This window comes from Pinus tabuliformis, chromosome 8, assembly GCF_031772625.1.
Source record: "Pinus tabuliformis cultivar Carrire ecotype Pingquan chromosome 8, CPIR1, whole genome shotgun sequence".
Taxonomy (NCBI): domain Eukaryota; kingdom Viridiplantae; phylum Streptophyta; class Pinopsida; order Pinales; family Pinaceae; genus Pinus; species Pinus tabuliformis.
Window position 1 is genome coordinate 9,172,993 of NC_142294.1, and position 72,089 is coordinate 9,245,081.

A 72,089-nucleotide genomic window follows, 5' to 3' on the forward strand; every position below is an offset into this window, starting at 1 on the left:
CATTCCAATGATCCACCCAAAATATTAGAGTATGTCTCCTAAAAGACCCTACCTTAATGGGTACTTTTTCCCTACCGCCTCCGAGTAATCTGGCGGAAGTGGACACAGTGGAATATGAAACCTTCTATATCTAATGGATTCAGAAGATTCCTAAACATTTTGTCAGCATGGATCATCGCCATTTTAGAAATATTGTAGCAATCAATTTTCTTGGCTTGGGGGGCAAACCCAAATCAATGCTCATCGAGTGTTTGGATAGATAGGTCTAAGGAATATGGCACCTCTTCAGATCCTTGGTCGCATGTACATTATACAGACGAAGGAATCATTCAATCAATGATGATAGGAGAGGCACCATGGGAAGATTACCACCATCGCTCCCATCTTCCGGATTACCACAGAGATTATTCCAACAACCTTAATCATCCATCAGTTTTGATTTTCTATCAAATACTGTAAATATGGTGGATTTCGAGGATGGTTCTTATCTCGTGTCGACCTCGTTAAAAAAATGAAACAAGGAGTCATGAGGATAGTTCTTCTACTGTGTCAACCTCATTAAAAAATGAAACAAATCCCCTTTCCAAATCTCAAAGGTAAACCTTCATTCCAACCACCAAGTTGAATGCAATGAAGCTTGGGGGGTATGCACCTCGATTTGCGTTATTATGCTGGGGGCATGCAAACTTATCACAAGAAGTATTACTGCAGGGTTCAAGCTCGTTAAAAAATAAACCTGCCATGAGCAGTGTTACTGCAGGGTTCAAGCTCGTTAAAAAATAAACCCGCATCGAGCAGTTTTAGCACATAGTTCAAGCTCGTTAAAAAATAAACATAAGACATGAGAAAATGTTTCCACCCATGTTTAAGCTCATTAAAAAATGAACTATCCCCCGGTAAATAATCATCGTGAATGTAGTACTTTAGTTGTTAAAGCCTTGGTCGTGTTTGCACCGTCACCTCCACTTTTCATTGGCCGATCATTCACCTCCATTTGATTGTTTACCCATTTTGAGGAACATCTGCGAAGAGTGATCTCACTAGCCATCCTTGTGACATTGCCATGATTGGAAAATTCCAAACCTTACCTGGAATCAACTGCTACCCGTTTTATCACTCGTTCCTCAAAAGACAAGTCTCCTTTAAGCTCTTTTCAACTGACTCGTAAAATATGAAAAGATTGCCGAGCCATTGGCCTCTCCAGCTCGTTAAAGGGACAAGAAGTGCTATCCCTCCTCTAGATTTTAATCTTTTTGGACTTGAGGGATTATTACACAAAAAGATCGAGCGCTTGTTTTGTTCGGCTCGTTAAAGCTATCGAAAATTCATCGCTTCTGTATTGTTTTATACTTTTTCGGACTTAAGGGATTAGATGACGAAAAATGAATTTTGGAGTTACCTTTACGTTCCTTTTCAGACTCTCTAAAATTGAAAAGGACCGAGTTATCTTTGTCGTTAAACTCGTTAAAAAGATTAATAGCGACAAACTTGTCTTTAGACGAGAACGAGTTTCACTATCGCTAGGCTCGTTAAAACATAGTGATGGGTTTGCCCGAAGCGAAAATTATAGAACAAGCATATGTTATCCTCCTCAAGCTTGAAAAAAATAAAGAGGTACTGGTCAGCAATGACTGGGGAAAAATTGGGAAGAAAACTCAAAGAAACTTTGTTGGTAGCAAGTCGCTCTTGAACATGACACTTCCGCTCCGTGTCCGAGTCGGGTTGGGTTATTTTCATTCACCGATCACATCGCCATGGTCACGCCATACCATCCATATTTGGGGTTAATGCTACCAATCCATCACATCAGTGTCGATATGTTCAAGAGAAGTCATCCAGAGAGGTCACCTGTGTCTCACCCACTACCATACATTATATTCCATTCTTTCATGACTGCCACCCTGAACCTTATATCACCAGATCGTTTTCACATCCATCAAAATCATTTGCTCCGTTCCGTGTCATTGATGTGGGATTCATTAAGGCCCTCCTTTGATGGATCACTTCTTGTCGACATCAGCTCATTATCCAAGAAGGTGATCTAGGAACACCCCATTTAGTACTTTGAAGCTTGCATGCCTCAATGGCAAGTTTCTCACTTCCGGCAACAGGTTTACATCAATGGCCTTCGACCGAAAGATTTTGTGTGGTGTTCGACGCCAAGTCCTTTATTCACACCACGTGAATTGTACTGCAGTACCTTGAGGATCATTATCATTATCGGTGATTCCTCTCGCGCTTGTTAACATTTTACATCATGACTGGTAATCAAGCGATGTCTTTTCGTGTTCGACTTCAAAATATTTCTCACATGGATCGACTTGTACTTAGAGTGAAGATCGGACGAGATTGAAGACCCTGGATCTAGTTTCATCCATCCGGACTGCGATATATATTCAGGGAAATAAAGACATTAAATGTACAGCATTGCAACACATATAATCATCCTACCAAAAGGATGATGGCTCTATCAGAATCATCAGTCTACACTCAGATGATTGTCTATCCTATGTACATGAAAATGAATTTATAAATCTGAGCATGGGAATGCCTGCCTCAGCTAGATCATGAAAACAGTATGAAGATAATGTATTGTATTGTATCTTATTACAGGTCTCCTCCCAGCATTGAAAGAACTCCGGATCCTCATAATGAAGCATTTCACCCAACACCAAAAGGTTAACGGCCTCATACTTTAGGGGGCAACTGTTATAGACATTTTGGTGCCTTACAACTCTAAGCATGAAATGTCCATAAACCAAGGGCTCCTAAGTCCCTAAAAGTGTTGTTCTAACCCCTAAAGGAACAAGGTCAATAGATTACAGCTTCTCCCAGAAGTTCTCCACCAGAAACTACTCAGAATTGGTCAAAGCAGGATCATTTCAGCTGCTCCACTAGCTAAGTGGATTGCATTGCACCTAAATACACTGTGAGGGTGTGTTGCATTTCAAAACTCCCTTCTGTAGGGTGCGATGGGCGAGAAATGACAAATGGCAGTGTCATTCCGCGAGGTGGAGAGGCAATGGAAGCTTCCAGAATCTTCTCCTGTGACACTTGCCTCACTGAATTCGACCAAAGATGAGTAAGAGACCCTCAGTCTCCAAGTGGAAGCAAGAACTGACAGAGAGAAGACACTAATCAAATCACAAGCTGACTCATCCTCCTTACACATATCTATATATGGATCCCTCATCCCAGAGATCCGGAGGCTGGAATTTTGCATATTGTAAGGAATTGTTGTTGGTTTCTAGAGACAAACATCAGACTGTTGGGTGATTTATGCTTTGTTTGAGGTGAAGAGGGGCTTCTTTGCTGGGAGGTTGATGCTGGGTCGGAACCACTCCACTGGTTGTAACTCCTCCTGGATCTTTTCTTGTTTATCAATAAAAACTATTTGAGTTCTCCTCCATGCTTTTGTATCATTGATGTTTGTTACATTTGTATGGTTAGCTTAAATCTGATCCTAAGTTGTTTATGAATATAGATCCTTGTCTTTGTATAGTGCTCTTCTTCTGTGATCTTACAGGTACTTTGTGAAGCTGGGCAAGCAAGGGAGCAGGTAGCTGGAGACTATCAAAGAAGAGAGGATTGGATCAAAGAATTAGCGCAAGACACAGGTTGGTTCTTTCTATTCCTCTCTGTCTATAATTCATAAAGGAAATACAAAAGTACTTTTTCTCTGTTTGTTTCTAAGGCAGCTGTCACACCTTAGTGGGATAGATCAGTTCTAAATAGACACTTTTCCCTGTAACACGAAGCCCCCCTTTGTTGCACCGATTTTGTAGTGGGGAGGGGGGGTCACAGGGGGTTTGAAGCATACCCGTAACCCCACTTTATGGGGTCCGGGGCAGCGCCCATGGAAAATTTTAGGGGCTAATGTTCGCCCAGTGGGCTAATTTTCCATGATCTTTCCACAAAAAAGATTCGCCAATTTCCAATTTTATAAAAGATGATTCGCCCAAATTTTAGAGTATAAAATTATTTTACCTTAAAAATCGCCAACATTATATAGAGACTATATATAAAATAATTATAAATTTGATTAATTTTACAAATATATCAATAAACATTTATAATTTGCATATTAGGGATTAGTGAGATTCGCCAATGTTTTAAACTTCAAGAAAATTTTCCATCCTTAAAATTTTCCTTGGCAGCGCCCCAGAAATTTTTTGTTTTGGACCCTATGTTACGATGGGCGGACCCACCTATGGTTTTGTGCATGATTTTCGCACATGTTTTTGGACGCGATGGTTTTCGGCCCATGGTATTGGATGCGATGGTTTTCAGTCTATGGTATTGGACGCGATGGTTTTCGATCCATGGTATTGGATGCTTCGACATGTATAAATATGTATTATAACATTGAAAGGACAATAATGAAAAATCAAGCTGGTAGTCTCGGTTTTGGGATCCAACGGAAAATCTGTGTATATGTGTTTTATGTGTTATGCTCTCGCATTGTTTATTTTATGTGTTTTAGAATTCGTATGAAGGTAATTTTTGTATGGGGTTAAAACCTACAATCCCAAATATTTTAGAAGGATGGTTTATTTTTTCCTTGCTTATAAAGGAAATTTTCCTTCCCCATAGCTTCATCTAAATTCTTGGGTTTGTCAAATTTATTTCTATCAACGTAAAATAGTGTCAACTCACTCATGAATGTTTGTATATTTAGCTTTTCATCACTTTTAAAATCAACATACCTCAATGATTCAATGAATTTCCAACCATACTCTTCCATTGTCATGTTCCCTAACTTGAGTATGAAAAACTACCACATTTTCTTTTCAAATTAATGCTCAAATAAACATTTCCTTTGGAAGTAATTTTTAATTTTTCTCCATGATATCTTATTCTCATCCAAATGTTTTACTACTTTGAGCTTCTCTCACCACAAATTCACATTTCCTTTTAAATTATAGATTGAAATTCATACCTCTAAATTGGAAGACTAATCATATAGCTGAAGGTACTTTCTCATTTCTAATAATCATGCTTCAACCTCCTCTCCTTTCTTGTGCTCACCATTAAATTTGGGAGGTTTTATTTCATGAGATCTCCTTGTAGACTATCAAATTCATGTCCCCTTCTTGGTTTCCTTACTAGTGAGATGCTCGGACTACTTCCTAGTTTTGAGGAGTCATAGGCTCTCTTAGTTGATTTGCTTGATGCATGATGATGTTGCCTGGAAGCACTCTTAGAGTGCCTTGAATCTCCAACGTCTTCCCCCTAACTCATGATTAATGTTTCTCCACTTTCCTAGAACCATATTATAATCCATTCTCATTTGTAATTTTATTCAGGTTCTATAAAATATTATTATTAATTTGTTGGTACTCCCTTATTGGTATCTCATTATCAGTTTCGTAGTTGAGAACATGTACTTTGAGACTCCTCATGGTTTCCTCTAGGTATTTATCCCTTTGCCTATCCCGTCCATGCCCATTTGACTCTATGTTACCATTACCAATGCTAATGCTTATAGATCTGACCTCTTCTTCATAGCTATAGGACCCCTAAGCATCCCACATATTCCTAGTCATTACGTTGTTCCTTCCCTATAGGCCTGTTGTAGCCTCCTTTTAAATTTATGAGGAATTTCCTATCTTGAACCACTTTTTTTGTTTATAGACATACTATCCTTTTCAATATATTTCTATTGAATATCTATTTTCCCAAATCGAAGCCCAGAGCTGGAAGTTATGGCCTCTAAAAATTTTGTCTTGTTTAACCCCAATTCCCATTGTTTTGTTACAACAATATTTCCAATTTTTAACAACGATTATGTACTTGAATTTCAAATATGGCTCTGTGACTGTGTTATATTGTGTTACAGTTTCCTATTTACTGCTTCAATACCCGAATTGGAGCTCTAGTTGTAGATTTATGCACCTATGAAGTGACTACATACCCTATTTTTCCTTCACATTGTTTTAGTCATAAATTCTTCATATTGGTTCTCTTTCATGATGGTAATATGTTTTTGGAAAACTCTCCCCAATCTATTTTATCTTATATATATACCTCTCTTTCATAAATCATGATTTTTCTCTATCTAAAACATCATTTAGGCCTTGTTGACAAAGTTAATCCTCTCTGTAGATAGAGACGATCCCTCTAGCCCAATGAGTGGGTCTAGCAACAGAAGTGACAATCAACTAGACATCTTCCTAGATTATAATTGAAAAGTAGAACGAGAGAGAGGACCTACCTTGCTCTAATGCTATTCCAATTTCCTTTGTCGAGATCCTCAAACCGCTTGTGTCACAGACTTGTTCCTACTTCTTTCAGTTCTTATGTACCTGCACAAGTCATCAGGAGATAACAAAACACACCAAAACCAATAGCAAATCCAATAATAACCTACTTAGCTGAACAAGGAATGCCAAGCCAATACATACATGAACATATATATTTTGGGAAGTTGAACCAACATTTGTATTATTTAAAGAATAAAGGGAAGCTTAAAACCATAGCCTTGATGTTGAAAGGCTCTCCTTGAGTGGTAATCTAAGTCCAAGACAAAAAACTCTCCAAACACTCCTTTTCCAAGTCTAATGAATAGCCTCTAAGCACTAGTTCAGCATAGGGGTGCAAATGGACATAGATCAACCATTTGGGAATGGGAGAGGAAGAATTTATAGGCTGGGAGAGGGAGTTAGGACTCCTCCAAATATAGGATTAGGCCCACATCTCAAGGAGGTAGCTCATATGTATGAGAGCAAGAGGTCAAATTAAGAAGATTTTACCTCATCTATGTGAAACCACCTCCAACTCGCGCTTTGGAAGCTTCTAGATCACAAAGCTTCTCTTCCTCTTTGGGAAAACTTCCTTTTTGAGACCATCGCAGGTATGAAAGGGAATAGAGCGATGCCATCACTGGCTTAACATGGTGCAACGGGTGATAATTATAGTTTTGAGCTTCGTAAGGGTGATGACCCTAATTTTAGGCTTTCAAGAGCCATTTCTTCAGGGAAACCTCTAGAGATTTTCCAAGCAAAGTTAAAGAAGGGATGTGAACTGTATACATGGATGATTATAATCTATAATGATCATGTTTCTGTAACTTCAGGGTATGTCACAAGGAAGTGAAGGAGGCATGACAAAATACTATATAATAGATGCCCTCTAAAGCATGAAGGAAAATTGAGGAGTGATGGCTCAGATGCTTTACGAGCTTTTGGCAAGGACGAGGAAACGCACTGTCAAGAGACCTGCAAATCAAGGATGCATATACATATACATATCTGAGATCAAGACATGAATCCATGACATGGATGCATCCATCCAGATGATGAAGACTAGACAAAAGATCCATTGTATGGGCACAACCATCCAGATAGCAAGGATCATCATAAATATAATGTTTCACGGTATGGTCACAACCATCCATATAATACAAATATGTGTACAATCATGAATGACATATAACTCCATGTAGCCTGAGTCATAACAGACAAGACTCAGGGTCTTGTGCTCCATCCCAGCCCAATCGATGTACAAATTCTAACATAAAAATAAAAGTGTTGAAGTCGACCATGCTAGAAAACCACCTGATTATCAGCTAATGATGTGGACTGTTAACAGGTACAAGAGAAACCACCAACAAAGGCAATTTATCTCAAGGCACAACATTACAATCCATGAACATGATAATGAAGCTAAGGTCGAACACTCGTGGAATCACCTGATCAAAAGTCAATAATGAAAACATGTCGTCGGATGCGAAGAACTAGACATTAGGGCATGCCGACTCTAAGGTATTGAAAGGGAGTTCCTATGTCATCTTCTTGGATATTGAGATAAAGTCAACAGGAAGTGACCCATCGAAGGAGGGAAATGATGAATCCCCCATCATCGATAGGAAACAAGGAATAAAGTGGAATACCATTAATAACTGTAGCAATGAATCAAACAATGTATAGGTAAATAACTGCAGATTGGACTTCTCTTGAACATATTGGCGACACGACTTCGGAGTGTGGCAGCGTCTGACTCAAGATGCGAGTAAAGGTCATGATGACAGTGTGGAATATTCATATGAGAGGTAAAATGGATCACCCAAACTTGGTAGGACAAGCGACTGAATGAGGATATCCCAAACCTGACACGAGAGAAGAAGATTGTCATGTTCAAGAGTGACATGCTGCCTATATAAAGGATGTATCATCCTCATTTCCCCCCTCTATTTCTAGTGAGTACCCCAATTATTTTTATCACAACCTTGAAGGGGATAACATATGCTTGTTATGTAAGTTCATTCTTCGAATGAATCCATCCTAGTAATTTTTACGAGCCCTAGGAAGGAGAAGCTCGGTCTCATCATGGTGACAAGTATTTCGTCGTAAAGTTTTAATGAGTTCGACGTAAGAATAACTCAGTATCTTTTTCATAATTAGAGAGTTTGAAAAAGAAATAGAAAAGAAAACTCCAACATGTCCCTTTTTGTATTTTTTCCCTCGAATCCGAAAAGGTAGAAAACAATATCCAAGGGAACCTCTTGACCATGTCGACCAAGGTGTACCTTTTTCATAAATAGTCAACCTCAGCCCAAAAAAGGGATAAACATATACTGAGGTGACATCGATTCATTTACTTTAATGAGTTCAAAACGATCAGTACTCGACAATCTTTTCAATTTTCGAGAGTCAGAAAAGAGCTGAAAGATGACTCCAATGGGGTTCCTTTTTTGTTTGTTTAATGAGTCCGAAAAATAGATAAAATAAAACTCCCAGAATTAGTCAATAATGATCACTGTTCACATTGAAGGAAGCTGTAACTACACAATAAACACACCCATCACCAATATTGAGAGAAAATATTAAAATATTATGAAAAATATTGACAAACAAGCTTTCAAAACTTATAAATAGGTAAAAGTAATTTCATTTTTTACCATTTTACCAAAATGATCTCTAAAACTGCTTTTGTGCACTAATTCTCTTGATTTTCCAGTGGTTGTTGCGGGAGATCTAGGGTATCGTTTCATGATCCATCTGCGATATGTAAGAGCCTCATCCCTGCTCTTGCATTTCATTACTTTTTATGCATTTTAAATGGTAAAATTTATGCTAGAAAGGAGGATTTCAAAATTTTACGGCGCCGACAATCATCGTGGGTATGGTTATCGGACCCGCGATGGTCATGCTCGAGCCTAACGGATCGCATGATGCCATTTCACTTTTTATAAAAACAGGCGTGATGGTGCCAAGGGCGGTTTTTTGAGATATAAAACTCTCTTTTAGGCAAAATTTGATGGTTTTGATCCACGAAAAGGCATTAATAAGTGTTTAAATGTTGTTTTGTAGGGGAATATGGTCTTGGAGTGGAAAGAAAGAGGCCATGAGGCTGAAGATCATCAAGTAGCTTAAGACCTTGCATGCATAAATGATCTGAGGGATTGTAGACTGCTAAAATTCTTTAGGATCACAAGGTTAAGGGCTTAGGTGGAATTATTACCTTCTCTGATCAGTCTTTGGGATGTAGATCGAAAGATCTTCATCATAAAATGCAAAGAATTGGAACTTGAGGAGAAGGACATCTATTTCATCATAAGATTATCCCATCGAGGAGAAGAAGTTTAACTATTTGGGTCTCACCCAGGAGGCAAGAGCACAAGGAGCCTAGTCTAGAGATATTGTCCTAGTGCCGAAATAACTAATGGAGGTAAGGTTAAGATAGAAACAATCACCAACAACCTCATTTTGAGAACAATTTTATTCACCATGGCACGCGTATCTAGCATGCAAGCCTTGCATGAGGCTTCAAAGTCTCAGTTCTAATACGTTATTGCATGTTTGACCCACATTGTCTTCAACTAGTGTGGAGGCCTTTTGGAAAACATGAAGTGACAACTGACCAAGGGTAAACATGGACACCTGAAGCAATTCAGGTCTGGTTCTATAGTGGTGACCTTATTTTTGGAGCGAGTGCCCCTCTTTTGGTATTAGTGGGTAGAAGTACCACATGCTGCCCCCTGAGATCCAAGACTCGTGAGATGGAGCTAGCTCATGCCTCGAGGAGGCACGAGTCAACATACGCATTATCCACCACAATTCTTTGCTTGGATTGAACACCAACTACGCATGGTAGATGACTATGCTTATGCTGGCACAAATTCTAGGTGGAATCCACATCTAGCTCTGCCACCAGGAAAATAGTGGACCGGTGCAGGTAAAAACTTATTTTTTTGGATTTTTTCAAGTTTTATAATTTTTATAAAAGTGTAAACTGAGACTCAACTTATGGTAAATGTGCATATGTGTGACTAGAGAGACCACCAGGCATGTCACCAATAGCACGACAAGCTGGTCATTCGATAGTGGATGCAGACTATGAAGAAGGGGATGACCCCTTAGCTGAGATGGAGCAAAATAACTCGAGGGGTTCTAGATTATGTCACGATCGATGATGTTCGAGTGCGTTGGCAGACACACACTGTGGGAGTCTTTGTGAGACTGTGTTGGTTTTTAGGCCGACTGATCAAGGTAGTCTCATGCTATCATGAGCACCATGCAGTTTGATAGTTTATCTAGTATTTTACACAATTTGTAGGCTTTGAAAGCCAAGTGTCCCATAACACTCTATTTTTTGACATTTTGATGTAAACACTCTGGAAGACGCATATATATACCTTGTGGGAGGAGGGCCAATTCCACTAAGACCGTAGGAAAAAGCAGGACTAAGCGCGACGCCTACACTATGGTGCACGATTTGTTAGATAGGAGGAAAGATGCTATAGATAGCTGCTGTCTATTACAGAAGTATACACAGAATTCACAACAATTGTTCTGTAATTTCTGTAGGTCAGTAGACACGATGAGGGCACCTGTAGAATTTATGAGCTGATGATGGATCGAACTCCTACCTATAGGTCTCAGGCCGAAATACGGTCCCTCGATCAAAATGTAGGAATGATGCACACTGGATTTCAGGGGCACGGCCGAGGCTGAGGTGGAGGGGGACCAGGAAAAGGCCATGAACAGTTGATATGTTACAATTGCAGAGGGCTAGAGCATTATGCCCATGATTGTACAAATCTGACATGACCATCATGCTTGTATTGTATGTTGTTTGATCATGAGACGGAGGACTGTCCCATGGTGATAGCAAGGTTGCATGATAAAGGAGCACTCCAACCTCCCCTGACTCAGAACCTGCAAATGATGATGTCTGAGCCATGCGAGGAAGTCCCTAATGTAAATATCGAGCTTTGGAGTGGAATTATGGCAGGGGATGACAAAGGTAAGCACCCTGAAGAAAATACTTGGGTTTGCAAGGCTCTAAAAAAGGAACCAGAATTCGATTTGGAGCGCGCTAAGGAAACCTTCATGGAATCTAAGAGAAGTGTTGTGGAGGTAAATCCCCTCTGCAGACAGAGGCGATCCCTACTAGCCCAAATAGGGTCTAGCAACAGTCAAACAACGCTAACACGTAGGTTCCTAATTGTAAATTAAAGACCGATTATGAAGGCCTACCTGGATTCCAACGCTAGTACTTGTAGAAGAGTCGTCGCTCCCGTTCCTTTGCTCCGGCCGGTCACAATCCCCACGATCCTCATGAACGGAAACCTGCACATGAAAAGAACGACACAAACACAAGCATAAAATCCAATAGATGCAACTATATATCAGTCAGAAAGGATATAACTCAGTCACCATTATAAAGACAATAAGAGTGGAACCATAATGATAGTCGTCTATTATTGATAAACAAAGAATAATACAACCATAGTTCTGACGTCAAATCCTTCTCAAGAGGGTCCAGCCAGCAAGTTCCTCAAGCACTCACCCTTGAAGATAGATCTCCCAAAGCAAAGCTCTCTCACTCACAAGTTCACACAAGATCAAAACACTTCACAACCTTCCTTAAGCTCTCTAACAATCCCACACTTGTCACACCAGCTACCTATCAAGCTCACAACACTATCAGCAACACTCCAAACACTAAGAATTCCAAAACTAGCAGCTCATAGCAATGGTGGAGGCTTAAATAGGAGAAGGTTTCTCCATGAATGGTGGGAAGATGAGCTTATCTCCAAGGAAGGTGGCTCAAATGACGAAACATACATGCCAGAGAAGGGAGGGCGACATATACAAGGCCAACAACCAGGTCTGGAGTCATCTGGAAGGTCGACTGTTAGAACAAACTCACCCAGACTGGATCATCGCGGGTACATAACTGTACTAGAGCGCTGACATCGCTACTGCATAACAAAGAAGGTCATGTCATCGCGATCAAATATAAGCAACAGTCGCGCTGTCTCATGAAATCCGACCATCACGGGAATCACGTGTACTTCCGCGATGGCAGCGCGTATGGTCTGTTTTGGAGCGCTCATCAGCGCGTTTATTTTGACAACAGTCGCGATGATGCAGAAACTTTGGCAAAGTGGGTCATTTGGCAACATCAGAGAGCATGAGCATGAATGATTTGGACTCATGACATAGTAGGAAGACTGGGATGAAGGCAGTGACAAATTACTGTGTAACAGATGCCCCCTAAAGTATGAAGCCCGAGAGAGTGGGAGGGGTGAAATGCTTTACGAAACTGACTGAACTAGAACACCACCGGGAAGAACCTGCATGCAAGTACAACTGATATCTCTGATAATGAATTACATGTAGTCTAGGCATGGGCGCAACCATCCAAAAGACATACGAAATAGGTCTGTGGTATGGACGCAGCCACCCAGCTAATGAGACCATGATGATAACAAAGGTATGGTCGCAGCCATCCATCAATGAGTCATGTAATGATTATAATAATCCACAAAATCGCAACCTGGATCCCAACAGACAAAATCCAGGGTGTTGCGCTCCATCTTGACCCGAACAAAGTACAAGTTCACGCATGCGAATATGGGAGTTGAAGTCGAACATGCAAGAACGTCATCTGATTACCAGTCAATGATGAAAATTGTTAACAGACGCGAGAGGTACCACCAATAATGATAATGATCCTCAAGGTACTATAGGTACAATCTACGAAGTGCGAATTAGTGAGCCGGCATCAAACACCCGTAGAATCATTTGATCGGAGGCCAATGATGAAAACCTCGCGTCGAACACGAAGAACCTACCATTGAGGCATGCAGGCTCCAAGGCACCTGAAGGGAGTCTCTAGGTCAACTTCTTGGCTAATGAGCTAAAGTCGACAAGAATTGACCTTGATCGAAGGTGGGCCATAATGCCTCCCACATCATCGACACGAGACAGAGATGGATAAGATGTTTTGTGTGAGGTATCAGAGGGAGGTTGAGTATTCTGCAGAGGTCAACTTCTCTTGAACATATCGATGGCACGACAGTGGACATGGCAGTATTTGACATTAAATGATCAGGGGTCATGGTGACAAGGCAATGAGCAGATGAGAGGTCAAATAGGATAACCCAAACCCACAGAGGCAAGTGTAAAAACAAGATGAAATGTCCCCACCTAGACACGAATGCAGACAAGTACCATGTTCAAGAGTGACATACTGCCGACACGACAATGATTGTGGCTCCATTTCCCCACCATTGCTGGTGAGTACCCCGGTTCTTTTTTGATGACAAGCTTGACGGGGATAGCATATGCTTGAAAGGCGTCATTTCGACAGAATCCAATGTCATTAAGTTTTAATGAGTCTGATAGAGGAAGAACTCGACGTCTTTTCATGTTTAGAGAGTCTGAAAAGACGGCGGAAAAGTAAACTCTAGGGGGGTCCTTTTTCGTAGATTTGTGTCTCTCGAGCCCGAAAAAGTATAAAACAATACTCGAAAGAACCGCCCGACCAATATGATCGAGGAGTACTTTTCGTAAGTAGTAACTTCGACCCGAAAAAGTAAAAAAGTGGCCAGAAGCACGTCGTTTCGTAGCCAATAACGAGTCTGAAACGACAAAAACCCGACGATCTTTTTAAGTCTAAACGGTCGAAAAAATAGCTTAAAGATGATCGCCTCTCGCTTATTTTAACGAGTTGAGAGGGAAACTCGACTATCTTTTCATGTTTCACATCGAAAAAGAGCTTAAAGACGACTTCTCAAGACCAACTGCATATAAAACTATCGTAATTCCACCATCTGAGATCCTGCACAAAGAATACTGCACACGTAAACCTGTTCAAGATAATATAAACAATGCGCATAAAAACATAGTGAAAAACCATATTTTGACCAAGCATATAGTAAAAACCATGATAAAAACCAATATTTATGGAAAATAATATTTAATTTTACAAAATTACCATAAATAGGGGGGTTAAACCATATTTTTTACCATTGTTACCATTGAGCCTTTGTGGAGCGACTTGGAGCATTGAGGTTGGCGAACGAAATTCGGCCCCGTACGTGCATCATTCATCCCGAAACCAGTTCCAGGTAGACACACATTGCCCTACGCTCTGTTTTGATGTCTTTTTACTGCATTTTGACGGTGGGATGTGGTCATTTGGGCGGATTTTGAATTTGCATTCCGCTCTCGGTCATCGCGGATTTCGCTATCGGGTCCGCGATGACCGATAAAAATTTCCACAGGCCGCGCCCGGATCAGCGCGGAAAAGTGATGTACTTCCACGCTGACCCGGGAAAAATAACAAAGGCGCCCATTATCAGCGCGACTGTTTTAAAAATAGTCGCGATGACGCCGCGCGACAAGTTTTTTAATAAAATTTACGTTTGAAACTTTGCAAGCAGGGTGCTAATGAGATTTTTGGTCATGCAGGGTTATAATGGCATTCGTCTGGCAAGAACGCGCTCATGATAACGATGATATAGCGGCTTTTGCTGATGCCGGGTGTCGAAACGCATTGCGGGGGTGCGGATTGCTCAAATTTTTTCTAACTCCACGCTTACGGGCACAACCTGACCTTCTGGAGCTACTAATCAGGGCCTGGAATCCCACGGATGGGAAATTTGTTATTCAAGGCCGGGATATTGAGTTTGATTATACAGACATCTATTTTTTGACTGGGCTGTCTCGTCGAGGTGAGATGCCTGTTTTGGAGGAGCAGCGACCCGGGGGTGATACTTTAGATATGCTGATGGCTCAGGTGTGCCCACAGGCACGCAAGTCAAGGAGCAGAAAAGTGGCAATCCCTACGGTGGAGGAAATAATCCTTCATTCGATGCTTTCCATGGTGACACAGGTAGCGGGCTCCCAGGCCCAACATGAGGCCTCGAAGACTCATCTTCGACTAGCCCTCGAATGCCTAAATCCCACTATGTTTAACTGGGCAGGGGCAGTAGCGGCAAACATGAAGTGGCAACTGACCAACTATCGTCGCGGTGAGATGAAACACTTTGGCTATGGATCGATCTTATTCCCACTCATGCTGGAGCGGGTGCCGACACTGCAATTGCAGGATATGGTTTTGGACCCACCCAGGCCACGCAAGATGAGGGCCACACGATGGGCCCACGTCATGCCATGAGGAGGTGGTGGCCGACCAGTGGCATGGGGGACATACTTCCGAGAGTGGTTGGAGCAACAAATGATCTTCGTGGAGGACTGACTGTATGCTGGCTTGGACTTCCGCGGAGATCCTGACATGCAGCTGCTCGCTGGAGAGCAGTGGGATGCCGGTGGTAAGACACTTGATCTCATTTTTTGATTTTTGTTTTTTTTTATTTTTATGATGTTTTTGATTTTTTCATGTACATGTCCTAATGACGAACGCTATGGTATGCAGATGTAGGACCGGCAAGACCCCTTGGACTGGCTCCAGAGGTGCGGAGGGACGCGCAGGGCATTGGAGCTCTAGCCTTGGCTCCTCCGGGAGATGACACGATGGCGACAATGATCCGGAACCTTGAGGGCTTGTTAACAGGGATTCCAGACTACATGGGGATAGAGGAGGTCCCCATAGCCTCCCATATCCATACAGTAGGAGTAGAACCTAGGATGCACTGCCTGTTGAGGCGGGTAGCACGAGCGGCCGTGCAGTATAGGGAGCACAACCCGCCACAGTAGATATCTAGGTCTTTATTTCCTACTGGTGATTTTTTGAGAGACATGTGTCTCAGATGTACAGAGAACACAGGCTCTATTTACACATGTACACTTATTTTTGAGCGCCTCGGTGCACCCTGTGCAAACATTTCGACACACACACACACACACACACACACACACACACACACACACACACACACACACATATGCCCATTTTGGATGGATCTTTTACATGTGATGATGTTTTTACATGCTATGAAGATGTCTAACACAAATGTAATCTAATGTATCAGTTGCATAACAAACGACCCAATGCGAAATGTATTTAATCACATATTTTATTTTTATGCAAGCTTAAAAGCACACATGACGACACATATGAAAACTATGCTTGGAAATGGATTTTAATTTTATGCAAGCTTAAAATCACACACACACAACACACCTGCTAGAAGCACACGTATGTACAAAAAAGAGAGTGCATGCATGATACTTGTTCAAGTCAAGCCCATTATGAGACTTACCCTATTGCATCAGTGCGTGACCAGCCTAGATAGTGTAGGCGTCATCTCGCCCTGTTTTGTAAAATGATCAACGACACCGATGATCTACCCATGCCCCCCCGGCCAAGCAAGGGTTACTGGCTAGATAATCAATGCCCCCCTTTTCAAAAGGGCCGACGGTAGCGACAGTGTGCAATGGGGAATCAGAACGAGTGGAAATCAAACCGATCAAGGCAAGATTTGGAGGAGGGAGTGAGAAGACACCCATGAGGGCAGGGTCTTTAAAGAGCCCGGCTCCCACATTCTCTACGGGAATGGAGGTATGTTCCACAAAAAGCACGTTACCTTCGGAAGAGGAAGCGAAGAAGGAGAGCTGGTCTACCGTGACAATTTTCCCCTGATGAGGGAAACAAATGACACAAAAGATGGAGGAAGCCACGGCACGCATGGCATATGTCCAACTCCGGCCCAAAAGGAGGTTGTAAGTAAGGTTAGCATCGACAACTTCAACTTCCACTTCAACGGTCTTCCCTTCCAAAGTAATTGACAATCGTTGGAGGATACCGTAAGGGCGAGATTCTCTCCCGTCAAAGGCTTCCAGTGTCGTGGGAGATTGACTCAAAGTCGGAGACCCAATAGCCTTCCAACAAGAAACAAACATAATGCAAGTTGACACGCCCTCATCAATAACTGTACGATGAATCGTTTTCGAATTGATGATGAGCCGAATGAGGAAGGCAAGCTGGTGAGGCAATCTCGGTACATGGCTCTCAAGATCAAACATGATCAAATTCGAATCGGCTGGGTCGATGCCACCGATGGATGATAGCAAGGACTTCCTCTAGGGGGGGTAGTTCTAGAGAACTTCTAAAGCAGACATAGCTGACGGAGCCTGAGCTAAGTCCTCAACGATGCTGTAGTGCTGGGCAGAATGAGCATTGGGTTGTAAGATGATCTCCCAAGCACACCTTTAGGAGGGGGTCGAATAGGCGTCTCAGTGCTAGGTCTCTCGATATGGAGCGGACCAGAACTGGACGGAGGAGCGCTTGAGGGGACCTCAGGCTCCTTCCCAGTGGATGACAGATATTCCTTTGCTCGAGTCGTAATATGAATGGGAATCGTTCCAGCCATAAACACTTGGGAACCAAAGGGAGAAGAAGACGAGGATGGGTCAGCCACCATTTGCGTTTGCTGTGAGGGAAAAGGCTCTTTCAGAACTGTAGGAATCCCAGGAGCACCTTTCAACAATCGACTAACTTCAGACCGCCTTGGGCAGTCTTTGGTATAGTGATCCTCGTCACAGATAAGACAAGGATACTTTGGTTTACGTTTGGCTCCTTCCTCGGGTGGAGGTTTAGGGGAGTCCTGTCTGGGTTGCTCAGATTTATCCTTTGCTTTCCCCTTCTTTTTTCCTTTCGAGGCTTTATCTGCCGTGGTGGACTGGATGGCATTGACCTCGTAAGTATTTCCGGAATTAGATACATCCTGAGAAGTGTTTTCGTTTGAAGCATTCGATTTTTGCTTCCCAGGGTTCGCGGATGATTTCTTTGAAGACGAATTTACAGAGCCAATAACGCCGTTTTTATAGACATTTTTGTGCCTTACAGATATAAGCATGAAATGTCCATAATTCAAGGGATCCAAAGTCCCTAAATATGTTGTTACAGCTCCTAAAGGAACAAGGTCAACCAATGACAGCTTCTCCCAGAAGTTCTCCACCAAAAACCACTCAGAAACAGTCAATTCAGGATCAATTCAGATGCTCTACTAGCTGCTTGCATTGCAAAGCACCCAAATGCACTGGCTAGGTGCGTTGCAATGCACTTGGATACACTACCCAGGTGCGCTGAGCGGGAAATGACAAATGGAAAGCTCATTCAACGAGGTGGAAAGACCATGGAAGCTTCCAGAATCTTCTCCAGTGACACTTGCCTCAATGAATTCGACTAGTGATGATTAAGAGGCTCTCAACCTCCAAGTGGAAGCAAGAACTGACAGAGAGAAGCCACAATTCAAAACATAAGCTGATTCATCCTCTCTGCTTACATCTATATATGGATCTCTCACCCAGAGATCCAGGAGGCTGGAATTTTGTACTTTGCAGAGAATTGCGGTTGGTTTGAGATTGAGATTAGTACATTGGGTGATTTATGCTTTGTTGGAGGAGAGGAGGGGATTCCTTTGCCGGGAGGTAGATGCTGGATCGGAACTCACTTGGTTGTATCTCCTCTTGGACTTTCTTATTCTATCAATAAACTATTTGAGTTTCTCCTACATGTTGTGTACCAACGATGTTTTGTTATGCTTACATGTTTAGCTTAATCTGATCTTGAGATTTTTATGAATGTATATCTATATCTTCGTGTAGTTTCTCTCTCTTGTGATCTTGCAGGAATTCGGTGAAGCTGGGCCGGTGAAGGAGCAAGGAGCTAGGAGCCACTGAAGAGAGGAGCGATTGGATCAACAAACTAGCGGAAGACACAGGTTAGTTACATCCTTCCTCCTCATTTACATTTCATAAAGAAGAAATACTCAATTAGTTTTCCTTGTTTGTTGCTAAGGCACTATCACACCTTAGAGTGGGATAGGGGCATTCCGAATGGATACTTTTCCCAACAACAAATTGGCGACTCCGCTGGGGAACGTATCTTGTTAGTTTATTTGTGTTTCTATTGTTGTTCTTCTCATAAACTTAGGAGTGCCGAATCGAAATGCATTTGCCATTTACAAATGCAAAGTAGAGATCTGCCACTCTAGTCCACTCACTGGGCCTGTTTTTATGATCTAAACAGCTGATCCACAAGTGCTCTAACAGCCCTTTGTGATAGATCTTAGTCCTCCTTTAAATCATCCTCCTAATTGTACCTAATTGATAGCTTTTATCCGGCAAAAACTGTAGATTAAACTGCAAACCGTAACCCAGAACCGAGAGACAATTCTCGTTTCTGCTTCAGCGCAGGCTCTGTGAAGAGGCTCTGCATTTCAACACAGGTCCCGAGAGGACTACCTGCGCTGAAGTTCAGTTTCTCTGTGCTGGGGGTGCGCTGATCAACCCTTGCCTTGTGCAGCTGTGGTTCCCTGCTTCCTTTTGCTCAGTTTTGTCTCTGTTTTTGCAGCCTGATATCAGTGTGCGTACCTATCTGAAACCCCTTTTCTTTGCCTCAATTCCACCTCAGTTGTATAAAGAAACTGTATTTGTTCTTTGTGTATTTGTTACATCATTTGCAGTTTCCCATTACAAAAGTAAACTAGTCATACTGTCGCCCTTAGATCTAGACCTGTCGTAAGTGTCGTTTTGATCTTAGGAGTAAGTTTGTTTGTTGTTGACAGTTGATTGCGCTTTTACTTTTGTCTTTTGGTTTGAATTTATGCATTTCTAGTGTCGAAACAAGTGTTTACTTCAAAATCATAAAGTGTCGTAATCGTCTTTTTGTTTTCAAAAAGAAACTTGTTTATGTTTTCACTTGAAATCGAATTCAAATTTGTACAACAGCTTTCTTTTTAGGCATCAATATTAAGAAAGCGAAAACAAATACATGCATTTGTGCATTTGCATTCTGACAGTTTGTATGTTGATTTAGGAAAAGTGCATTTACAGTGTGCTCTATGCTCTTTGAGAAAAGATTGTGTCTTTCTTTTCCCCTTGTAGCTAGGATTTTCATTGTTGAAAAGATATAAAAGCTTGCTTATCATCTTTAGACTGAATTTAGGAATTGTATCATACATCTCGTGGTGATCCAAAAAGGCAAACTTCTAAGAAAGATCAACCTAAAATAAATTGAATGAACTTAACAACGCTTTGTAACTTAACGCACACCATAGAGGTCTAGGCTAGAGACGTGTTCCGGCGTCGTAAAACCTGGTGACTGTCGATCTCGTTGATGGTTGGGTGATTCCTCTTGAGAGACGATAAGCGCCAGTACGGATTGTGCTCCCATGTACCGTCGAGTATATATTGGGAGACCCCTATAGGCATAAAACCTTTATCCTAGGAAGCCGTGTCGGCCGCCCTACTGATCGCAATGCACTGAACACAGCATTTGGGAAGATTGACCGCCCGTACCTTAAAAAGTATTCTGCGGTTTTGCGAAAAGTTTGGCACACCCTCTACCTAGAACTCCAGAGCAGTTCCTTTTGGCCTTTTTCAGACTCTATAACGGAAAAAGTCCATCCGAGCATTTGTCACTTCGGGCTCGTTAAAACATCGAAGGCGACTAGAGTCATCTTTTGCTTTTTCTCGACTCTTTAAAATTGAAAAAGAAAGTTGTGTCCAAGCGTCGTTAAAATTTATTTTAAACGGAATATTCATACCCTTTTTCCTGCGTTGATCTTTAGGTTGAGAAAATGGAGCCTACCAACCAAGGAATTCCCCTTGGTGGAAATCCTAGTCCCTTCTCCTCTTGGGGAGATGTTGGTGCGCCCCATATGGCCACATTGTTGCTTCCAAGACTGACAATTGGCTTGCCGGTCTGGCTCTTCTCAACCAATGTCGTTCAGAACACCACTATTCCTGAACAGTCGAATCAACAATTAGACCAGTCCAGAGTTACCCACCAGCCTTCTACTTCCTCTAATTCGTCCTCTCCTCCTTCCTCTTCGCTTGACAGAACTGGTAAAACAAAAAGCCAAGTTCCTAAGGAGAAGAAGGAAAAGAAGAAGAAAGAGAAGAAGAAGAAGGAGCCAAAAGCAACTGGGGGCAAACAAGTGTCGTCTAACAAAAATCCACACACAGCACTGACTAGGCCTAAATCGCCATGTGTCATATGCAAGGGAGACCATTTCCACAGAGATTGTCCCTGCATCCCTCGGATACTAAGGGACTGGTCTCCCCGTTTGCACAATCTGGTGGCATCAACCTCTGATAGCCAGGCTCAATGCACACCGTCAACTAGCGAAAGTGAAGTCCTTGGACAAAAAGGGAGAGCTAGATCTCCCTCTAGATTGTGTGAAGGCAATCATGCTATCCACCGTTGTCCCTTCTTAGACGAAGCGAAAAGAGTTTTGGATGATCGTCCGGTTTCACTGTTACGACTTCCTCCTGGATATAAAAAACTCTTGCCGAGTCCTTCGTTAGTTGAAAATCCAGCTGGCCCGCTCAAGTGGTCAGCTGAAGCGCCGATCATTGAAGATGAACCAGCTGAATCCATACCCGACGAAAGTCAAAAGGTCGAGGCGGCAGTTGATCCAGTCTTGCCTTCAGAGGTTTTGTCCTCGAATGATACGGTCACTGAAGAGGATAAAGATGACACCATCCAAATTCTCTTCATTAACACAGACTCCGACGAGAACGGGGGCAATCCCCCCATTCCTTTATCGCAGGAAGGAAGTTCGTCAGAGCAATACTCGGCCATCTACTCGGTCCCACCACCAAGCAACCTAGTTGTCTCCTTCGACTGGAACCAACTAGGCAGACCCCGTTTGCCAGCAAGCATACCATTCAGAATTATCGTCCAAATATACAGAATGGTCATGGCTGGCACCATCATTGATGAGGGGGCATCTGTGAGTATCCTTTCCTCTATTTCTTGGAAAGCGCTTGGTTCGCCAGCGCTTTTGCCTGAAATGAGAAATCTGACAGGCTTTGATAAAGGAACCAGTCGACCTTTAGGGATCCTCCCAAATGTTCCCATAACATTGAAAGGGAAGACCGTTCAAATGAACGTGATGGTCGTTCAAGGACCCTTGGATTATAACCTACTCCTTGGACGAGACTATATATATTGCATGGGAGCCATCGTCTCCTCACTCTTTAAAGTAATGTGTTTTCCGCACGAAGGAAGAGTGGTCAAGCTCGTGGACCAGCTTTCATTTCCTAGATCATGCATCACAAATAGTCATACACCATCCCTAAATGGTCTCTTCACGCAAGAAATGTCTCAACCCACGGTCCGTCCTCCCGATGAGCGCGAGTGATTCGGAAGGATATGACTGGAACCCAGGGGGCATGCGTCCTAGTCTGCTTCGGCAAGAAAACTTTGGGTATAGGGTAGGTTTCCATGGGAGAATATGACTAGTCTGTACCTCGTCCGTCTTGGAAGAGGGGTTATTCTAGAATAAGATTCTTTTGTCAAAGTTATGTGTTTGGCGCTCGTTGTCACTCACCTTTGTTTATCTCGGTAGACATCGCCGAAGAATGTTTTGTTTGAAAGATTAATAGAGAAATCTTTGGGTGACCTGAAAGAGGTAGGCCTCTCTCATTAAAACAAATGTTTTAACAGACTAAAGAAGGGGTAACCTTGAAATCATATTTTATACCTGAGGGCATGCAAACCTTTTGGAGTGCAAGCAAGGGGCGGCTATTTATTTTTTTTAAATTTTTAGGTCCTCCCTTTAAACCCGTAGGTCTAACCCTTTAAACTCGTAGCATTAGTCGTTTCCGAACTTGCATAACGAAAGGATGCGGGGCATAGCTTTTTAAGGCGCAAGCTCCATAAAAAATGGAATCTTACATGAGACATTCTTATCATATGACTGGATTAATCGAGCAGTTTTAGCACATAGTTCATGCTCGTTAAAAAATAAACATAAGATCGAGCAAGTGTTTCGACTCGCGTTTAAGCTCATTAAAAATGAACTATCCTCCGGTAAATAACCACCGTGAATGTAACATTATCAGCCATTAAAGCCTTGGTCGTGTTTGCACCGTCACCTCCACTTTTCCATTGGCCGATCATTCACCTCCATTTGATTGTTTACCCATTTTGAGGAACAGCTGCGAAGAGTGATTTCACTAGCCATCCTTGTGACACTGCCGTGCTTGGAAAATTCCAACCCTTACCTGGAATCAGCTGCTACCCATTTTATCACTCGTTCCTCAAAAGACGAGTCTTCTTTAAGCTCTTTTCATCTGACTCGTAAAATATGAAAAGATTGTCGAGTTTTGGCCTTCCAGCTCGTTAAAGTGACCGGAAGAGCTATCCCTCCTCTAGATTTTAATCTTTTTGGACCTGAGGGATTATTGCACAAAAAGATCGAGCGCTTGTTTTGTTTGGCTCGTTAAAACTATCGAAAATTCATCCCTTATGTATTGTTTTATACTTTTTTGAACCTAAGGGATTAGATGACGAAAAAGGACTTTCGGAGTTAACTTTACGTACCTTTTCAGACTCTCTAAAAATGAAAAGGACCGAGTTATCTTTGTCGTTAGACTCGTTAAAAAGATTAATAGCGACAAACTTGTCTTTAGACGAGAACGAGTTTCACTATCACTAGGCTCGTTAAAACATAGCGATGGGTTTGCCCGAAGGGCAAATTATAGAACAAGCATATGTTATCCTTCTCAAGCTTGACACAAATAAAGAGGTACTGGTCAGCAATGACTGGGGAAAAATTGGGAAGAAACTCAAAGAACCTTTATTGGTAGCAAGTCGCTCTTGAACATGACACTTCCACTCCGTGCCTGAGTCGGGTTGGGTTGTTTCATTCACCGGTCACATCACCATGGTCTCGCCATACCATCCACCTTTGGGGTAAATGCTACCAATCCATCACATAAGTGTCGCCGATATGTTCAAGAGAAGTCATCCATAGAAGTCAACTGTGTCCCATCCACTACCATACATTATCCTTCATTCTTTCATGACCGCCACCCTGAACCATATATCATCATATCCTTTTCACCTCCATCAAAATCATTTGCGCCGTTCCGTGTCACTGATGTGGGATACATCAATGCCCTCCTTTGACGGATCGCTTCTTGTCGACATCAGCTCATTATCCAGGAAGGTGATCTAGGAACACCCCCTTCAGTACTTTGAAGCTTGCATGCCTCAATGGCAAGTTTCTCATTTCCGGCGACATGTATACATCAATGACCTTCGACCAAAAGATTTTGCGCGGTGTTCGACGCCAAGTCCTTTATTCACACCACGTGAATTGTACTGTAGTACCTTGAGGGTCATTATCATTATCGGTGATTCCTCTTGCGCTTGTTAATAGTTTACATCATTGACTGGTAATCAAGCGATGTCTTTCCATGTTCGACTTCAAAACATTTCTCACATGGATCGACTTGTACTTAGAGTGAAGATTGGACGAGATTGAAGACCCCGGATCTAGTTTCATCCATCCGAGCTGCGATAAATATTCAGACATTGACATGTACAACATTGCAGCATAGACAATCATCCTACCAAAGGATGATGATTTCAGCAGGATCATCAGTCTATCATCAGACAATTGTCTGTCCTATGTACATAAAAATGAATTTATAAAGCTGAGCATGGGAATGCCCGCCTCAGCTAGATCATGAAAACAATATGAAAAGCATTTCACCCGATAAACGGCCTCATACTTTAGGGGCAACTGTTATAGACATTTTTGTGCCTTACAGCTATAAGCATGAAATGTCCATAATTCAAGGGATTCAAAGTACCTAAAGATGTTGTTACAGCTCCTAAAGGAACAAGGTCAACCAATGACAGCTTCTCCCAGAAGTTCTCCACCAAAAACCACTCAGAAACAGTCAATTCAGGATCAATTCAGATGCTCTACTAGCTGCCTGCATTGCAAAGCACCCAAATGCACTGGCTAGGTGTGTTGCAACGCACTTGGATACACTACCCAGGTGCGCTGAGCGGGAAATGACAAATGGCAAGCTCATTCAGCGAGGTGGAAAGACCATGGAAGCTTCCAGAATCTTCTCCAGTGACACTTGCCTCAATGAATTCGACTAGTGATGAGTAAGTGGCTCTCAACCTCCAAGTGGAAGAAAGAATTGACAGAGAGAAGCCACAAGTCAAAACATAAGCTGACTCATCCTCTCTGCTTACATCTATATATGGATCTCTCACCCAGAGATCCAGGAGGCTGGAATTTTGTACTTTGCAGAGAATTGTTGTTGGTTTGAGATTGAGATTAGTACATTGGGTGATTTATGCTTTGTTGGAGGAGAGGAGGGGATTCCTTTGCCGGGAGGTAGATGCTGGATAAGAACTCACTTGGTTGTATCTCCTCTTGGACTTTCTTATTCTATCAATAAACTATTTGAGTTTCTCCTACATGCTGTGTACCAATGATGTTTTGTTATGCTTACATGTTTAGCTTAATCTGATCTTGAGCTTTTTATGAATGTATATCTATATCTTCGTGTAGTTACTCTCTCTTGTGATCTTGCAGGAATTCGGTGAAGCTGGGCCGGTGAAGGAGCAAGGAGCTGGGAGCCACTGAAGAGAGGAGCGATTGGATCAACAAACTAGTGGAAGACACAGGTTAGTTACATACTTCCTCCTCATTTACATTTCATAAAGAAGAAATACTCAATTAGTTTTCCTTGTTTGTTGCTAAGGCACTATCACACCTTAGAGTGGGATAGGGGCATTTTGAATGGATACTTTTCCCAACAACAGTCGTCAACAGATAGCTTTGGCGGAGCTTTGGATGTTCCGAGTCTCGGGGCATCAGGAAAATAATCATATAAGGTACCTGACTGAGAATAAACTAAGTCAAGGTACTGAGCACTCGCGATAGCTTGCTCTTCAGTTACACAAGCTCCCATAGCAATGTCTCACATGATTGCAGGGACGAAGGAGGTTGTAAACCAATCGGTCAAGAGCTAATCAGGAATCCAGAACTTGATCAAATGACGACGCCATCTCCATTCATGTATATGATCGGATATTTGTGTGGCCATGTCTTGTTTAAGAGACATGAGGAGATGCGTTCCCGTCTCATACCAAATGGGCAACTGAAAGTGAGTTAGAAATGCCATTGCCAACAAGTTGAAATCTTGAAAGGATCTGTGATTCAACTCAATGTACCACTTAGCAGCCGAGCCGGTGAGAGTCCTTTGGAAAAGGCGGAGCCGGATGGAATTATGAAGCCACGAATTTGATGAACACCAAAGGTGATAAGTCATAACGTGGGCTTGAGGGTCTTCTCCAGCTTTTCCATCAAATTTGGGACAATCACCGGGTATCTTGAGAAGCAACCACTATTTGAGTGCCCGGTTGAGCAGGCCCAAAAGGATGTCTTTGAGGGGATGGAGATTGGGCCACCTGGCCAGAAGGTTTCCCTGGTTGAGTTTGGGATGGACCTACTTACCCATAAGGTTGAGCTTGCTGGGTGTTAGGTTGTCCTTGTACAACTGAGGGTTGTCCTTGCAGAACAGATGGCTGAGCGGACTGGACGGTTGGTTGACCCTGATGTTGACCAACTTGTCTAGATGGTTGACTAGGCTGGGCAGTGGGTTGGCCTTGCTGCATGTAAGGCTGACCACCCTGCCCAAAAGGGTACCCTTGCTGGATTCCAGGTTGTCCTTGTTGCATATAAGGTTGTCTTGGATTCCCATAGGGTTGACCAAGATAAGTGAAAGACGGACCACCATAGGCCGAAGGTTGTCCCTGGATTGGTTGTCCTTGTGGGCCTCCAGGCTACCCTGGATAGGATTGCCCATAATACTGCTGCCCATAAGAAGGTTGCATGTAAGACGGCTGACCCTGATACAATGGTCCTTGGTAAGGTTGTCCTTGATCCGAACGGGGCGCTTGGCCACCACCATAACCAGTGGTACCCCAGGCGACGCTTAATGGAACTGAGACCTCAACCGCAGGCTGAGATGGCAAGGAAGTATACAAATGATGCCTTATAGGGTCATAATAATGATATGGACTGTGCGTGCCCGGATTCTGGACGGCATGCGAATAATGATCATGTGCCGCCCCTGCTGGAATGGAACCAGAAGAAGGTGGGGCACTAAGTGCAGGATGAACAACTCTGGGTGTATGTGCCGGCTGGCCACTATTTACCGGGTCGTGAGACAGACCAGCAACAGTAGTTACAATCGAAGATGCTGTGACAGCACTAACAACCGGCATTAAATATGCTACACAAACAGTCGGAACTGAAGTGACGCGCGTATTGTGCACTTGTTGAATAAAAGATCCCATAGTGGGAGTGATGTGGTGATCCCACATGGTACCTGAAGAAGGGTTCCTAGTGCCCATATTATCCCTCAAAGACTTATAGTGTGAGGGTACCGGGGATGTGGCCGGGATAGGAGTTTCGATACTTGACAAAACAAGTGTCTCACTTGCTCTAGGAGATGTGTCATCCATGTCAGAGGAAGACATTGGGATCGAAACACCAGTAGGAGTAAAAGGAATATCGTCTTCGTAAGGCTCCCAAACGGGGTTCCAGTGAAATTCGTAAGCCTTGTCGTCTGGAGCGCGAGAGTTAATCGGTTGGATACTCGAAATAACAGGGAGAGTATCACTCACAACCGGTACCTCAGGAGCAATAGAAGAAGGAGACCCTTGGTCACTTGGAACGGGAGACGGGATCGATGATTCCGCCAGGATGAAAAACTTCAAAAAATCCTAGGGAAACTAACAAGAAAGGACCCTACTCAAACTAATGCAAACAAGATCTAACCGAGTAAATGTAAATCGTGGCCAAATAAATTTTAAGACGCAAGGACATAACTTGACCTTTTCATTTTTTAAGAGTCGAGAAAAGGACAAAAAGATGACTCTAGTCGCCTTCGAATGTTTAATGAGCCTAAAGTGACAAGTGCTCAGATGTACCTTTTCTTTTAGGGAGTTCGAAAAGCAACGAAAGTGACTACTCTAGAGAGCTAGGCAAAAGGGTTTACCAAACAAATCTGTAAAACTGCATATACACCTTGGCAGTCATATGAAAACCAAGGAATTTCCGTACGGGAGTCAATCTTCTCGAATGCTGTGTTCAGTGCGTTACAGCTTGTAAGGCGGTAGACACGGCTTCCTATGGATAAAGGATGATAACCTAGTGGGGTATCCCCATATACTCGACGGTACGTGGGAGCTCAAATCCGTACTAGACCACTATTGTGTCACGGAAGGAGGAATCACCCAACCTTGAGTGAAACAAAAGTGACTAGGTTTAACGATGCCGGAGCACGTCTCTAGCCTAGACCTCTAAATAGTGTGCGTTATGTTCCAATGCGTTGTTAGATTCATTCAGTTCATTTTAAAGTTGATCTTGTATTAGGTTTCAGTTTTTAGGCCTTACCATATGTAATCTCTCAAAATTCCCTAAATGCAAACTATATGCCAAAATATGTCATTTCATTCGATGAATGCTAATTACGAGAGGGTTTGAGGGCTTTCACGCAAACGAAATGATCACAAAACAACAAATAACTTCCCTAATGCAGCTAATGGAAATTAACAAACTTTTCTTCAAGATCACTAATCACTAACCAAAATGAAAATCTTCTAATTCTTATTAACTAATACAAAGCAAAAGAGATTTTCCTTTTGTTGATGGCAAAGTGCATTAAACAAACTTTGAGAAACGATAACAAACAAATGCGGAAAACCGGTTGACCCCAAACAATTGTGATCTATGTCCAGGTAGTGAAAAGAAATCGAAACAATGTCAAGATTGGTTCAACAACGATCACTTAAACAATCAACCAAAAGCAAGCAAAGAGGAAGGCTCAATCAAACCAATAGCAAGCAGTAAACGAACCTTTTCAAACAAGTAACCAAGCAAAGCTGATCCAACAAACTTGGAATAATAAAACTAGGTCACAAAGCAAAAAGGCAAGATTCGCTCAACAAAACTCACAAGAGAGTGCTTCAACCTCCAGACAATGAAGAGCAAGTCATAAACCAAGTGAGAACAGCAGGGGATAGCAAGACCAACAAGTTTAGGAGGCAGAATTGAAGAAATTCAATTCTACAGGAATCAGCGCGGGTGATACACAACAACAATGCACTGATAAAGAACTACGGGTAGCAACAATGCGATGTCAGCACGGAAGTACACGCCTTACCCGCGATGGTCTGACTTACAGAACCGTTGCATCTGTTAGGTGTATTACCATGATGAACAGAAGATCACAGAAATGCGTGCGCAATGACAACGCGACTGTTTAATTATAAAACACGATGATGTTCAAAGACAGCCACAATCAAGCCAAAAACTCCCAAACCAAGACCGTCAATCTTTAAACAAACAAGGCATCTCCCAGACCAAACTAGGAAACCAAGAAACAGAGAACTAATCGCAAATTTTGAAAAGAGACCGAAACATAAACTCAAGGGAAGAATGAACAAAAAGGGAGAAAGGCTAGCTCCAAGCTGTTTAGTCCGTAAACCAAACCGGAGATTGATTGAAGTGGCGTTGATATACTTCGCTTAATGCAGAGCAATAGCGTTTCTAAGGCTATCTGGCCGTACTTCAGGCTCCGTCTAAAGTTTACAAATCAAACAACAAGCTTCCTAGTGGAGTCGCCAAATTGTTGTGGAGGTAAATCCCCTTTGCGGACCGAGACGATCCCTACTAGCCCAAATAGGGTCTAGCAACAATCAAACAACGCTAACACGCAGGTTCCTAATTGCAAATTAAAGACTGATTATGAAGGCCTACCCGGATTCCAATGCTAGTACTTGTAAAAGAGTTGTCGCTCCTGTTCCTTTGCTCCGGCTGGTCACAATCCCCACGATCCTCATGAACGGACACCTGCACATACAAAGAACGACACAAACACAAGCATAAAATCCAATAGGTGCAACTATATATCAGTCAGAAAGGATATAACTCAATCACCATTATAAAGACAATAAGAGTGGAACCATAATGATAGTCATCTATTATTGATAAACAAAGAAGAATACAACCATAGTTCTGACGTGAAATCATTCTCAAGAGGGTCCATCCTCAAGCACTCACCCTTGAAGATAGATCTCCCAAAGAAAAGCTCTCTCACTCACAAGTTCACACAAGATCGAAACACTTCACAAATTTCCTTAAGCTCTCTAACAATCCCACACTTGTCACACCAGCTACCTATCAAGCTCACAACACTATCAGCAACACTCCAAACACTAAGAATTCCAAAACTAGCAGCTCATAGCAATGGTGGAGGCTTAAATAGGAGAAGGGGTCTCCATGAATGGTGGGAAGATGAGCTTATCTCCAAGGAAGGTGGCTCAAATGACGAAACAGACATGCCAGAGAAGGGAGGGCGACATATACAAGGCCAACAACCAGGTCTGGAGTCATCTGGAAGGCCAGCTGTTAGAACAAAGTCCCCCAGACTGGATCATCGCGGGTACATAACTGTACTAGAGTGCTGACATCACCGCTGCATAACGGAGAAGGTCATGTCATCGCGATCAAATATAAGTAACAGTTGCACTGTCTCATGAAATCCGACCATCGCGGGAATCACGTGTACTTTCGCGATGGCAGCGCGTATGGTCTGTTTTGGAGCACTCATCAGCGCGTTTATTTTGACAACAGTCGTGATGATGCAGAAACTTTGGAAAAGTGGGTCATTTTCCAACATCACAGAGCATGAGCATAAATGATTTGGACTCATGACACAGTTAGGAAGACTGGGATGAAGGCAGTGACAAATTACTATGTAACAAGAAGCTTTGCTGATGCCTCCACTTTAGTAAGTAAAGATAGACTGGAGCCGTAAATGGACCCATCAATTCTCACTACGTTCTTGGAGACATGCATGAAGTTGCTGTGTGACAGCAAGGCTATAAAGGGGCTACAAGAACTCATAACTAGATGTGCTGGGACCATGCCAAGTGAAACGCGCATAGTCCAGAAGCTCGGGAAGCACACAACGCAAATAGGAAGAGAGATGAGTTTGACCGCACAGATTGGGGAATATGAGATGGACCAAGTGATTCTGAATCAGGGATCGGACGTGAATGTCCTGCCAAAATAGACATGGGAGCGCATGGGCAGGCCTGCGTTGCAATGGTCTCCTATCCAACTATGAATGGAAAACCAGCAAAAGATCCTACCTATGATGAGATTGTAGGGAATCACAGTAGACATTGAAGGAGCAAGCACACTAGCAGATTTCAAAGTAATAGAGATTGTTGATGAATAGATTAGGCCACTGACATGAATGGAGTGATAAATCCGAAGAAGCGCGATGATCTTTAAGAAAGAGTCACTGCGTGTAGTGGTACCCTTAGAACCTGTAGAAGGATCTCACTACATGGAGCCAGTGTGCAACTACTATAGAAATGACGATTTGGACTGCATCTACAAGATAATTACAGGGGAGCAAGACTGGGTAAATCCAACCATGGATGTCCAAATCTCACGGGAGTGCGAAAGCTCCTACACATCAGATTCTGTCAAGGAGATAGAACGATGGCAGAACCAGTTACATGAGGTAACCACGCTCAACTGTAACATGATGATGAGATCACTGCACTGCGTAGCAACAGAGATAAGAGATCTAATTACGTATGATGGGTTGAGCGAGGTGGATGACTTCCTAAACAAAATTGAAAGAGAAGTACCGAAACAGCAGCGTTTCGATGCTCTGAAATGGTTACTGTGAGCTACGCCCGCAAGATGGTGGGGTATGCACCAAAGAAGTTTTGAGGATTGGCACGAGTGCAGATTAATAGATAAGATTGTCGGATGAACCGGTCAACGCACCCACCTATCCAAGTGGATACATGCATATGGTGCGAAACCTTCATGAATGCACACTGTCCTCATGGTAGGAGACACGATTAGTAAGTAGGTGTGGGTAAAGCAATGGCATGAACGACCCCTCTGGCTGGGGCCATGAAGTATGGAAAGACCAAGTGCGCAGAAGGATATCCATGCAAAAGCCTTTAACAAAGTATGGGCTTATAGGACTGCATGCAAGAACCTGACCGCGCAGGCACCGCCAAGGCTAGAGTATAAAGCAGAGGGTCGAGTGGTGTCAGTGGGTCTCTATAGCTCTATAGAATAGATACTAGCTCACCTTTCTCGAAAAGCAAGTAGGGCATCTTGCGGGAGTAAGACATGAACCTGCAGTATCCAGGTCATGAGCTTGGCGGTGAGTTGACCGATTACTCTATCCCGCTTTCTAAATAAATTGAAAGCATATAGAGCTGTGAATGATAGCACTAGTAGATACGACGATTTGCAGAACCTTGGAAGAAGAGATCCAACTGGGAAATTCTAGGCTCCAAGAACTTGAAGAAGAAAGTGTACAATTAAGGAAGAAAAGAGCTCTGGTGGACGCGAAAGTCAAGAAGCTAGAGGATGAGATAAAGGAATATTTTATCGGTAAAAAGTACCAGGGTGATAAGGTAGGATGTGCCTGATCATGATTACAGGTTTGAGGCCTATCACTGCAAATTGATCAGTCTGATTCATTGGCTTGAACCGCAAATTGCTAAGCGAATCGACCAAGGTAGCACGTTGCAGATGATAAAGTGCGCAATGCCGCCAGTAAAATTAAAATGTGGGTATTTTCTAGGAAACATGATGGATGATAGGATGAAACTTTACACAGGTGGTGCAACCACTTGAATAGTTGAGGGAAGTACAGTCTTAGTGCTCAGGTAGTTGAAAGGAAGCGTGGGACTATTTACTACTTTGCTCGGGAGCTGCGCACAAAAGCAAAGAGTCACAAGGTCTGCGACCATGCACGGGGGGTTGTGATGCAACACGAGTTGGCCAGAAAGTGATTGTTGAAGTCAGTATTCATGATGAGATGCTCGACTCAAGACCAAATAGAGTGGGTGGCAGGCATTTAAGACACGATTTATGGGCAATATTTTGGAAAATCTGCTGTCAAGGGAGCATTAATGAACTAGATTTGGGGGGAACGGTCGAATTCAAATTCAAAAAGTGCTATAAATTACAAGGGGCTGCCCAGTAAACAACACTTGGTCATTTGGGAATTGAGCAATTGAGCAGAGTCCTGTTTGTTTTGTGCTAAGTGTTGATTTAGCCACTGAGTTCGCAAGTGATAGATTTCTGGACAGACACGATGGTAGCAACTGAGGAAGTTACGAAAATAACCGAGTTGACTACCGAAGAGGCTGTGCAGGCCCTAACTATGGGGGATGCTACGGAAGGTGTTGGGATTGTGGCAAAAATCCCAAAATCACCGTGCATGCTAAAAACCAAGAAGGAAAAATAAGTGATGGTTCCCATACATGTCCCCACGGAACCCGTTACGCACAAAGTTGTCAATGGAGGACAAGGGGAAAGTCGTCACCATAGAGACCGATGAAGACGAAGAAGACCTGGAGGAACTAATTATTGAAGAGGAAGATCACGAAGGCGTGGAGGAGGAAACTGAGCCTGCACACCCACCAACAAAGCTACTTGCCTATGTCCCCCCATGAAAAGGGAAGGCTAAAGTGCCTAAGGACGTTCATGAGACCAAGAGCTCACTCCAGACCCTGCTCATCCTAGACAACATTATTTTTGAGGGCATGCACCTGGGATGGGTGCCGAGTTTAAAATTCGAAGATTGGAATCTCGTTGACCAAAAGAAGTTCCTTCACCTTGAGAACTCACACCTCATGAAGCCCAAGCAGAACACCGCGGTGGAAATTAGAGAATTAGAGCCGTGAAAGTGGTTGCGTGGAGTGGAAAAGGCCAGGCTACTTAACTTGCTCTAGGTGCCACAGTTCCACCACGCCCAAATAACAATTTTTGTCATCAGGCAGCTGCTTTGTCTGGTGCATGATGGGTATTTATGGCTGGAGGAGAGCATCCCCATCATGACAGCCTTGATTCACCACATTTCCATGCTTCCATGCAAAGGGGAGGACCCCACAGACATCTTGGAAGGGAAGAGCAGTGACTTGGAAAAGCATTCCACTATGCATGGCTTCTACTATCCATAGTTCTTATGGCAGGGGAATTGTCAAAAGATAGTCAATTCCCCACAATTGATAGGGATCAGCTAGAGGCCACGAAGTATGCTTCACTCTACACCACAAAGGATGCCAATAGGATCCACGACAGTAAAATATTCTGGGCGTTCAAGGAGATGAACCTCAGAATGGGGATCAACCGCAAGACGCAGTTGTCACCCACTCTCTACAAGAGCCTGCAGAGTTTTACTGAATTTAAAGTGGACATCCATAGCATATACATCAGAGTGCGCAAGGAACTGGCCAAACAATGGAGGAAGCTACCCTTTGTAACCATAGACGATGTCAACTTTAACATCCTGGAGACATGGCCACTGGAGTGGCACACCCCAGACATCGTGGAGACAGAGAAGTCAGTGGAACAAAGGAAGAAAGAAGAGTCCAAATTGCACATTACACAGTTGGAAGAAAAAAGAAGGAAGGAGGCAGCGGCAGCAGAAGTGTGGGTAGCCCGAGACGGTGCACAAACAAAAAAGAACAAGAAAAGGCCACAGTAGAAGTAGTAGCGTAGGAGTTAGCCACAAAGGCGTGTGAGGGCCAAACATCGCCTTCACTTGGGTAGGAAGCAAAGGAAGAAGAGGGAGGCGCGGACCCACAAACCGCGTCAACATAGTTGAAGCGCCAACACCCAACCGAGTGGATAGGATCGTGCAAGAAGGTCAAGGCATCGAAGTTGTCTGTATACTCGACATCGGTGAGACAGTGCACGATGTCACCTCCAAGGCCCTCCAAAACTTTATGTAGGAGAACTAGATTGTGTTGGGGGCCCTCAGAGCGTAGTTGTAGGAGTTGCAGGTGCGCCCTCCTTCGGCATGTACCCTTTCGACCAGCCTCGTTGTTGGAACAAAAACAACAAAATAGATCTTGTGCGCTCAGGTGACGAATACCATAGTGCTACCAGAAGGCGCACTAGTGACAACAAATGAGGCCGACAGGCCTACGGTTAGCACGCTGAAGGGTCTCGGCAGCAACATGGCTACATTCCCATAGGATACCTTATATGTTCTGCAGGATGGGTTAGCTGTAGAACTGAGGGCTAAGGAGAGCTGTGCACTACAAGTCCTCAGCGAGCAACAAATCAATATGGAATATTTAAGCTTGCAGCGCAATAAAGTGGTGTCGCAGAATTGACAGCTGGTACAGGTATTTGATGAAGCTTTTCAAAGCATCCCGGAGCTGGCCATCCTAGCAGACACTCCAGCAGAGGTGCACATCCACAGGTTAGCAGTAGGAGTGCGTGAGGCGAGGGAGGAAACGACAAAGGTTCAGCCAGAATTGAACCTTCAGATCACCGAGCTGCAGTTAAAGGCGCAACAGTCCACCCCTCTAGAAGTTAGGGAACAATGCACTAGCACTATTACAACGGGACTGGATGAGATTCGCAGTGTAGTGTGAGACTGCACCAGTATGTTGGAAGAGTCATTTGAGGTCCTCACAAATATGTAGGAGGACCCCAACATCCAACACTTAGAGATAGAGGCGCGAGAAATCCAACAATAGTATGACAATGTTAAAGGAATTACTTAGATGGTGGCCCTCACTCAGAGGCTCGTGCGGATGCAACAAGCCAAAGCGTTGGAAGAACAGGTGGACACGGCACGAAACAAGGAAGAAGTCTTGAAGGAGCGCGTTTAGCCTTGGATCGAAGAGGCCTTCACCATCACAGCAGAAATTTAAGGCAAGCTTGCACACATGCAGGGGATAAACACGCAGATGCAGAGAAACACTTTCGACACAACAATCTTGGAACAACGCATGTAGCAGATCCAGCAGGTATCAGCTTAGTGCGTTGATGACCTTGCCACAGTTCGAGCAGAGTTGGAAGGACTCCCCACAAAGATCTCTGCACCAACAGAGTGACTCAAGGGTGAGTCATGATGTTTGTGTTGGTGGCATGTTGGGCATGGAATCCCCCCAAGGCACATTTTGGGGCTTAAAGCCCAAGTTTTGACCAAGTCTTTTGTAAAAGCTCTACGAACTTTGGGTGCGGAGTGTGAAATTATGATAGAGTCACAAGGTTGTTCGCCTTTGTTTTTGTAATGTAATGTAAGCATGATAAACCTACCCATAGTCTGTGGATCATGGGATTGTATAAATAGAGCGAGGCTCTAAGTGTAGAAAAGGGAAAGAAAAGATAGAATAGAAGAGCATGAGAAATCTAAGGGATTGAGAAGCAGTGTAAAGTATGTCTTTTGGGTCGTAGAGTAGGGAAAGGCTCTTCAGCTAAGTGAGCAAGGCAGGTCGAGTCTGTAACTTTCGGAGGAATCAATAAAGCGAAAGTTACCATATTTCTGTGCATATTTTCCTGTTTTAATATATGATTAGGTATAATTTACGAGTATACTTTTTATATGTTGTGCGAACTTATTTGAATGGTTTGTATAACTAATTATAACATAAGACATCCAAGTATGAAAAGGTAATTAAATGGTATAGGAAGATAAGTAAGAGTGTGGGTAATAGTACAGAGCATGGCTCTAGCAACGTGGAAGCTCCACAATCCCTGGTTAGGGCTGCACAAAGGTAGTGTATCAGGGTGTAAGGGACAGGGAAGTGTGCGGAATGACCTGCATGCAAGAACAACCAATGGGACCAGTTGAACCTCTCAGACATCTCAAGGGTGTGGAAACTTGGTTCTAGCACCCTCCCATACTACTTCGGGTGAGACCTCAATCCGCACTTCATGGAAAGCTTCCAAAAGGGCCAGTAGTACCAGGATTTTTGTGAATAATTAACTTCGAACCTCAATTAGGCCCCAACAAGCCAAAAATCCCTAATTCTAGGAGCAACTAATTTTGACAAGAGTTCAATAACTGCATTATATTCAACAATATTATTGGTTGTTCAACCAAGGCAGATACCTTGTAATTTAATTAGCTTGCCATTAGGGTCATAGAGTACCCATGCTGCAGAAGAGAGGCTCTGTGTGCTACGATAAACACCATTAGAAAAACCAACGTAATGACTTGATGACATCTGCAAAAAGAGTGGAACACGGGGTAAGCATAAAAACATATGTCTGCAAAGTAAACAAACACACCAAAAATAAAAAACACACACTAATGTACAAAAGTTATTACATGAATTTCACGCATAATACTTTTAGAGATACAACCCATTACAGGGCTATGACAATGCATTTCCCTCATAATCACATATCTCATAGGCACCTTTATGTAAGACACGCTTGACGATGTAGGGCCCATGCCACATGTGGGTTCAAACTTGCCTTCCCAGAATTTGTTTTTGGCTTGATCGTAAAGAAGGACCAAGTCGCCTTTAGCAAAAGTATGAGACACTGTTTGGTCAAAATGAGCTTTGAATCACTTCTTTTGAGCTTCAATGACCATAGTGGCAATGCGAAAAGTCCCATCAAGTCTCTTAAGATACAGTAGATGATCCTCTTCAAGTGAGGTATTCAGAAGAAGTTCGATAGCTAGCTTAAGCGAAGGGATTTTGCATTCGATTGGAAGAGGTACCTCTAAATTGAAAATAGCTGACGCCAATTATGATAGAACCATGCCCCCCGCTGAGTGAGGGTTAGATGTCATGAAATCAATGCCCCATTGGAAAATGGGCCAATAGTAATTACGGGGTGTAGGGGTGCAGGTGGGTGCACTACTTACGATTCAAAATCTGGAATACATGGAATTTTTGGACAACTAGAATGCAGTCTTTGAAAATAGATGGCCACAAATAATCGACATGAAGGATTTTATGAAAAGTGGCAAATCTAGACATAGGACAACCACTGGCACTAGAGTGGAAATCATTTAAGACCCACTCAGCCTCTTCAAGGGTGAGACATCTGTGAAGAACGGAGTCCACACCGACCCGATACAATGTATCACTGAGGATCCGATAGGGTTGGGACTGATGTTAGATGTGGCATCGGTCATATTGGGACAAATTAGATAAAAAAATTTGGGTTTGGAGATAAAAAATAATGTCTCTATATAATGGGTCAAGAGTGATGATCAGAAACAGAGTTTCACAGTAAAATCAGTTGAGGTGCTTGCAGACGGAAGAACACAGATTAATTGAGAAAATATGAGCAATTCATTTGATTTGGAAGCAGTAAATTCCAAATCAAACTTCTGTAGGATCACGATCCATTTGGACTATTTTCCCCCCAATAACTGGCGAGTTAGAATATATGTCATGGGGTTGCAATCTGAAATCATGGTGGTTTTTCGTAAAAGGATATAGTGTCGAAATCTTTGGATGGCATGAATTTCCACCAACGCAAGCTTCTCAACATGGGCATATCGAGACTCAATATCAAGAAGGTTTAAGCTCAAATTATAAAACATGTGCTAGTTGTCGTTGTCATCATCCTAAACTAACACAATAAAAATAGTTGTATCATTTGCAGCTAAATACAGGAAGTAATCATGGCGGTAATCGGGGGGATGCAGTAAAGGAGCACTGGTCAATGCTTTATTTAAAGCATCGAAGGACTCTTGGGAAACTTCATCCCAAATAAAAGGGATCCCCTTCTTAAGTAAGCGAGTAAAACCTTTGGAAAGTTCGGCGTAATTAGGGACAAATCGACGGAGAAAAATAGGTTTTCCCTGCAAGCTCTGCAATTTCAGCAATGAAGTGGGGCAGGTAGATTGACTATGGCCTCAACTTTAAAGGATCAATCCTGATACCTTCATTAGACTCCACAAAACCTAAGAGCCAACCAGAATTGATGCAAAACACACACTTGTGTGGATTGAGATGGATATTGTAATGCCGACATCGTAAAAAGGTGGCCCTTAAGTGGTATGGATCGTCATGACATTTGTCCGAATGAGCTAGTAAGTCATCAAGGTATGGCTAAACAATGTGTCAAATGTCATGAAATGCATAATACATTGCTCGTTGGAAGGCAGCGCCAACATTCTTCAAAATGAAAGGAATATTTTTGTAAGCGAAAGTACCCTAGGGACAGATAAAGGTCGTTTTATGCTGATCAGTAGGTGAAATTTTAATCTGGTTATAGGCAAAAAACCCCTCCATGAATGAAAAAATATCACTCCCAGCACATTCATCGATGATTTCGTCGATAAAGGGAGTAGGATAATTTTCCTTAGGACATGCACGATTGATATCACGCTAATCAACACAAACACATATCGTGCCTTACTTTTTGGAAACAGAAACAATATTGGATACCCAATTCATCAATGGAATAGGATAAATGAAACCCTCTTTCAAAAGCTTCTCTACTTCTGCTTTGATACCAACAACTTTTCAAGGGTGCAAAGGGTAAAGTCATTACTGAATAGGCTTAGCACCAAGATAAGTTGGAATCTAATGCACCACTATGGATGGATCAATACCAGGAATTTCCTAATATGACCAAGAAAAAACGACTCAAAATTATTTAAAAGGCTGAGTATATATCCTGATTTCATCTAGAGAACAGGAAACCCCAATGTGAATGTTCTCGACAATTCTTAGTTTAACGGAAATGTAAAGAGGCATTGTTGATTTGAAATGATCATATGTTAAAACTGAAGTAGAATTGATTATGCCAACAGTGAAATGAATGTTATCTTAAAGTGCTGAAACTGTGAGAACTGCTTGAGAAGAAAGACTTTACGATAGATGATAAACATAAGAAAGATGAAATACAGAAGTGAAAACAGAAAAAACACAACGATACCAAACATCAAGATTGATTACAGAGTTCATCCCTGATGGACTACGTCTACGGGTCCGCTTTCAAGATAGGCGACTACTTTATTAGGATTGAATCCGAAAGTTCTATTACACAGGAAATTGACCAAACTAAATGTGCATAGAGGTACTTCTAGTCACTATCATAAAAAATCTCTTTGAACCAGCTTTCCAATGCCTCTCATTGTTCCTAATTATGACTCCAGATGCTCCTATTACACTAAAAACAAAACAACCTATATCCTCCAGAACACGCACATAAAACTCAAAATCACTCTCCCTCCTTCTTCATGAGTAAAAGGATGAATTTATAGGCTCAGTAAGTTTATTCATCTTTCGACTAAAATTGGCATGAATGGCTTCTAATTTCGGTCACAAAGGCTCGGTCTAGTTATGATTTTCCACCTAGGGATAACATGCATGGTCTTTGAATTAATTTTAGAACAAACTGTAACTAAAAAAGCTAAATCAGACTTTGGATTAATGGTAGATTTCTTGCGGTCAAATAAAAGTGCAGAGGAGTTAAACTATTAGCATGTGAACAATTAGGGTCTAATCACTGTTAGACACCTGGTGGCTATCCTTAATGGTGCAGTAATCATGCTGCTCACATGGCACATCCTTCGCCTGACATTTCGTTCCCAGTGCGATTTAGCTATTGTAGTTACTGCCCTCTTTTTTTACATGTCACAACCTGACACAATTACAAATATTAGCTACTACAGTTGAAACTGTGAAATCTGCCCAGTTAACGATAACCATTTTCCTGCTCACATGACTACAGTCACCTCGGTCTTCTCCCTACGTAGTTTCGCTGCGGTTAGGAATATAGGTTGTAATTATAATGTTTTTGCAATGTATTACATATAACAAGAGGGGTATAACATAGATTTTATGCAATTTAATACATTTTTTAATAATGGGTTTAGGTTTGTAGTTTTAGGTGTCAATAGGTTTTTTAATATAATGTTTTGAATACAAGTTTTCCATGAATTGGAACATCAAGTTACCAAAACCCTTTTACAACAAATTATCACTATGTGACATCAAACCCAATGACCACATCACTTACCCACACATTACTGACGACGATAGAATGATGCTGACGATGAACTAATACTGTGCAACTGATCTGATGAGATCCTCCTCGATCAATCCTCTCCACTTGAAAGCTTTTGGACCACAAAATTTTGATTTTAAGCAAATATTATGTGAGGCTATAGTTCCCTCACTTTTTCGATTTCCATCCACCTTGCCTTGCTCGGATTTATGTCCTTGAGTCCTACTCAAATATATTCAACATCTCCATGCCTCGAAGATTGAATCTTCATTTCCAAGATGATGCGACTCATTCATATACTCAGGTGCCAAATCATCAATAGTCAGAACTTGTGTATCTTCCTCGGGATCCATGATCATCAGAGGTTCATACAATTTCAGATTTTCCACATTTAAAACTGAGTAAATTCACATGTAAGGAGGTAAATTTAATCGAAATGCATTATTTCCAATCTTTTCCATAATCTTGAAAGGGCCATACCTGCTATGTTTTAGTTTCTTACCTTCTCCTTTCAACCTGTCTTTACTGATATACAACCATACCTGATCGCCGACCTGAAAATGATGGTCGACTCGATGCTTGTCATGATGAATTTTATACTTGGCCTAAATATTCTCTAACTGATCCTGCACTACTGCATGTATCTGTTGTATCCATTGAATGAACTTAACTACTTTGTTCGCATCATCACGTTCACCCACTTTATCCTCTTCACCAAACATGAGATCCATCGGTGACTTTAGTAGATACCTAAAACATGTTTTGAAAGGCGATCAATTAGTTGATGAATGTAAGGCTTGGTTGTCAGCATGTTGCACATAAGATAAAGATTCATCCTATAATTTAGGATGTTTACTACAATAACCTCAGAGAATATGTATGACTATCCTATTCACCACTTCAGTTTGTCCGTCAGTTTGTGGATGAAAATTTGTGCTCTTCTTCAACTTTGTGTCCATGAGTTCCCATAAAGTGGACCAAAATTCTCCTACAAAATGAGTGTCTCAATTAGAAATAATGGAAGTAGGTAACACAAAATGAACCCATACCTGATCGAAGAACATCTTTGCAGTTTGTTTAGCTGTCACTTGCTTTTTGCATGGAACAAGAATACACATCTTGCTGAATCGGTCAACCACAACATACAGGTAATCATGTCCTCTTCTGGACATAGGAAGTCCTCCAAAAAATCCATGGAAATACTATCCCATGGTCGCAAAGAAACTATAAGTGACATGTATAAACCAATGTTTTGATTGCCTAGTTTTCTAGTTGAACACATCACACATCCATTAATGTATTTAGTAATAGTTTCATACATACGAGGCCAGCAAAAATACATGTGAACTTGTGCCATTGTTTTGCTTACTCCAACATGTCTTGAAATGTGAGAAGAATGTGCTTTCGAGACAACATGTGCTCTTTCTGTCTGTGGTATGCATTAATTACCCAGATGATATAACAACCTATCATGAACATGATAATTGATTTCTTCCACCTGAGAACCATGAGTTAGTGATTCATAAATATCTTTGAAATCAACATCTGTACTATATTGTTCTATATAACTTTCATGCTTTAAAGAACTACTATGTAGTACTACTGAAGCATTCAAAGATGGTCTAGATAACATATGAACTACTTTGTTTGTGACACCTTTCTTTTACTTAATTACTAAGTGAAATTGCTGAAGAAATCCCATCCAATTGTAATGACGAGATTGTTGCAACTTAGTTTGAGACTGAAGGTACTGAAGCAGCTGATAGTCTATGTGAATCATTGTTTCCTTACCGATTAAATAATGTTTCCTCTTCTTAACACTTTCAACCAAAGAAAATAATTCTTTATCATATGTTGAATAATTCATTACTGCCTTACAAAAAGTTTTTGAATGAAAGCAAATTGGTTTCCCCTTTTGAAGTAAGACTACACCCATTGCATAACCACTAGCATCCCTCACCTTGAGACCTTGCACCTCATGAAGCCCAAGCAGAACACCATGACGGGGGTTATAGAATTAGAGCTGCAAAAGTGGTTGTGCGGAGTGGAAAAGGCCATGCTACTTAACCTGCTTTGGGTGCCGCATTTACACCATGCCCCAATAACAATTTTTGTCATCATGTAGCTGCTCTGCCTGGTGCATGATGGGTGTTTGTGGCTGCGGGAGCCCATCCCCATCACTGCAGACTTGATTCACTGCATTTCTAGGCTTCCATGCAAAGGGGAGGACCCCAGATACATCTCAGAATGGAAGAGTAGTGACTTGGAAAAATGTTCCACTATGCATGGATTCTGCTTTCCATAGTGCTCGTGGCAAGGGAATTGCCGGAAGATAGTCAATTCCCCACAATTGACAGTGATATGCCAGAGGCCGCGAAGTATGCTTTGCTCTGGGCCACCAAGGATGCTAATAGGATCTGTGATAGTTAAATTTTCTAGGTGTTCATGGAGATGAACCTCAGAATGGGGATCAACCACAAGCTGCAGTTGTCGCCCACTATCTACAACAGCTTGCGGAGTTTTGCAAAATTTAAAGTGGACATCCGTAGCATAAACATCAGAGTGCACAAGGACCTGACCAAACAATGGAGGAAGCTACCCTTTGTAGCCATAGACGATGTCATCTTTAACGTCCTGGAGACATGGCCGTCGGAGTGGCATGCCCCAGACATCACAGAGATAGAGAATTCATTGGCATAAAGGAAGAAAGAAGAGGCTAAACTACACATTGCACAATTGGTATAAAAAGTAAGGCAGAAGGCAGTGGTAGTAGAAGTGTGGGTGGCACGGGACGATGCACAAACATCAACTGAACAGGAAAAGGCTGTAGCAGCAGTAGTGCAGGAGGTAACCGCGAAGCCATGCGAGGGCCAAACGTCACCTTCGCATGGGCAGGAAGCAGAGAAGGAAGAGGGAGGCACAGACCCACAAACTACATCAACACAGTTGAAGTGCCAACACCCAAACGAGTAGACAGGGCCGCGCAAGAACGTCAAGGCATCAAAGTTTTCTATTGACCCGATCACCCTAACCGAGGGTGATTTGCATGACATCGGCGAGACAGTGCAAGATGTCACCTCTGATGCCCTCCAAAATTTCATGCAGAAGAACGAGATTGTGTTGGGGGCCCTCAGAGAACATCTGTAGGAGTTGCAATTGTGCCCTCCTCTGACTGGTACCCTTTCAACCAGCCTCGGAATTGGAACAACAACAACAGAACAAATGTTGTGCGCTTGGGTGATGAATACCATAGTGGTGCCAGAAGGGGCACTAGTGACAACAAACGAGGCTGATAGGCCTATGGTTAGCATGCTGAATGGTCTCAGCATCAACATGGCTGCACTCCCACGGGAGACCTTATACATTCTACAGGATGGGATAGCTGTAGAACTGCGGGCTAGGGAGAGCCACGCATTGCAAGTCCTCAGCGAGCAGAAAATCAATATGGAACAGCTGAGCTTGCAGCACGATGAAGTGGTGTCACGGAATCGACATCTAGTACAGGTAGTTGATGAAGTCTGTCAAAGCATCCTAGAGCTGGCCATCCCAGCAGACACTCCAACAGAGGCGCGCATCCATAGGTTAGCAGCAGGGGTGCGTGAGGCGAGGGAGGAAATGATAAAGGTTCAGCTGGAACTAAATCTTTAGATATCCGAGCTGCGGTTAAAGGTGCAACTTTCCACCCCTCCAGAAGTTAGAGAACAATGTGCTAGTGCTATTACAGTGGCACTGGACGAGATTGGCAGTGTAGTGCGAGACTGCACTAGCATGTTGGAAGAGTCATTCGAGGTCCTCAAAAATCTGAAGGAGGGCCACAACATCCAATGCTTAGAGATAGAGGCGCGATAACTCCAACATCAGTATGACAGCATCAAAGGAATTGCGCAGATGGTGGCCTCACTCAGAGGCTTGCGAGGATGCAACAGGCCAAAGCGTTGAAAGAACAGGTGGACATGGCACAACACAAGGAAGCAGTCCTCAAGGCGCGTGTTCAACCTTGGATCGATGATGCCTTCACCATCACAACAGAAATTGAAAGTAAGCTCACACACATGCAGGGGATACACGCATAGATGTAGAGAAGCACTTCCGACACAGTGGTCTTGGAACAACAAATGCAGCAGATCCAGCAGGTAGCAGCTCAATGCACTACTGACCTTGCCGCAGTTTGAGTAGAGTTGGAAGGACTCTGCCCAAAGATCTCCACGCTGATAGAGTGACTCGAGGGTGAGTCATGATGTTTGTGTTGGGGGCCTATTGGGCATGGAATCCCCCTAAGGCACGTTTTGGGTCTTAAAGCCCAAGTTTTGACCAAGACTTTTGTAAAAACTCCGCGAATTGTGGGCGTAGAGAATGAAATTATGGTAGAGTCACAAGGTCGTCCGCCCTTGTTTTCGTAATGTAATGTTGGCTTGATAAACCTACCCATGGTCCGCGGACCATGGGATTGTATAAATAGAGCGAGGTTCTATGTGTAGAAAAGGGCAAGGAAAGATAGAATAGAAGAGCATGAGAAGTCTAAGGGATTGAGAAGTAGTGTAAAGTGTGTCTTTTGGGTCATAGAGTAGGGAAAGGCTCTGTAGCTGAGTGCACAAAGGCCTAGTAGTCCGCAGTTGAGTGTGAAAACCCTTACAGCTGAGTGCATAGGGCAGGTCAAGTCTATAGCCATCGGAGGAATCAATAAAGATAAAGTTTACCATATTTCTGTGCATCTTTTCTTGTTTTAATATATGATTGGGTATAATTTACGAGTATACTATTTATATGCTACGTGAACTTATTTGAATGTTTTGTATAACTAATTATAACATAAGACATCCAAGTACACGAAGGTAATTAACTGGTATAGGAAGATAAGTAAGATCGTGGGTAATAGCACAGAGCGTCACTCTAGTAGCGCGGAAGTTCCACAATCGCTGGCTAGGGCTACGCGAAGGTAGTGTATCAGGGCATAACGGACAGGGAAGTGAACGGAGTGACCTATGCGCAGGAACAACCAGTGGGACTAGTCGAACCTCTTAGACATCTCAAGGGTGCGGAAAGCTGGTTCTAGCACCATCCCATACTACTTCGGGTGAGACCTCAGTCCGTGCTCCGTGGATTGTTGCCAAAAGGGCCAGTGGTACCGAGATTGTTTTGGCTAATTAACTCCGAACCTATGTCAGGCCCAAACAAGCCAACAATCCCTAATTCCAAGAGAAACTACTTTTGACAAGAGTTCAATAACTGCACTATATTCAATAATGTTATTGGTTGTTCAACCAAGGCAGATAACTTGTAATTTAATCAGCTCTCCGTTAGGATCATAGAGTACCCATGCTGTGGAAGAGAGGTCCTTCCAGACCTGGTCCAAAATTTAAAAAAAACAGTGTTTTATCCCTTATACATGACATTTCCCTGAGTTAAACGCATGTATATGCGGGTAGGTGTATACCCAACCCGCGTATATGTATTAAAATACTTAAAAAAATATAAAACTCCTTAATTTCGGGTGGAGATCGTGGGTTTTACCCGCTGATCACCTGTTAGTTCCCGTGGCCCAAATGTTCCCAACCAATTCCCAACTAAAAAACTACTTTGGGAGAAGTATAAAAAGGCTTCCGTGGGAAGGCCTAAGGGGGGAGAGAAGAGAGAGAAGGGTTATTATGCTGAGATTTCCCTAACCAGGTCTGAAGATCCTTGTGCCTCCTACACTTCCCCCATTTTTACAGGAAACCCTTGTTTCCTTGTGTGATGATGTCCATTTGCTACTTGTGATATCATGGAGTAAGTCATGGAAGGAGTTTGTTAAAGGCTTGAGCTGGGCGAATCCAGAGGACGGTTCTGCTTGGAGCCTGCGAAAGGACGACTCAGGTGAAATTATTATTTTCTGTACTTTATTTGTCTATAATAAAAGAAACACATGTCTTTGTTCTTGATATAAATATTCTTCATGTTTATGATATTCATGTTAGAATTCATATGTGAATGGTTGTTTAATTTCATAACTAACTACCTTTCTTTATAATATGAAGATGGTTTCTTTATAATGTTTAGTCCATATACTACTGTACTTTCTTGAATTGGTTGTTTTGCAGGTCAAAGGAGCAAAGGGAACTCCAAGAAGGGTTTGGACCCTGGAAGGACCTTCTCAAACGTAGGACCTCAGGTACGTCCCTTATCATAGAATTTGCTTATATTATCATAATGGCTGTGTGGAATGCATGTTTCTCTGTATAGACAACTTTCAGTCTGCTATGGTATCAGCCCAAGACCCTAGGGGAACTTTTCCATCAACAGAATTGGCGACTCCACTGGGGACAACATCATTGTTGTTCCTAGTTTGGGTTTTTTCAATCCAATCAGGGCTCAGCTGCCTATTTTCTTGCTGTTGCTGTGTAGCCTGTTCTTGAATTGTAAGTTTGGTCAGTTTCTTGAGACTGTTTTTTATTTTTTCTTGAAATCTTTTATATACGTTGTTTTTGTTGCTTACAGAAGCGTATATACGCATGTTTCCTTAAGTTAACCCGCGTATACGCAGGTTTCCTTAGGAACAGTCGTGTATACACGTAAGTTGTACATTAGTACAATCGCGTATATCTTGCAATTTTCAAGATTTTTTTTAAATATTTTTGTTTCTGAAGGTCTATCTGCTAGTTTGATTTGGTCCTGAACAGTTACTTTCCAGTGCCAGTTGTTAGTTTTACAACAAGTATCTAATTTTGAATTCTCTCTGATTGTGAAGTGTTGCTCTTGTTTTCATTTTTGCAAGCGTCATCCTTTTTGTTTTAAACACACAAGATTTCTTGCTGGAAATCTTGGCTGCTCTGATTCTTCAGGGCAGGAAGATTGATCTCAATATTTGTGTCAAATCTTGTTTTTGGTGACTTTTTGTTTGCTTGACAAAACTGCTTTTTGTGACCATCCACTTTTTGTTTCATGAATGTTGTTGATTGACACTTTCTTGAAAGTTGTCTTTTTGATCTTTTGGTCTTTGTTGCCAAACCTTTCATTGCTGCTTTTGATTGTTAAGAGCATCTTTAAACACATTCCTTTTTGTTGAGTTTTCATGCATTGTGTGTTGTCAACTTGAAAAAGTGTTTTTTGCCTATTCTTCAATCATAAAGTTTCAGTATTGTTGATAGCATTTTTGAAAATACATTTTTGTTTTTGCTTGTGAAGAAAACTTTTTGAAAAACTTGGTTTTGCTTTCTTGAACTTTGTTTTGATTTGGTTTCCTTTTAGTTAATGAAAGTGCATTTTTGTTTGTCTTGAAAATTGTTTTTAGTGTTTAGATGAGATGAATGGTAGCAACTCATATTCCATCTAAACATTTTAAGTGGAAAAATAAAAATTGATAAGCAAGCAACTTTCATTTCTTGATTTAAGAGTAGTTTTCAATATTGCATCAGCATGTACTTGTTGCATTAGGATAGATTTTCACATTTTTTTAGGCATCCATAGCTTTGTTAACTTTTGTGAGTATGAAGCTTGAATTAACGAAAAGAGAAGAAAAATTTGTTTAATTTGAAGTTTCTCTAAACCGTGTAGAAATTTCTCTTCATCCAAAAACGAAAACAAGTGCATTTGCATGTAGTTTGGTTTTTAATTTATTTTGCGTCAAAACACCACTAGTTTCACTTCCGCTTATCCCGTGACTTAAAGAACAACCTATTTTAAAATCAAGCGCTAATTAAAATTCACTAAAACTTTTTTATTATCAAGTTAGATACACCAACAAGTTTTAGGATTTTAGGGCCTTGGATTAGGCGAGTGGAGAGTTAACTCTCCAAGGCCATTTAAACTTCGAAACATAGGAGTCTGAATAGTGAGTGAAAATCCAATAGGATTAGGAAGACCAGGAAAGCTCCGGATCTGGGAGTTAAGCACGAGGGTCTGTGAAGACAGGGAAGAGAGATACCCCCTCTCCTACTTGTCTGAACTTACCTCACGACTGTTCCACTTGGCTTTTGCGACAAGTTGGTATCCATAGTTACTACTCCTAGGGATCTACATAGGTGGCTGCGGAGGGGAATCCCGTGGCACCTGATGTCGACGTTGCATCACTCTCAACGGTACTATTGGAGGGCACCTTTGTGAAACTTGGGGGCTTGTACTGGCGCAGGCTGTTGTTAGGAGGTGAGCATAACTTCCTCTGTTACCTTTGCTGATAGGATTGGGCTGTCATTATCCCAGACTATCTTCAAAAGGCCCCTTAATTCACTTTCTTGTATTTTGGTGTCCGGTCCTAATCACCAGGAGCAGAAATACTTGGAAGTTGTTTGACTGGCTGATATCTTTAGGGACTTTATAGTGTGTGCTTTGTGCTCTTAGTTGGCCTAGCTTTCAATTTTTTGAGTCTTTAGTTAGATCTTAAAAAAAATTCAAAGTGGCTAATTGATCACCTAGACGGTCTCGAAGACTTCGTGGTCTTTCACCACCAAGTTTAGAGCCTTCTCCTAGAAGGTGCAGAGGTAATACCGCTGGTGGGTTTCGTCCCATGGTAGCTGACGCATCGGGGTTGATCCTCCTCTCAGGGGCATTAGTGTTCAAGTAAGCCCTGACACTCCTGCAGAATAAGAGAGGAACAGTCCAGTTCTTTCTCGAGTTCTCTTTCAAACAGAGAATAACATAGAGGTAGAAGATCTCTCAGAGTCGTTAGCGGCTCCGAATTCTCCCCTACCATCTAGACATCCGGAAGTATTACAATACGTTGGGACACCGATGCATAGACCATCAAGTCCAGGTCACATTACGCACTTACCGTCAATGACCACTACTGGAAGCATGGCTTCTACTACAAGTGCTACAACTATGTAGAATCCAACATCAGTACAAGGGGGAGGAACGATTTCCATCTCCTCTGCTTCTTTGTTTGGGTCTTTTGCTGGCACATCTTTAGTTGGGTCTACCTCCATTTTGTCTACGAGTGGAAATTCCCAAACCAATGCTTTTAGTTCTGGATTCTTCCCATTTGGCACCCATTCACAGGGTATTCTGTCAGTTCCGTTTAGTGTCGCCATGTCCATGATGGGTGGATCAGCTTCATTCCAGGGTTTTCCTTTCAGAAGTGGTCATATACCACATTCCAACCCAACAGTAGGATCTATGCCTTTTTCTTCTACAGGACAAAGCAACAATCCTTTCCAAGGTTGGACTAACCCTGCGGTTAGTGGCATGGGAACTGGGAATCCATTCTTCGACCAACAAGGGAATAGGCCATACTCCACAGTTATTTCATTTCAAAGTATTCCTCCCTTAGCTTCTGCTTGGAATCCGCATCAGGGGTTATCAACTCCTTATAATCCTTTAGGAGGAAGCTTTGCTGGTTATGGAGGCTTTGCAGCCAGAGTTGGTCAAACTCCGAATTTTGCTGGATCACAAGGCTTGCCTTTTGGTTCAGTTGGTTCTACTGGTTACTTCGGGCAGCCTGGTGCCTTCCAAAATCCAGGCCAATCTTTTCAGAACTTTGGGAGCTCCGCCCAGTCTGGGTGGAATCCCCAAGGTCCTCCTAGGCTTCCGTTTTTGGCAACTTTGAACTTGCTAGATCTCACTAAGTTAACAAATGATCCAATCAAATACAATCCGGCCTGGCCTCCGGTCCCAACCAAACTCCCTTCAGACATTCCAAAATTCGAAGGGAAGAGCAGTGAAGACCCAGGCGACCATGTAACCACATTCCATTTGTGGTGCTCATAGAACTCCCTTGTTGATGACTCGAATAGATTGAGACTTTTTCAATGCACCTTGACTGGTAATGTGGCCAAATGGTATATAGAGTTTCCAGGGGTAGCTTTACATCTTTCACTGACTTAGCTAATATTTTCTTAAATCATTTCCAGTTGCCTGTCCATTATGATGCCAGAACTAAACTTCTGGCCACCTTTCGTCAGGATAAGGCAACTCACATTTCTGATGATATTCAAGAATGGAGATGGAGAAAGAAGCTCATTAAAGCTGAAATCCCTCCGGAGTACCGTCTCGAATGGTTTTTGAAATATTTACAACCTCAGATCTCTAAGGATGTCTCCATGTCCAGAGTCTATTCTAAGGAGCAAGCCATTTATAGGGCCCAACAATTAGAATTGATCTACTCTTAGTCTAGGATCCTAAAAAAATACTTGCCAGATGCTCCTGGGTCTAAGGTTGATATAGCCAAGTCGAAGCTAGGTCCCCATGCGGATGGTATCGGTTGATCGATAGACACAAATGCAGTGAACTTATTGAGCCAATTGCAGCAGTTGTCTTTGCAAACGGCTCCTAAAAACCAAGTCACATCGTCTAACCCTCCGGCTTCCCAACCCTCTTCGATTAATGCCGTCCAATCTGATAACCATAAAGGAAGTCAAAATTCCAATGGGAAAAAGAAAGGACGATGTAAGAAAAAGAACCAGGATGGGAAGGATGACGCAAATAAGTCCGGCAATAATGCTGGTGGTGGTAGAAATGAGTCTAGAAAGAAAGTCAAGTTTCCATGCAAGTTGTGCGGTGGAGACCATCTAACTCACCTTTGCCCCAAGATTGAAGATGCTCAGCGCTTGTTAGGGCATCAAGGGACTTCTAGTTCTCAAGCTGTGTTAACCAACCCTTTTCCCCAAGGGCAACAACTTCTTGCTGGCACGAGTTCAAACCCTGGAACCTCCGCAGGGGGCAACCAGGAAGGGGAAAAATCATCAAATGTTTTCATGATGGGTTCTAACGTCCATGTGGCTACTCGGTCACATGATTACGGTGAAACTGAAACTTCCAAGGACAAGACTGCTCCCAACAATACTGACCTTCATATTGAGCGACCCCCTATTGAGACTATACCACGGATACCGAAAGGTTCCGCTAAACGCGCGACTATTAATCCTAATGCTAGGGCCACCTAGAACTACTCCATTGTTGAGGATCTGGCTTAGAGTCTATGCGCCATGTCCGCTTTAGAGGTTCTCCAGTCGTGTCCGGCTCAACGAAGTGCTTTACTTTCTGCGATTGGGGCGGTTGATCCAACTAACTCTTTAGTGCTCACTTTCGACATGTTAAATGTCAAAAAGTGACTCCCTCATCATATGGCTTTCCAAATAAAGTCTACATACCGAAAAACTAACATTTTTCTTACCGTTATTGATGAAGGAGCTTCCACGTGCATCATGTCAATGTAATGCTGGAAGGCTATTGGATCGCCTTCAGCTGTTCCTTCACCTACCATCCTGACTGCATTTGATGGTCATTCTCATAAGCCGCATGGGATTATCCTGGCCTTTACTATATGTGTTGGGGGGAAGGTCGCCAATATTGAAGTAGAAGTCATTGATGCTAACCTAGACTACAATCTCCTCTTAGGAAGGAATTGGGTATACGAAATGGATGTCGTTGTTTCGACTCTCTTTCGTGTCATTTGCTTTCCTCATGAGGGGAAAATCATTAAGGTTGATCAATTGGATTATTGTCCAGTTGATCCTCAAGCAATCTCTGACTCTACTGTTCCCTTAGTGGATAACCCTTGTCCGCCTACTGAGAACCTAGGAGTGGGGATGTATTCCTCATTGATGGGTACCTTTGATCTTCCCTCCCCTATCGCTAGAATCAATGTCGTTTCATCATCTAAGGATTTTCCTCAAGAATAGTTCTTCTAAACTCATTATTTTTCAGACACTTGGACCTTGCCTTCACCTATGACCACATTAGCTGAAGGACAAGTAAATGGAATGGCATTCCCTATATTTGCAGCTAAGCTTAGATATCAGTCTATCGTTAACTCTGCAGACGACCACTCTACTCCTTTTTCTGAAGAGGAGTTAGATGGTGATGTGGCCCCGGCCTGGAGCCTTGATTCTACCTCTGCCTTGGACTGCTTAGAGTTAGTTTTACCTTTTGAAGAAGAAATCCTCGAAGTGATGATGGGTATAGATCGACCTTGGGAAGACTTACACCATCGTTCATACTTTCTTCCTCCATTGCAGGAAGTAGAATCTAGATTCTCTGAGCTCTTTACTAGTGATGTTTGTACAATATCAAATCCTTTGGCTCCAGCACACTTTCGTGTCGAAGGTAATATGTCGGTGATTTCAAAAACGATACCTATAAACATCTCTAGGGACCCTAATGTGATTGAGAATCTCTTCATCGGAATCGAATGTTCCCCTGAAGAAATTCAAATTTACACCGACCTTTTCAAGGAATTTCGAGATGTATTTGCTTGGTCGTATGAAGAAATGCCTGGCATTGATCCTTCTATAGTTCAACATGAGATCAAGACGTATGAAAATGCCAAACCAGTCTGTCAAAGGCTTCGACCGGTTAACCCTAGGAAAGCAGCAGTAATTAAAGCTGAAGTTGAGAAGCTGCTCAAGGCGGGTTTTATATACATTGTTTCCCTTACTGATTGGGTTTTTAATCCAGTCCCTATGGATAAAAAGCAAGGACCAATCTGAGTATGCATTGATTTTAGGGACCTAAATAAGACTTGTCCAAAAGATAATTACCCCACGCCATTCATTGATCAGATTATCGATGAGTGTGCGGGTAATGAGATTTTTTCCTTCATGGATGGTTTTTCCGGTTATAATCAAATTTCTATCCGTTCTGAAGATCAACATAAGACAACCTTTATATGTCCATCGGGTACCTTTGCATATAGAAAGATGCCTTTTGGTCTTAAAAATGCTGGAGCCACTTTTCAAAGGGCCATGTCATATGCTTTCCACGACATTAAACATATAGCCGAAGCATACTTGGACGATCTCGCTACTCGTTCTCGAAAGAGAACTGATCACCCTAGTCATCTTCGAATGGTTTTTGAGCGATGTTGTTTTTATAAAATTCGGTTGAATCCCAACAAGTGCATTTTCGCGGTTACGTCCGATCAGTTATTAGGGTTCATCGTGTCAAATGAGGGGATTTGGGTTGATCCCTTCAAGGTTGAGGCAATAGTTCAGTTGCCTCCCCCATCCTCAATTTGACAACTTCAAAGTCTTCAAGGGAAGGCTAATTTCTTAAGATGGTTTATAGCGAACTATGCCGAGATCACTAAAGGGTTCATGCGTTTGCTACGGAAAGAAGTTCCATTTGTGTGGGATGACTTTGCGCAGCGGTTGTTCGATGCTTTGAAGAAGGCATTAGTCTCTGCCCCGCTTTTGAGTCCACTGGATTATGGTAGGGACTTCTTTTTATATCTCGCTGCAGTAGAATCAACCATTGGTATGGTTCTCGTTCAGGAAGACGATGCTCTCACAAAGCATGTGCTTTATTATTTGATCCGGGGCCTAATAGGTCCTGAACTTCACTATTCTTTGATTGATAAATTGGCTTTGGCAGCTGTCCATGTTGTCCAACGGCTTTGTCATTATATCCTGCTACGCAAAACTTTTGTCTTAGCGACAATCAATCCATTTCAATTTGTCCTTAGTAGGCGAGTGATTGGGGGCAAATATAATCGATGGATAGTCATTTTACAAGAATTTGATCGTGAGTTCTTATCTGCCAAGTCTAATAAATCCATGGTTTTCACCAAGCTAATTTCAGAGCTGCCTTGTGGAGAGGATACTATTCATGAGGAAAGTTTTCCCGACGAACATTTATTCCTCATCTTTTCACTTGACCCTTGGTATGGAGATATCATTGTCTATCTCCAGACTTCGAAGTTTCCCTCTACTTTCTCCAAGGATGAACGTCGAAAATTGTGTCACCTGGCTAAAAATTGTGCTATCATTGGTGACACATTATACCATCGAGGGGTTGATTCAATCCTTTGGTGCTGTTTAACCTTAGAGGAAGTAGAGTCAGTGCTAAATGACTGCCACAGTGGAGCTTGTGGTGGTCATCTATCAAGGCTTGCTACAGCCCAGCACATCTTGCGTGTCGGCTATTTTTGGCCTTCACTCTTTAAAGACTGTGTTGAAGCGGTCAAACGCTGTCACCCCTGTCAAATATATACTCGGAAGATGCACGCACATCCAGCTCCTCTTTTTCCCGTTGTCACTGTCGGTCCCTTTACTAAGTGGGGTATCGATTTTACAACTTGTAATCTGCCTTCAGCGGCGAATCACAGGTACATTATCGTGGCTGTAGACTACTTTACGAAGTGGGCCGAGGCCATGCCCACTTATAAAAATTATAGTGACATGGCAGCATTGTTCCTTTTTAATTAGATTATCTCAAGATTTGGTATCCCGAGAGAGATTGTCACTGATCATGGCAGTCATTTCCAGAATCAACTGATGTCTGAATTGGCTCTCAAATTGGGTTTCTAGTAGGAGCATTCTTCTCCTTATTATCCTCAGGCCAATGGATAGGTCGAGGTGGTTAACAAAACTCTTAAGATGATCCTGCAATGGACAATCGACAAAAATCGGTCTAGTTGGCATCTTATGTTGTATCCGTCTCTTTGGGCATACCGGATCTCCGTGAAGACTGCTACTGGTTTTACACCTTTTCAGTTAATTTATGGGATGGAATCTATCTTCCCTATTGAATGTGAAATTCCATCTCTTAAGTTAGCTATTGAGCTCCTTCCAGAGACTTCGAGTCTTGAAGAGTGCCTCCTTCACTTGGAACATCTCGATGAGCAGTGTCGAGATGCTGCCACGATGAATGAGGCTCATAAGAAAAGGGTTAAAACGCAGTATGATAAAGTTGTGTGTCCTCGAGTCTTTTCTGAAGGTGACCTTGTCTTGGTATATGACCAAGGTAAGGACACCTTGGGGGAAGGCAAGTTTAAGCCTATGTGGTACAGTCCCTTCATTATTAAATGAGTGTTAGAAAAGGGGTCATATGAGTTAATTGATTTTGAGGGAAACAAGTTAGCGGAGCCCCGAAACAGGTTCTACATAAAGAAGTACTTTTCTTAAGTAGGAGTTAGGCAATGGCTTCTTTGTACATTATGTATATTTGTACATATATCATCGAGATTTTTTGATATCAACAGTTTTTGGTCTGCTGTGGCAGGTGTTGATGGATGACTTGGTCTATTTTGGGTTCGCCGATGGTGCTAGTTGGCACACTCGGAATCTCGCTTCCGCAGCTTGGGTAATCTACTATCCAATTGGTCAATTGATGGTATCAAGGGGCGTATGCATTGGTCCCACTTCAAACAACATGGCTGAGTATACTTCCGTCATTAATTTACTATTTGAGGCAATTTCTTATGGAATTGACTCGTTGGTAGTTTATCTTGATTCGCAATTGATAGTGTCACAATTGAACAACATTTATCGGGTAAGGGATCCATGTTTATTTCGCCAGTATTTAAGAGTGAGGTTGTTGCAAAGATCATTTACTTATATTAATTATTTTCATATTCCAAGATCTCATAATTGGTTAGCTGATTCTATCGCTAATTAAGCATTAGACTGGCATATCAATCATTCATCACAATAAAATCAAGCATCAAAAAGTCGAATTGTATATATATATATATATATATATATATATATATATATATATAATAAAACATCTCGAGTGTACATAAGCTTGTCAAAAAAAATACAAAATTAGGACTCAAATGCCCATAATCATGTCCAGTATATCTAGTGCCCCGACTCAGGATGAGCGGCTAAGTAGGTAGCTATCGTATTGGCCACACGCTGAAAAGTGCGAACCCAGTCACGTGGCATGCCAACCACATGACGCTGCATATCCTCAGGAAGGTCCTCTACGGCAACCATCGGTACTCAGTGACTTAGTATCACCAAGTGTCACGGAATGGTATGTAGAAGTCGTTCTATATCAGCAGCCGCCTCTTCGGCTCCTCGGCCGCGCCGTCCATGCCGTAGGAACCCATATGGTCATACCGGCCCAATATCTGGAACACGATCATCATATTAGTCATTTGAATCCCATCAAAATTATTTTTCAAAATTCATTATTATATTTGAAAAATCCAAAAACTCATAAAATCAAAAAATACTTACCAATGTCGCCCCATGCTTTGGTCGGTGGTAATGCTAGATCGGGATCTCCTCGGAAATCCAACCCATCATAAGGGTAGTCATCTATGGCGATGATCTGATGATCCCACCAAGTAAATAAGTCATCATCAAATGCAGTCCGTGGGACATCCCCACCCCCTAGACGTTTCATCAGGTCGGCCCACCTGCCCATGCGTGGATCTTGTGGGGTGCTAATGGAAACTGCTACCCTAGGGCGGAGTGCGCGAACCCTCTCAAAAAAGAAAGAACATAGAATAGTCCCATATCCAAAGTTTTTGGTCTGCCCCCTCTTGATAGAAGTGAGCTAGCTCTTCATGCTAGCCAGAAGAGGAGTAAACCAGTCAAATATAGTGGTGAGATAGTCAACTGCCACGCTCATGGTTAACCGTCATGCCTGGTGCAGAGAAGCTGATTCGTTCACTTGAGCTATGGTGAACAAGATTATCCTCAGTAGTAAACTCGCCACATGTGTAATGGAAATTTGACTCACAACTTTTTTGGGATGTCTCGGGAAATATATCTATACGTAGTCCTTGATCAAGAGACTGCTCCGTGTCCTACCCCAGGAATTTACTACCTCTCCCCTTCTGGAAAGGCCAATGATGAAATAGATATCTTCCACTTCTATCCTGAGTGGCATCTGGTCAATCATAAAGGCATCCTCCTGAGTCCTCGATATTCCAGTAATCAATGAGCATCTCAAGCAGACATGTGTTTGCTTTCATATTCAACAGTTTGAAGAATTTAAGCAGGCCACATCCCCGTAGGACATCCAAAGCATCAGGATCGCTCATGACTTCATCATCCACCATGGTATGCTCTCTTTCTCACCAAGTGACCGGCATCTTGAAGAAAAATTGATTTTCAACCGTTAGTTTTTTGTTTAAAAATGTTCGCGGCATATACGCGGGTCCCTGTGCACACAGTCACGTATAGGGCCCGCGTGTATGTGGGTTTCATATTACCAACTCACGTATACGCCGCGGTAAAATTTTTGGCAAAAAATCCAACGGTAAAACATTAATTAAAAATTCTAAAACTAGTCACAATCAATTGCAAGACAAGTATAAGAGTTAACTGGAGGTTTTTGAAGAATCTGAATGGTTGAATTTGGCGTATGGGAAGTTTGCTCCTTTTGCTCCACGTCTTTGCTCTCAAACTCAAATGGTGAAAATGGTGAGTCCAAAAGCTCTTTTATAGGTTTTGAAAATGAAAACTTTTTCAAAATTTTAATTTTTTTGGCCTCATGTGACTTTTAACTTGGGAGCTTGGAATATCGAGAATGGTTTGATTTTCAGGACATTTTGGATGTTTTTTTCGATAGTTTCGAGACGGTTCCATGACTGCTGACCCATCATGGCAGGTATCGTTTTCTCATTGGCATATAGGTTAGGGACACCATTTTTCTATTGCATTATGCATACTAGCCTCCATTTTTCGATACATCTGCCATAGGGTTGATCCCATCGTGTTATGGTTTGTAAGCCATCTTCACTCACCAATTCTTTAAATCATGAGACGATGGTAGAAGCCATCCTTTACATGGGCATCGTAGTTATCACCTCACTAACATTTGTTGCCCATGCTGCTCCTATTTGAGTAGGCTCACGAGTCCTCTGTAGTCCCACCATGAATTATGTGATGAAGACTCATTCCTCTTTGCTTCTTCGCTTCGTTCTGGCCTTATACCCTAGAGGCTCCTTTGTGTTGAGTTGTACTACTGCATTGCATTTTGACTATTTGCACCTTTTCGCCTAGAGCCGGCTTCACTTGGACTCATGTTTAAGCCAAATTTTGACCATGACGACTGCAAAATCAACCTTGCATACCTTTGACTTCTGCAGCTTGACACACCTTGACCCGTGGAAGGAACACACCTTTGAGTGTCACTGACCAGTTTTCACCTCCCTGCATTGAGCATAGGAACGTTCCATTCCCAGGAACTAGATCATCTGTTTCACTGACACTCATTCTTTCCACTGTACCATAGAATTCTTTTATTCTTTTTCCAACTTAACAGAAAAAGAAAAAAAAATTATATATTCCAAAAAAGAGCGGGAACGGAACAGTATTTCCATTTATTGTTGGTAGCTAGAGTCAGTCGTGTTTCCCTTGAACAAAGCACTCAAAACAAAGTCTCCTCCGTTTGGGCGGGATTTAGTTTGACTTAGGTATGCCTTAACCTTATTATTGAGTCAATTCTCCCCCGATTGGTTACCTCTTCCAATCATATGGAGGCTTCGTTCGTGCCTCCTACATGTTGAACTTATACAGAATCATCATATGCTGCCACATAGTCACATTGAGTCATGGTTTTTGTTCAAGGGAAGTTAGCTTGAGTCGGCCTCTCTACCGTGTCTCTTGACTCATTTTTCAGTCGGCCATCCCTGGTTGTCAGTATCATGTCTATCATCACATCAGTTATATTGGTCCTTTACTCATGCTGGTTTGAGAAGGTCTCCATTGACTTCTTGCTGGAGGGTATTGTCCTTATCGACGACAACATCTTCCTCTGAGGACAAGCCTAGAGCTACACCTTGGCCCTATTTTCATAATTGATAGGTCACCTTGTGCTCAGCATCGATCAGTATCATGGGTCTTTGACTGAGTGGATTCCCTTGTGTTCAACATTAGCTTACATTATCACACTTTGCGATTCATGCAGTGCCTTGGTTTCCATTTGAACCTATTGGTGGATACCTCGCCTCTGTGTCAGCTTCCATTATTGGTTGGTTCAGAGGTTTTCTATTGTGTGCTAGCCACATCTTGTGTACGCCGGAAACGCACTTCGGTTGGGTTACTACATCTCTCTCATTTGATTCCTTCCACATTATTGGCCTACGGGTTACACTCGTGGTAGATTGATGAAGGATGCCTTAATGTCTTCCTTCTAGTGGATCTTTCCCTATCGACTCCGACTCATTGCTCTGGGGCAAAGATCTAGAGTCCATTTGGCATTACCTTGGGGTTTGCAGTCATTAGTGGTAGATCCTTCACTATCGACAGTGGGAAACCATCATTGTCTCCTGATCGATAGATTCTTACAGGTGTTCGACTCCAGCTCATCTATTCACACTTGTTAGATTGTACTAGGTACCTTGACACTCATTATCATTATCGGTGAGTAGTCTCGCGTTTGTAATGGTATACATCAATGACCGATAATCAAATGATTTCTGACATGGTCGACTTTAGATCATTTATTCCCATGGTGTAGAAATATACCACGGCAGTCGGTGAAGACCTCAAGTTGTATCAGCATTCATTGGTTCACTTGATAGTTGCTCCTGTTGCTGCTAGTTGATACCATTCCACCTTATATGTTGCAGTCAATCATGGCGACATTCTATATGCCGACACCTGAGTTTGCAGTGTAGTACCATCCTATTCCATCATGTTCAGTTGGTACCTTTTGTGATCAATTCTAGATATTAGTGATCCGGTTCATCCTTCAGCATCATTGACATTCTTATAAGTGATATTCAGACATGTCCTTGTTCGATCATGATCATATGATCCATTATGCATTTTCCAGTCATTTATACTTGTATACTTAGTGGATCCGCTTGTACATGATATGCAGACATGCTTTACTTTTTCTGAGCATGGGTATGCCTGCCTCAGATAGTGTTTCTTTCTGATCTCCTTTTGTGGCTTGGTAGGCTGAACTCTGGTGAAGTCCTTCTCATTTTTTGACAGATTTCCTTTCCATGTACTTGATTAATACATTTTGGCCATCATGTACCCCTTCTGACCTCATATATTAAGGGGCATCTGTTATAGCTCCAAATCTCACTCTTATGGTTTGTGATGCTGCACTCATGGCCTAGGGCAACCCCTCCTTCCAGACCTGGTCCAAAAATTTAAAAAACAGTGTTTTATCCCTTATACACGACATTTCCCTGAGTTAAACGCGTGTATACGTGGGTAGGTGTATACCCAACCCGCATATATGTATTAAAACACTTAAAAAAATATAAAACTCCTTAATTTCGGGTGGAGATCACGGGTTTTACCTACTGATCACCTGTTAGTGCCCGTGGCCCAACTGTTCCCAACCAATTCCCAACTAAAAAACTACTTTGGGAGAAGTATACAAAGGCTTCCATGGGAAGGCCTGAGGGGGGAGAGAAGAGAGAGAAAGGTTATTATGCTGAGATTTCCCTGACCAGGTTTGAATATCCTTGTGCCTCCTACACTTCCCCCATTTTTACAGGAAACCCTTGTTTCCTTGTGTGATGATGTCCATTTGCTACTTGTGATATCATGGAGTAAGTCATGGAAGGAGTTTGTTAAAGGCTTGAGACTGGATGAATCCAGAGGACGGTTCCGCTTGGAGCCTGTGAAAGAACGACTCAGGTGAAATTATTCCTTTTTGTACTTTATTTGTCTATAATAAAAGAAACACATGTCTTTGTTCCTGATATAAATCTTCTTCATGTTTATGATATTCATGTTAGAATTCATATGTGAATGGTTGTTTAATTTCATAACTAACTACCTTTCTTTATAATATGAAGATGGTTTCTTTATAATGTTTGGTCCATATACTGTTGTACTTTCTTGAATTGGTTGTTTTGCAGGTCAAAGGAGCAAAGGGAACTCCAAGAAGGGTTTGGACCCTGGAAGGACCTTCTCAAACGTAGGACCTCAGGTATGTCCCTTATCGTAGAATTTTCTTATATTATCATAATGGCTATGTGGAATGCGTGTTTCTCTGTATAGACAACTTTCAGTATGCTAGGGTATCAGCCCAAGACCCTAGGGGAAATTTTCCCTCAAAAAACTTGTAATTTAATCAGCTCGCCATTAGGGTCATAGAGTACCCATGCTGTGGAAGAGAGGTTTTGTGTGCTATGATAAGCACCATTAGCAAAACCAACGTAATGACTTGATGAAATCTGCAAATAGAGTGGAACACAGGGTAAGTAGAAAAACATATGTCTGCAAAGCAAACAAACACACCAAAAATAAAAAAACACACACTAATGAATTAACACACTAATGTACAAAAGTTATTACACAAATTTTATGCATAATAATTTTTGAGATACAACCCACTATAGGGTTGTGACAATGCATTTCCCTCATAATCACATATCTCATAGGCGCCTTTATGTAAGACATGCTTGATGATGTAGGGCCCATGCCACACATGGGTTCAAACTTGCATGCCCCCAATTTATTGTTGGCTTGATCATAAAGAAGGGACAAGTCACCTTCAGCAAAAGTACGAGGAGACACAGTTTGGTCAAAATGAGCTTTGACTCACTTCTTTTGAGCTTCGATGACCATAGTAGCAACGCGACAAGTCCCATCAAGTCTCTTAAGATACAGTAAACGCTCCTCTTCAAGTGAGGTATTCAAAAGAAGTTCAATAGCTAGCTTAAGCAAAGGGATTTTGCATTCGATTAGAAGAGTTGCCTCTAAATTGTACACCAGCTGAAATGGAGTGAATCTAGGGGCTGTCATAGCAGAAGTTCTGTAAGCCAAAAGAGCTGAGAATAACATTAAATGTAAATCCTTTCTGTGCTTCCCAATGGTAGGCTGAAGCATAGTAATCAAAACTTTATTGATTACTTCAACCTAGCCATTGGCCCGTGGATAATAAGGAGTTGAGCTATCATGTCGAAGGCCCAACTGAGTTGTTAGCTCTACCATCATCTGCTAACAAAACTGTGATCCATGGTTAGTCACGATAGCTTGAGGGACACCAAAATGTGCTATGACATGGTTAAAAAGGAACTGAGAAGTAGTAATACGGTCAACATTATGTGTAGGCATTGCCTTAACCCACTTTGTAAAATAGTCGATGACGATGATGATATAACCATGCCCCCCGGCTGAGCGAGGGTTACATGTCATGAAATCAATGCCCCATTTGGAAAATGGGCCAATGGTAATTACGGGCTGTAGGGCTGTTGGCAGGGTGCACTGCTTACGGTTGAAAATATGGCATTCATGGCATTTTTGGACAACTAGAATGCAATCTTTGAAAATAGATGGCCAAAAATAATCGGTGTGAAGGATTTTCTGAGAAGTGGAAAATCCATACATATGAAAACCAAAGGCAACAGAGCGGAAATCAATTAAGACCCACTCATCCTTTACAAGGGTGAGACATCTGCGAAGAATAGAGTCCACACGACCCGAGACAATGTATCACTAAGGATCTGATAGGGTTGGGACTGATGTCGGATGCGACGTCGGTTGGATTGGGAGAACTTAGATCGAAAAGTTTGGTTTTGGAGATAAAAAATAATGTCTCCATACAATAGGTCAAGAGTGCTGATCAAAAATAGAGTTTCACAGTAAAATCAGTTGAGGTGCTTGCAGACAGAAGAGCACAGATTAACTGAAAAAAGATGAGCGATTACTTTGATTTGGCAGCAGTAAATTCCAAATCAAAATCCTGCAGGATCACGATACATTTGGAATATTTTCCCCCCAATAACTGGTGAGTCAGAATATATGTCATGGGGTTGCAATCTGAAATCATGCTGGTTTTCCATAAAAGGATATAGTGTCAAAATCTTTGGACGTCATGAATTGTTGCCATTCCAAGCTTCTCAACATGAGCATATCGAGACTCAATATCAAGAATGTTTTAGCTTAGATTATATACCACATGCTCATTGTTGTCGTCATCATCCTAAACTAACACAATAGAAATAGTGGTATCATTTGCAGCCAAATACAGGAAGTAATTGTGGTGGTAATCGGGGGGATGAAGTAAAGGATCACTAATCAATGCTTTATTTAAAGCATTGAAGGATTCTTGGGAAAATTCATCCCAAATAAAAGGGATCCCCTTCCTATGTAAGCGAGTAAAACCTTTGGAAATTTCGGCGTAATTAGGGACAAATCGACAGAGAAAATTAGCTTTTCCCTGCAAGCTTTGTAATTGCAACAATGAAGTGGGGGGGGGGGTAGATTGACTATGTGTTACAGGGAAAAGTGTCTACATAGAATTGCTTATCCCACTAAGGTGTGATAGCTGCCTTAGAAACAAACAAAGTAAAGCTAATTTCGTTTTTCCTTTATGAAATATAGATGAGAGAAGAACAAAGAAGACCAACCTCTGTCTTGTGCTAATCTCCTAGTTCGATTCCTCTCTCTCTTGATAGTCTTTCGCTACTTGTTCCCTTGCATGCCCAGCTTCACAGAGTACCTGTAAGATCACGGTAGCATAGCACTATACAAGAACATGGATCTATAATCATAAACAATCTAGGATCAGATGTAAATTGACCATACAAATTCATAAAACATAAATGACACAAGAGTATGGAGGAAAACTTGAATAGCTTTTATTGATAAACAAGAAAGAGCCGAGGGAGTTACAACCAGTTGTTCTGACCCAACATCATCCTCTCAACAAGGAAACCCCTCTTCACCTCATACAAAGCTTAGATCACCCAACAATTTGATGTTATCTCAAGAAACCAACAACAATTCCTTACAATATGCAAAATTCCAGCCCCTAACCCCCTGGATCTCTAGGATGAGAGATCTATATATAGATATTTTCAGAAGTGTGAGTCAGCTCTGGGTTTTTGATTAGTGTCTTCTCTCTGATAGTTCTTGCTTCCACTTGGAGATCTCATTGATCTCTTACTCATCCTTAGGTGTTTCTGAGAGGCAAGTGTCACAGGAGAAGTTTCTGGAAGATTCCATGATCATCCACCTCGCAAACTGTCTCCACCACTTGTCTTTTCTCATCCATCGCACGCCATAGAAGGGCTTTTTGAAATGCATCGCAATTCCCGTGTGTACAAGGTGCGATGCATCGCACCCTGGCCATGGAGCAAGTGAGATGATCCAGTTTTGACCAGTTTTGAGTAGTTTTTCATGGAGAACTTCTGGGAGAAGCTGTAATCAGTTGACCTTGTTCCTTTAGGGGTTGGAACAAAACTTTTATGGACTTAGGAGCCCATGGTTTATGGACATTTTATGATTGGGGTTGTAGTGCCAAAAAATGTCTATAACGGTTGCCCCCTAAAGCATGAGGTCGTTAATCTTTTTTGATGTCGGGTGAAATGCTTTATCATGAGGGTCCGAAGTTCTTTCAAGCGGGGAGGAGACTTGTAATAAGATACAATACAATAAATTATCTTCATAATATTTTCATGATCTAGCTGAGGCGGGCATTCCCATGCTTAGCTTTATAAATTCATTTTCATGTACATAGGACAGACAATCGTCTGAGTGTAGACTGATGATTCTGGTAGAGCCATCATCCCTTTGATTGGATGATTATCTGTGCAGCAATGATGTACATTTGATGTTTTTATTTCCCTAAATATATATCACAGCTCGGATGGATGAAACTAGATCCAGGGTGTTCAATCTCGTTTGATCTTCACTCAAAGTACAAGTCGATCCATGTGAGAGATGTTCTGGAGTCGAACATGGAAAGACATTGCCTGATTTACCAGCCAATGATGTAAGCTGTTAACAGGCGCGAGAGGAATCACCGATAATGATAATGACCCTCAAGGTACTATAGTACAATTCACGTGGCGTGAATAAAGGACTTGGCATCGAACACCACGCAAAATCTTTCGGTCGAAGGCCATTGATGTAAACCTGTCGCCGGAAGTGAGAAACTTGCCATTGAGGCATGCAAGCTTCAAAGTACTAAAAGGGGTGTCCCTAGATCGACTTCTTGGATAATGAGTTGATGTCGACAAGAAGCGATCCATCATAGGAGGGCCTTAATGAATCCCACATCAATGACACAGAATGGAGCAAATGATTTTAATGGAGGTGAAAACGATCTGATGATATAAGGTTCAGGGTGGCGGTCATGAAGGAATGGAGCGTAAATGTATTGCAGCGGGTGAGACATAGGTGAATTCTCTGAGTTACTTCTCTTGAACATATCGGCGACACTGACGTGATGGATTGGTAGCATTAACCCCAAATGTGGATGGTGTGATGAGACCATGGTGATGTGAGCGGTGAATGAAACAACCCAACCCGACTTGGATGCGGAGTGAAAGTGTCATGTTAAAGAGCGACTTGCTACCAACAAAGTTTCTTCAAGTTTTCTTCCCAATTTTCCCCAGTCATTGCTGACCAGTACCTCTTTATTTTTGTCAAGATTGAGGAGGATAACATATGCTTTTTCTATAATTTTCCCTTCGGGCAAACCCATCGCTATGTTTTAACGAGCCTAGCGATAGTGAAACTTGTTCTTGTCTGCTATGGACAAGTTTGTCGCTATTAGGTTTTAACGAGTTTAACGACAAAGATAACTCAGTCCTTTTCAATTTTAGAGAGTCTGAAAAGGGACGTAAAGGAAACTCCAAAATCCTTTTTCGTCATCTAATCCCTTAAGTCCGAAAAAGTATAAAATATTACAGAAGGATGAATTTTCGATACTTTTAATGAGCCGAACAAAACAAGCACTCGATCTTTTTGTGTAATAATCCCTCAGGTCCAAAAAGATTAAAATCTAAAGGAGGGATAGCACTTCCGGTCCTTTAACGAGTTGGAGAGGCCAATGGCTCGACAATCTTTTCATATTTTACGAGTCAATTGAAAAGAGCTTAAAGGAGACTCGTCTTTGAGGAACGAGTGATAAAATTGGGTAGAAGCTGATTCTAGGTAAGATTTGGAATTTTCCAATCACGACAGTGTTACAAGGATGGCTAATAGGATCACTCTTCGCAACTATTCCTCAAAAGGGGTAAACAATCAAATGGAGGTGAATGGTCAGCCAATACAGAGTGGAGGTGATGATGGGAACATGACCAAGGCTTTAAAGGCTAAAGTACTACATTCATGATGATTATTTACTGGGAATTGGTTAATTTTTTATTGAGCTTAAATGCTGGGGGAAACATTTCCTCATTGCTTATGTTTATTTTTTAATGAGCATGAAGTCCACATTAAAACTGCTCAATGCGGGTTTATTTTTTAATGAGCTTGAACCCTTTAGTAACACTGCTCGTGATAAGTTTGCATGCCCCCCAAGCTTCATTGCATTCAACTTGGTGGTTGGAATAAAGGTTTACCTTTGAGATTTGGAAAGGGGATTTGTTTCATTTTTTAATGAGGTTGACATAGTAAAAGAACTATCCTCATGACTCTTTGTTTCAGTTTTTAAAGAGGTCGACACGAGATAAGAACCATCCTCGAAATCCACCGTATTTACAGTATTTTATAGAAAATCAAAAACTGATGGATGATTAAGGTTGCTGGAATAATCTTCGTGGTAATCCGGAATATGGGAGCAATGGTGGTAATATTTCCATGGTGCCTCTCCTATCATCATTGATTGAATGATTCCTTCATCTTTAGAATGTACATGTGACCAAGGATCTGAAGAGGTGCCATATTCCTTAGACCTATCTATCCAAACACTCGATGAGGGTTGATTTGGGTTTGCCCCCCAAGCCAAGAAAATTGATCGCTACAATATTTCTAAAATGGCAATGATCCATGCTGACAAAATGTTTAGGAATCTTCCGAATCCATTAGATATAGAAGATTTCATATTGCAGATTTCCACTGTGGCCACTTCCGCCAAATTACTCGTAGGCGGTAGGGAAAAAGTACCCATCAAGGCAGGGTATTTTAGGAGGCCTACTCCAATATTTTGAAGTGAATGATTGCTTCCATGGATCATTGGAATGATTCCCGTAACTTGTGAACTATTGGGGAGAAATGTTTGTTGGTCGACAATTGTAATTCCTCCTTGGAAGGGAAATGCAATCTTTCTAAAGTAGGTTGACACAACTGCGGCCATGGCATATATCCAGGGCCTTCCCAGTAGGATGTTGTAATCAAGGTTTTCGTCGATTACTTCAACATCAATTTCTACTGTTTTGCCCCATAGTTCAACTTGCAAGTTACTTAAAATCCCGTATGGAGTGTATGATCGTCCATCAAATGCTTTTAACATTGTTGATGATCGCGGCAAGGGTGGTGAGCCTAAATTTTTCCAGCAACTCATCGACATAATACATGTAGATGCCCCCTCATCAATAATTGTTCGATGAACAGTTTTGTTGAGGGCTTTCACTTGAATAAGGAAAGCTAGCTGAGCCGGTAACTGAGGGTCATATCCTTTATGATCAAAGGCCATAAGATTGGAATCCATTGGGTCAGTCCCACCTATTGCTGATAATAAAGCTTGCTTTTGGGAGGGGAAATTTTGCGGTACCTCAAGTGTTGACATAGCGGACGGCGATTGGGCCAAGTCCCCTACTATATTATAATGCTGTGCTGCTTTGGCACGAGGATGAAATGTCGATTTGTGTACTACTCCCTTTGTCGGCTTTATCGTTAGCTCAGGAATGATGGGTGGCACAACTTCGGTCGAAGTTGTTGTCGAACTACTAGGTTGATCTTTATCCTTGTCATTCGACAGTTGTGGATTCCCGTAATCTTTATTCCTTGTCAAAGCATCATTTTGCTACTTTGAGATAGACAACATAAGCACTTGGGATCAGGAAGCATTTTGATTAGCAACCAATCTGGTTCTCGGGTTTGGAAATGGATCAGTCAATACCGCTGAGGTTTTTGAACTCTTAAAGAGTTTCTTAACTTCAGCTTTATGTGGACAATCTCTCGTCTGATGATCCTCATCGCATATCTGACACCCCACAGGGGTTTCGTTTGCCCTGAAGGGTTTGTAGAAGGTTTTTCAGGAGATGAATCATCCCGCTTCTTTTTTCTCCCTTTCTTTTTCTTCTTTCCCCCTGGTTGCTTCAATTGTTTGCCCTTGTCGGTCGACACAACATTTACTTCCGAGGCAAGAAGTTCCTCATTTGCATTTTGACTAGAAATCTTACGGGCCTTTTTAGATGTAGCCTTTGTTGATTTCGTGTTTGTAGTACCAATCACGCCATTTTTGGCATGAGAATCATTTTTCGATTTAGGAGGAGGAGGAACGGAAAATTCTGGTCTGGGCGCGTCAGGTATTTTATCGTAGAGCGTGCCAGACTGAGTGTAAATCAAGTCCAAATATTGCGCACGAGCAATAACTTGCTCTTCGGTGACGACTCCCCATTTTGCCACATCTTCTGTAATGGAAGGTAACAAAGACTTAATAAACCATTCAGCTAAAATCTGATCAGGAACATACATTTTTACCATTCTACGACGACGTCGCCACTCATGTATATGATCGGATATGTAAGTGGCCGTTGTTTGCTTGAAATTGGTAAGAAGTTGTGTTCCCGTTTTGTACCTTATCGGTAACTGAAAATGGGTTAAAAAGGTTGTGGCTAGGGTACTGAAGTTGTCAAATGAAGCTCTGGGTAACTCGATATACCATTTTGCTGCTGGACCAGTTAACGTCCTCTGAAAAACGTGAAGCCTAATCGAATCATCGTTTAGGGTGTTTGATGAACACCACAGATGAAATGTCATCACATGATTCGACGGGTCTTCACCCGGATTTCCATTAAATTTAGGAATATCTGACGGAAGTTTATGCGGAATCGCTGGCCACCAAGGGGAATAAGCAATTGTATCATTCGTCAGCCGGTTTAGATCTGGTAATTCTGGAGTTGCTACAAAGGGCAACTGTTGATTCAGGTTAGGCGAAGCATACCTAGGATAAGATGGAATCGCCTGAGCAGTGGGTCTTTTCATACCAGCATAATGTATTTGATGCTGGCAACTTTGACAAGGTTGATGGGCATAACCATTATAATATGGTTGTTGATAACTGCTTTGGAAATGTGGTTGCCCATTACCTGCAAAGACTTGTTTCTCAAGTCGTTGATATGATTGCTGGAATGGCGGTTGTTGAGATTGAATCAGCCATGGTTGTTGTACCATTTGCTATTGCCCAATACTGGATGATTGACCAAGATGAGAAATCATAGTACTTGTTTGAGCCTGAGTCGCTTCGGATAAGGAGGCACTAACCTGAGGTTGTGATTGAGTCGTTGAGACAAGAGGCTGTTGTATTGCAACTTGAGAAACTTGGGGTTTGTTAGTGTCAGTCTTTACAGCCTTCCTCCAATGATCAAATGTGCTCTTACATAGTGATTTTGAAGTGTCAAGGTCAAATTTTGTCATTTCAGTGAGTCTTCAAGCAAAATTTGGTCACTAGGCATTAGGTCTAGGGTTTGCCTAAATGTCAGTCCATGTCACTATTCAGCTGAGTCTATCATCATTCATATGGTTTTCATTATCATATCAGTGTCTAATGAGTCATTTTACATCTGGTCCATGCTTCAGTTGCCACCCAGGCAAGGTCATTTCCCTCTCCTAGGGTTTTGAAGCCAATTTATCTTGGATGGTCAAATCACCGGCAAAACTTGTTTCCTGATGTTCATACGCCTTCCCCTATCCTTAAAGTACCTTATCAAACACTTCCCATCCCTTAGATCCGCTAAATTCCTCATTTTTGCACAAACCCTAGTTTCTAGCTACAATCTGGCAATTTTCTAGGTTTGGCCTGTGTTTTGCCCTTTTCGACCCCTTCCCCTCACTCAATCACTGAGATTCCACTTTCCCCTGTTTCCGAACATCCTTCCCCACTCCCAAAAATTTCCCCAAGAATTTAGAAGCCCCCTATCCCCTTCATCTCGCTCCATTTCGACAAAATTCCTTGCTTCACACATCGGGACAAGTCACACTCAAATGATGTTCCAGAGCAATCAAAGATGAATTTTGCAAAACTGAGAGAGGTTTTTGTCCAAAACATGCCAAGGAAGAAAATCCTCTTTCACGTTTTACACAGGTGTCATGGTTTGAGAGAAATGTCAAAAATACCGGCGAGAACAAAGGTGCTCCAAGGACGGTTGGCCAAAGCACAAAAACGAAGGAAAACGCCCGATCCACTCCAAACTTTGGCCAAAGCCTCTTTGACTCAGCATGGTACTTGATTGGGGACTCCCAGCCCAAATTTCAAGAAATTTGGAGAAAATTTTGTCATTTGTGAATTTTTTGTGCAATTTACAGGTTTTTCCCAAGAACTGGTCTCACCCCGGGTGAGACCAGTTTGAAGGGCTGCTCGGAATTTTGAAAACTTGGCATTTTTGGAAAGGGAATTCAAAAAGAAAAATTACAAATACTTGGGAGAAGCCTGATTTTGAGTTTTGAGCCTCCAAAAGCTCAAAATACACCTAAAAAATGACTTTCTGCCCACTTTTTGAGTTGCAAAAAGTGACCTTGGGAGAAATGGTTTTTGAGGGGTCAAATCAACACCAAATTCAGAAATTCCACTTGGGATGGAAAGTATACAGGCCAAGCTTTCCAATGAGCCATCTTGCACCTGATTTAGACCAGTGGAACCCACTCAAAAACAGATGTGAAGGGGCGCGACCAGAACTTCCAGATTTGCCAGAATTCACATTTTTGGTCAAAAAACACTGTTTTGACTATGGTTGACTATTTTTACTTGTAGATGATGGATAAATGTAATATTTTCATGGCAATTTGATAGATTTTATCTCTCTTTACCCTTCTAGAAGCTTCCATGATGTAAAAAGTGAAAAATTAATGCATGGATGAGTTAGCTAAGTAATAGAGGCAAGTTGTTTGGCTGCCTATTTTCTAGTTCTTAGTTTAGAATTAGTTCAAACTGCTCCTAGGAAGCTGAGCTCGACCCCTAGAGGTGGGGAAAGGAGTTAGATGGTCTAGATGGTCTATATTATGCTCTCTCCTTCTCATTTTCATGGTTGGACTCTTGTGTAAGGAAGCTTTATTGTATATTGTGCATCTATTTCTGCAATTGAAGGCAAGGAAAGCCAGGGTTTTACAGACATCTTTGAGGATTCTTGTGGATCTGATTGTTGATGGTGTGTTCTCTACATGTTCTTGTAAGTTTGTTTATGTGTTTCACATCTCTCTTATGCTTCTAAATTGGACAGATGAAGTGGTAAAGTTTGAATTCATGTTTTGACATGCTCAGCTTTTTAGTTTGTTCAATTTTAATGTTTTCTACTGTCTAGAGAGGATTCGAATTGTGTGTTTGCCCTCTTTAGCTTCTCCTCTATCATCTCTGATCATCCATCTCAGATTAAGGCATCAGCACTCATTCCTACCTTGCCCCTTAGATCCCCCTGTGAAAACTGTGCTCAATCCCCGCACCTTGAATTGCACTTCCACCAATTGCCACCAAAAACCCCAAAAATCATTAAATCAACCCCCTTATCAATTTACTAGCCTAAAATCTTTATTATTAATTGGTCAGCCTAATCATATTGAAAGATCTATCGAATCTGACCCGAGAGAGCCTTCTCATACCTCGTAGGGCTATGCTACGAGGTGAAATGGTTTGATGTAGCCTTGAGAGTTTGTCTATCTCAGCCTAGGTGAATTCCAAGCGCTAACAGGGTTGACATACAACAGGTAGCGCTTGTACTTGCGACACCGTCACCATAGCAGGTATAGTGGGAATATTCGACACAGGGTGGACTGGTTGC